The following is a 72089-nucleotide window of genomic DNA, read 5'->3' as shown; positions in this document are numbered from 1 at the left end:
CTATCGGCGAACGCGCAGCGGTGTATCGGCCGATTCCGATACACGTAAAAACCTCAAATATCGGCCCGATATATCGGCCGATCACTAGACTAGATTACTGTAATGCTTTATTAGCTGGTTGTCCTGCATCCTCAATAAACAAGCTACAGTTAGTACAAAATGCAGCTGCTAGAGTTCTTACTAGGTCAAGAAAATATGATCATATAACACCGATTTTATCATCTCTACACTGGTTACCTATTAAGTTCCGCATCAACTACAAAGTACTACTACTGACCTATAAAGCCCTAAATGGTTTAGCTCCTATGTACTTAACGGACCTTCTTTCGCCCTACAATCCACCGCGTTCCTTAAGATCACTAAATTCAAGGCTTCTGGTCATTCCTAGGATATCGAAGTCCACTAAAGGAGGGAGGGCGTTCTCGCATTTAGCTCCAAAACTCTGGAATGGCCTTCCCGATACGGTCCGAGGCTCTGACTCGCTGACACAGTTTAAAACTAGATTAAAGACGCTTCTCTTTAGTCAAGCATTCACATAATGCTTACCTTTTAGTCCTCTGTAGACATGTGCCGGTATTCGGTAATGCGATAAATCGCGGTAATGAATATGCACGATATTGTTACCGCGGGCTCTTCAAAATACCGTGGAAAATAATAGATTCGAACTTAGACTTTTAGAGCGCGCATTAGCTGCTTATTTTCCTTCAACCGCTCAAACACTGCGTGCTGCGCAGAACACGCGCGCACTCTGATGTAAACAATCCCCACATGTATAAGCACTGTGTGCTTGCGACAGTGCGCACTAGTCTAATGTAAACAATCCTCACATGATGAAGAAGCATGGCGGAACGCTCCCGACGATTTATCCCCGCAGGGCTGCCAACTCTCAGACATTCCGCTTGAGACTCAAGCTTGACTTTCAGACAGGACGCGGAATACGCGCGCGACGCGCAGGGATGTTTTGTTGCTGCGTCGACCTGCATCGACCACGCCGGTGTTAAAGTTCAAAATAGTTAAACTTTTTATTTGTAAAATAGCAAATCGCGTTGTATCTGAAGGGCAACGTTGAACCAGCGTCGCGCATTCCGCTTCCTGTCTGAAAGGCGCTTAACGCATTTGACACTTTTCACACGCTCTCCCACAGAGAAAAAAATCACAGAGCAAAGAGGACACTGACACCGACAGACTAGATAGAGCAGGTTACTTTTGATATGAAAGTTGTTATATTGATAAATTGAAGTTGATAAATCAGCTCTTAGGTTCTGACCACAGATCGTTGCTCCTCAGTTCAAGTAAACCGATCATCATGTTACTTTCGTTTTTATTTAAAGATACAGTATAACTTACCGAAAGGTATATTTACTTGTACATAATAACGATCAATCAGTGTTTTCAAACACGGAGAGAGGTTAGTAACACTGCAGGAGAACAGTTGTGTCAAAACGTTACATTTACCTCAGGAAAGCCATTTAATGACCAGCACATTAGAAAATAGCAAGGAGTAATTTGCTAAATATTATATTTAATTTCTCTCTGTATGTTTACAGCATTATGTGAGGTTTTTTTTTCTTGAGAAACATTAACAGACTGAGGCCTGCCTAATATTTATCCAAATGAGTCAATATTGAATTAAAACTGAAATCAAATCCAAGAATTTAATTGAATAATACAAATAGTAACCTACGTAACATGTTGTCACTAAACTTTAAACAATTTGGTTTAGTTTACCATATGTTTTGAAAATCACAATTACACATTGATACAAGTTGAGGTTTTTTTTAGAGACCCACAATGCATCTGTTTTTCTTGAAATATAATTTCATTAAAATATCGTGATAATACCGTATACCGCAATAAAAGCTCAATCAATTAACCGCAGCATGAAAATTTGATACCGGCACATGCCTAGTCCTCTGTTATGCCATACGGAACCGTTTGCCACTGAAACTGCTTAACGCACCAGTGGGGCTCGACAGCCTTTTAGACAAACTGGGTTGGGTTGCGGAGAGTTCAGGTTACGGAGAGTTTGTGAGTTATAACGGAAATCATTATGAACATCAGCTATGCTAATTATTTCCCATCTGCCTTTCTGCTGTTATCTCGGGACGCTTGTCCCGAGAAAAATGGCGTTCGTCAGGTCCAGTTTTGTGTCCAGCCTCTCACGGGGATTTCGGATGCCCCAACGCCTGTGATGAGACGACTCAACGCCTGTGAAGAGACGACTCAACGCCTGCGATATGTTATGGCGCCGTTTGATTCATAAACAATATTTATATTTAATATTTATATTTAAACAATAAGAATGTAAGCCAGAGGAGAACTGGCCCCCGACTGAGCCTGGGTTCTCCCAAGGTTTTTTCTCCATCCAATCTGATGGAGTTTGGTTCCTTGCCACTGTCGCCTTGCTTTTGGCTTGCTTTGAGCTTGCTCAGTTGGGGTTATTTAGTGTTTAGCAATGTTGTTGATCTGTGTTGTACTACTTTCATGTTATCACTGTGAAGCTGCTTTGATACAATCGGTATTGTGAAAAGCGCTATATAAATAAATGTGACTTGACTTGACTTCCTCCCTCTCTCTCTGCTGACTTGCCATCATCATGCACTAATATTGATGAGCTTGTCTCTAGTTTTAACCTGTCCTGTACCGATACATTGGATCAGATAGGCCCTGTAATATTAAAACGAGTAAAGTCAAACACTTTAAGACCTTGGGTGGATACTTCCATGCAAGTTTTCCGTCAAGCCTGTAGACAGGCTGAACGGAAATGGAAAAAAGATAAGCTTCAGGTCTCTTATGACATATTTCTGCAACATCTGAAAGTTAAAAAGGCAAAAGCTAATTATTTCAGTGGACTTATTAACTCACAGGCTAATAGACCCAAAGTTCTTTTCAAAGCTATCGATACATTTTTAAACCCGGCTAATACAGTAGATACATCCTTAACTTGTGATGAGTTTTATGATTACTTAATCAAAAAAATTGATCTTATCAGATCTGGCATCACAACCCAGGGTTGCATCTCAGTTACATCTTACAGTCCTAGTATAGAGAAAAAGCGTAGAATCATGGTGTAACCACTAGATGGCATGTACAGCTCTCTATGGAGAGGCATGTTAATTCCCCAGATGTTTATGAACACATTTTTGTTGTTGTTGTTGGTGGATTTGCATATATAGTTGAAACAATCTCAAAAACTATTTCTTATAAAAAAAATGACAAAAAACAAATATTCACAATTTTTTATTTTTTTATTTTTTTTTTTACAATTTCCCATTCATTTCCTATGGGGTCATTTTTGACCAAAGACCACAAGTGTGACTATTTTTTTAAGACCACTTAGCATGCTCAGGTCATGACCTCAATTTTTTTGTGTTCACATACATAATGCCATAAAAGTCACCAAGTTTTGTAACATCGCGATGAAGCTGTGATTTTTAAAAATTCAAAACATACTTTTTGTAATCAAAATGTATTGGTGTGTATGTGTATAAAAGTGTGTGTGTGAGTGAGTAAGTAAATAAAAGTTTATTGGCGTTTAATTGTGTGTTAAATCACAAACATCACGAAACACGAAACCTTGAAACAAAAAAGTAACCCTTTATAAAGATTTCGTATCAAACAATCAAGTAAAAAGTCCTCCAGAGATTCATATTTAACGTTAAAGTTATATGAGGAAGTCACGAACACTCACCTTGATCAAACTAGTTTTACAAGATACAGGATCTCAAATCCTCCAGCTTTCACATTATAAAACTACACGGAAGTTCCATCTTAAACGTTGATAAACAAGTTGATGCTCTGTTTGTTTTCCGTGTCGTATTCCTTTTTTTCCTGCTTAAAATGGCGGATCAGGTGTTACAGGCGCGGCTTGCGCGTGCACGCAGACAGTTTTACCTGGATTTCCTGCCAGATGTTAGACAGCGACAGAATACATTTAGTTAATCATGTAATATTAAGGGCATAGGGCTGGGCGATATATCGCACGATATTGTTATGCGCATCTAATCAGTAAAAGCCGGTTCCTTGATTAGCAGTAAATCACCTTCACATGCTTTCAAATGGACGATATGAGTGTTAAAGTTAATGAGATAATTAAGTGATTAATTTAGTGATGATTGAGCATTATTGAAGACACCTGATGATCACAAGCAGAATCGCTGGGACAAAATCACAAATTGTTAGTCACCGTTATGGAGATCAGTGTCTGCTTTAGTTGGGCTCTTGACACTTATACTTTCACTTTAAATTTTGTGTCTTTGCTTTATTATTGATTAATAGCAGTCAAATAAGACATCTTTGATCTTATAGTGTTGGTTATGTTTTGACATAATCATGCTGTGATCTGTAAAATGAAACTTTTCAGATGGTTTGGCTTAACTTGTTAGCAAGATTTTAGTGATTGTACTGCATATCTGTACTTTTCTTTAAACATAAATTAATTAATAAACATTATTCTGATCCAATCACTTTCATGCTTATTTAGAAACACAGAGATGAATAATCAGCCTGTCTATCTCAACTGTGGTGGCGAAATTAATCATTGTTGCCACCAATCACAACTCATTAATGGCTCCCATCATGCATTGCGGTTTGAATAAATTATGATCTGAATTGTCGATGTAATTAACTTTTCCTACTTGAATATTCTACTCGTCACCGTTGTAGAGAAGCATTGACTGAATCTTGAGGTCTGTGTGTGCCTAAAGGAAAGGTTTTTTTCTTTTAAGCAACTTTTGAGAAAACTGTCTATTATAGCCTATTTAACATTCTGGACATTTATTCAGAATCTAAGTCATACACTAAGCATCAGAATAAATTATGTTATAAATATACTTTATTATACATTATATATATATATATATATATATATAATTATATAATTTCAAATGATAAATGTCATTATATGACCAAAATCATTTTATTATTGTTTATTTTTGTTCATCTGATAGATATAACTCAGATGCAACAGCAAATTAAAATATAAAGTTAATTATATAAGGGTGAAGAGCCCAACTAAAGCAAACACTCATCTCCATAACGGTGGCTTAAAATTTTAGATTTTTTCCTTGTGATTCTGCTTTAGGTGTCTTCAATAATGCTCAATCATCACTCATTTAATCACTTAATTATCTCATTAACTTTAACACTCTTGAGTGTGGACTCATATACACTCCCAGGTGTGTTAGTTTAACACGGGAGGTTTTGTCCTGACGAAGAGCCGTAGTTCACTGACCAGCTGAGCCATATCGCATTAAATATCGATATCGATATGTCCTCGATATTAACGCGATTTGGCTCAGCTTGTCAGTGATCTACGGCTCTTTGTAGTGAATGCCACTCCATCTGAAAGCAGGTGAAGGTGATTTACTGCTAATCAAGGAACCGGCTTTACTGATTAGATGCGCATAACAATATCGTGCGATATATCGCCCAGCCCTATAAGGGCATAACATCCCACCCAGCAAAAACTCGTTGAAAAGACGTTGAAAAGACGACATTGCTAGACGTCTAAACTACGTTAAAATTTGGTTGAAAAGTGAAAGGTGAAAAGCCGTCTTTTTCAGGTCGTTGAAAAGACGTCTTTTTCGGGTCGTTGAAAAGACGTCTTTTTCTGGTAGTTGTAGTCTATAAAAGGACGTCCCATTCACGTTTAAATTAGGTTGTAAAGTGAAAGTTGAAAAGACGTCTTTTTTTAGGCATAATTTTCATGGATTCATGATTATATTTAATATTCCTAATTACTGTCAAAATAAGACAATTCACAAAAGTTTATCAAAACATTTATTGACACATAAAATACATCTTTCAAGTAAAAACTTCCCTGATCACACATCAAGCCCACATTTGATCAAATATAGCCTAAACACTGCAATATTGTGAAATATTACCACAATAAAAATAACTTCTCTATAAATTTATAAATAAATATACATATAAATATATAATAAAGTGTCATTTATTCCTGTGATGGCCAAGCTGAATTTTCAGCATCATTACTTCAGTCTTCAGTGCCACAAGATCATTCAGAAATCATTCTAATATGGTGATTTGATTCTCAAGAAACATTTATGATTATTATCAGTAGTACTGCTTCATGTTTTTTTTTGGAAAATGATTCAGCTTTCAGTATTCTTTGAAAATAACTTTCAAAAGAGCAGCATTTATTTGAAACAATTTTTCAAAAACAATTTAAAAGACTTTAACTGTGACTTGATCAAATGAATCCATCTTTTCTGTATAAACATCATTTTATCATTTATTGATAAACATCAAAACAATAAATCTTTAAAACATTGAAAATGTTTATAAAACAGACTAATTATAACCACATTAGAAAACATTAAAGGTATAGTTTACACAAAAATGTAATTGTCATTAATTACTTACTCTCATGTCGCTCCAAACCCATAAGACTTTTGAATATATTTTTAACAGATGCCTTGTGTGTGCAAAAAACAAAACAAAATTATGTATCGCCGATACAGGTTGCACCATGAGATGACTGACTCTCATGCCAACACAACACTGATGAATCGTGGTGCTCTGTGAACACGTGTTCAGCATTCACATCGCTTCATAATGTTGAGGTTAAACCATTGGAGAGAAAGTTATCATGAGCATTGTAATGTTTGAAACGGATGTCATAACAAATGTCAGTAGAACGGGATGATTTTAAAACAAGTGGTTCATTAATTAATCCGTACGATTTTAATAGAGTGTTTTCACTACACGTCATCAATCCGGAAGTCGGTCATTTTGGAGGCACTGAACGTAAACAATGCCACTGAACTGAACAGACTTGCATATTTGGCTGATTATTGCTGCTGAAAAATGGTCGTGTTTTGGTCTGTACTAATAGGTCACACCGGGAAAAAAAACATTTCAAGTTCTATAGACTGCCTAAAGTTAAAGAGAAGAGTGCAAAAAATGGATGAAAGAAAGTGTTTGTGATGAAGGTGTTTGTAGTTGAGAGGCAAAGCATCAGCCACATGTGTAAATGAAGCGTTGACTATGGCTAAAATGTTAAAGTAAAGTAGTTAACTATGGCTACATTCACACGGTCAGTCCAAATCTGATGTATCTTTGTATCCGATTGGGATCTGATCTAAAATGATGTCTACACTATGTATCGCAACTGTTCAGATCCGAGTCGTGTGTTCATGCAGCTCTTTGGAAATATGGCAATGACATTGCGTTGATGGAGGGGTTTGCATTTGCAATAGAGATGTTGTCTTATTTAAATTTTACAACATGGAAATGTGTAGCCGCCGTGCTGGACTGGTGTTTTGAGCTGCAGAACTAGAGGAGGCTGGTGTGCACAGCTTTTTTCCGTGCTCGTATCTGTGCCGGTTTCAAATATAAAGCGCTTGTCCGGCACTTTGCAACAACACAGCCTTGTTTCGGCAGCGACTTTTAGCATGTTCCCTATTACAATGTCTGACTTTAAAATTTGCGTGGCGTGAGAAAGTCACATACCACGCGAAATCTGATCAGAGCGTTCGGACTGAAGCAGATTTCCAGATATGTGATTTAATAGGATTGTGGACATATGGATGTAGCTTGAAACGGATTTCATGTGCTTTTTTTGGACTGACAATCTGAACGTAGCCTATGTGGGATAAGAAATAGAAGGATGAATAGCAGTAAGGGCTAGAGAAACTAGCTCGTTCAGATCTTTACCAGATATTAACTTTAGTTCGTCAAAAATCCACGCTCTTTCCTGCTTACTAAGTCTAGCCTATATGATTTTGCAGCTTCCATGTGTTTTTTTCGTAGTTAAGACATCATAAATTAGTGTAACAATGTGTTCAGTAGTACATAAACAGTGCAATCAATGCTGTTGTTTACATCCGAGTATCTCGAATATAGCCGCGCATCCGGGTAACTGGCCAAATCGTGACGTGGGTGCAAACCCTCTATTGATTATTTTTATAATGTCTTACGTTTCTGAAGCTTGAAAGTGGTAGTTGCATAAACTGTGAAATTGAGGGACAGAAACCTCTCAGATTTCATTAAAAATATCTTTCAAAGATGAACGAAAGTCTTACAGGTTTGCAACGACATGAAGGTGAGTGACGAACATTTTTGGTTAAATTCTACACATTAAATCAGTTCCCTCAGAGGCACCAACAGATATCTTCCTGATCTCCGATCTTCTGGTTCTTCTGCTCCTTCCACCATCCCAACCCCGGATTATTAAGCCACGACTTAAGTTTTTACTTGAAATGCTTTAGCCTGGTGAGAAAGAAAACAATAACCAAAATGTACATTTAAAAAAACAAAAAAAACAATGGCTGTCCGAAACGTAAAGTATACACTTGAGTTTTTCCTATACATATACGTGCAAGATTTCAGTCACAGATAAATTGTAAATGTTTGCTTGATCAGACATTACATGTTTATGCTGAAATATAATATTGGTTTTTGTTTTAAAATCATCTAGTTCTAGTAATCAGGGTAGTTCACTTTGAAATTAATTTTTGGTATGTTTTAGCCTACCTCAAGTGCATCCAAGATGTAGGTGTCTTTGTTTCCGCAGTAGTTTCAATTTTTATATTTTTAGGTCATTTTTAGTTGCAGGTCTATGGTCACCACCTAATAGAGCATGCACAGAGAAGTCCAAATTAAACATGATTTAATGACTCGTATATGTACACATTGATGGCCTAAGACACGAAACGAGCAGATTGTGAGAAAACGAACAGTATTTATATCATTTTTACCTCTTGTAACCACAGCCACGTCCAAGTGATGTGAAGGCGCAGGCTCTTCGGTCTGCGCAAGCGCCGGAAAGCGCCGAAAGTGATCTCTAATTGTTTACACAGAGATTTCGGAAGTGTTACCTTTCACTGTGAAGATCTATTTAGATATAGAGGAAATCGCAATGGAAGACGATTTCGATATATCAACAGACAACGTTGAATAAGTACCATTTCAATTAGCCGTCTTACCTACAATCTCTGTTCTGTGTAAACAATGAGTGACGTACACGTGCGAGAGAGATCACTTCCGGCACTTTCCCGACACTTTCGCAGACCGAAGAGCCCACGCCCTCAGATCACTTGGACGTGGCTGTGGTTACAGATAAAAACGATATAAATACTGTTCATTTTCTCACACAAACCGCTCGTTTCGTGTCTTTAAGCCATCAATGTGTACTTAATTTACGAGTCATTAAATCATGTTTAATTTGGACTTCTCTGTGCATGCTCTTTGAGGTGGTGACCAGAGACCTGCATTATATGCCTGACCGACAAGAACGGTTTGACCTAAAAAAATCGAAATTGAAAATACTGTGGAAACAAAGACACCTAGGCTACATCTTGGATGCCCTCGAGATAAGCTAAAACATACCAAAAATGTATTTAAAAAATGAACAATCCCTTTAACCACTGACTACTGAGCTAGGGACCTGAGTGATAAGCACCCAGAGTTTAACACCTTGATTAGCTTGTTCAGGTGTGCTGGACTAGGTTAGAGGAAAACTTTGTTCTGAACATGACACATCAGAGATGCAGGATGACTGCTAGATTGATGACTTACAACAGTGGCATCCAGACCAGACCAGGGCCAGTGTTCTGCAGAGTTTCTGGTGATGTTTAGTCAGCTGCTCAGGTCTGATTAATTGGGGTTGGAGCTAACAATACTGAAAAGAGAAAGAAGACAACTGATATTATTAAGTTACATTATAAATAATTGGGGTTGGAGCTAACAATACTGAAAAGAGAAAGACACCAATATTATTACGTTATAAATGATTTGTTCTGTGTGTTCATTACCTGTACAAAGAATACGTCATCAATAAACTGTATTAATAACACTGTTTTGACGATTAGCCAGCTTAATTCCATTCATCCATTGACCAATTGCCAACAAAACCTTTACAAAACTATCAAAATAAATATCTAATCTACACATACAGTAAGATACGATTAAAAGCCCAAACTTACTGCTCAAGTCTAACGTTATAGTTAACCTAACTTACCTATAGTTAGCCTAACAGTTGAGATGCTAACGGACTTTTTCTAAGACACTAACCAAGCAAATATTCAACGGAAGTGAGTCTTTTACATAAAAGAAATTGTCGGAAACATTTTTATGTACTATTTGTGTAATTTTAGGGACTAAACTTACCTGAAAGTAGTGAAAACAACAGCGAGAGATGGAGCTGTGCTGATCGTTGTCAGTTGAGCTACCGCCCGGTTTCCATGGTAACGTTGTCTGCTCCAGTTCAAATGCGGCTCGAATGTTCAGCGCGTGCGCCCATTGATTAAAACACGCAGAGTTACGCAGCATTGAGATGGAGTGAATTATTTGACAATCAGCTGAAACTTGATGCATTATTAAGTGGATAGTAGGCCTGTGGCCATCGTCAAACTATAAAACAATGTTTTAAGTCATGTAGGCTAATAGTCTAATAATATAATATAGCTTTAAAAAATGGTAAACGTGCTGTAGATTGTTTTTTTTTTTTTTTTTTTGCAAAAACATTGATTAAAACCTACACAAGGCATGCACATATTTCCTCATATAGCCTACACAGATTACAGATGAAACATGAGGAACAATTATAAACTATTCTATGTATTTTTTAAATACATTCAAGTCCGCAGGCCAAGCGTTCTGGTTTGGAGGAAAATGCTTAATGTGTAGGCTAATTAAACGCGTTGCATTCATATTCTGGGCTCATCTGATTTTTTGTACACAGCCTTTATTATGATTTTAGGCCTATCATAACGATTAATAAATGCACGCACAATTATCCGTGAACTTGATAAATGTTGCAGATATGTTTTACTATGCACAAAAAATACCTTTCAACTTACCACAACTCAGCATGTCTCAAAGACATGAGACATATCTATAGAGAGCTGGAAATATCTTTAAACAAAACAATTCAAAACGAAAAGAAATAGGTACTCTCTGATTATGTAATCATTTTGTGCATTTCTCTCTCAAGGCGCGTCGCTGCGGAGATGGAGATCTTCAACTTCATCTTTTGCAGCGGACACAGAAAACAGTTTATTAATAAAAATAAAATGCAATAAAAATCAATGCACGCGTGTCACCGGATTTACAAATGCACATCTTGCTTGTTGCACGCACACATATTATGTCGAAATAACAAGATATTGTGTGGAAATTACATTATTATTAATAGGCTACATAAGAATATTTGATTGAATGTTGAATGTTGTGCTTATTTTAATTTAAATTAAAACCTGAATTGTGATAATTACAATAATTGAATATGATATATTGAGTGGCTAAGTTTTGCTCATTTATTAAAAGTAGCCTTTTTATATAATTGTGAAGCTCCCCTGTCAATGATAGCACCCCTTCAGCACCTGTTAAAAATGATCTGGCGCTGCCCTCAGACGGACCAAACAAAGGAGGCGACATTTTTCAAAGTCTTTTGGGCTAAATTTGGACCAAACCAAACGGACCAAATAGAGACCAGTTTTCAACGTCTATTTTCGGGCTAAATTTTGACCAAATCAGACGGACCAAACAAAGACCAATTTTCAACGTCTATGTTTGGGCTAAATTTGGACCAAATCGGACGGACCAAACAAAGCCCAATTTTCAACGTCTATTTTTGGGCTAAATGAAGGCTATGACGGGCCGACTTGATTTAGCCCAAAAAACAACGTCTTAATGACGTCTGGTGCTGGGTGGGATATCGCCGGCGTTGAGTCGTCTCTTCACAGGCGTTGGTCTTCTCATCACAGGCGTTGGGGCATCTGAAGTCTCTGTGAGAGGCTGGATACAAACTGGAGCTGACGAACCCCTATTTTCTCGGGACAAGCGTCCCGAGATAACAGCAGAAAGGCAGATGGGAAATAATTAGCATAGCTGCTGTTCATAATATTAATGCATTTGATCTGATTCAGCAGTAGTATAAAAGGTGAGCAATATGTGAATGAATGGTTAAAGAGATGCGTAACTTTATGGAAATGTTTCTCCCGTTCTGGCTCGTTCTCAGCATCCCTCAAGGAGCTCTGAGGAGCCGACGATGGAAGGAGACACTGTCCTGGGATGCCCGGGTAGAGTGCGTGGCGCCCTCTTCAAAATCCTGCTGTGGTAAACCAAAAAAACAAAAAACAAAAAAAAAAACAACAGGTTATTTTACGAATGTATAGTGAGCTTACAATAAGTACTTTACTCTACTTACAATACAGTCTGTCTGGGTTGTCAGTTCACAATGAGGCTCCATTTAAATTTGTCACACATGGTCTGTGAGAGGCAAGCAGACGTCCGGCAAAATCACAGTCTGAAAAAATAGAGTCAGAGATCCAACCACTCCAGCTCCAGGACGTAGATCAAACTCAATTATTTCATTGGTCACACTGAGGCTCCTTTTACATGAAACTACAATGTTTAGACGCTATTGAGGCTCCTTTTACATGAACATCAAGTCCATACGCAAGCTCCCAATTTTGAATTCATTCGTGAGCTCACAGTTGACAAATAAAACATTGATAGTTCATACACAGTTCCCAGTGTCATAAAATGTGACACAAATGGTCTGTGAGAGTCCAGCAAAATCTAGTCCTTAAAACAGGAATCAAAAGTCCAGCCACTCCAGCCTGATGAAGGCCTACTCAACCATCCAGCCAGTCCAGGTGTAGGCCCTCTCCACGGAAGGACTTCCTTTTGACCCCGTAGTCGAACCGTAGTTCAACGCCCACACTGATGTCCTTCAGCCTCGTCATGCTGTGCCTGCACCATCGCCCTCCCTTGAGCAGCTGGGATGACCTTGCCGTGGTAGTCGCAGACAATGTCGTTCTTTGAAAAAGTCTGAGTTTTTTTATTTTTTTATTTTTTTATTTATTTATGCAGGGACCATGCACAATTTTTAACATAAAATTGCCATTTCATGTATTGTACCGGATTTAGCCAGAGGCTATTTTTCATCCGTAGTCCCCCAGACAAGACAAAGTTAACAAAACAATTACACAAACAATACCAATGTTCACATACAATAGATGCACACATACTGTCAAGACCATAGAACAACATAAATAAATTAATCAATCAGTCAGTCAACCACTCAATTACAACTACAACAATCTCAATGGTTACATAATTGATTCAATTTTAAAAGATTTTAGCTTCAGTTTAAAAAGATCATGCACTTTACACCCTTTTATGTCCTCTGGTAGGGCATTCCACTGATTAGTGGCTCTCACTGTGAAAGATGATAGTCCAAAAGCAGAACGACGAAAGGGAACCAGACAATTACTCATGAGTGATAGTCTGGTAGATCTCACAGAGGTTTCACTATGAAGATTTATAAAATCACGTAATACAGAAGGAGCCAAACCATTTAAGATTTTATGAACCATACACAAATTTGAATAAAGTCTAAAATTGTCAAAGGTTAAAAAATTATGTTTCTCTATAATTCTACAAAAATGAAAATGGTTAGGTTTTTTATCTAAGATTTTTAATGTTTGCTTATATAGAGATTTTAAGGGTTTAATAGCAGTTTCTCCCGCTTGACCCCAACATGTCAAGCAATAAGACATGTGAGAAAAGATTGTAGCATGCATAAAGGTCGTAGCTACCTCAAAAGAAAGACACTGTCTTATTTGCCTAAAGTTTGCCATATTATATTTAATATTCCTCACCATTTTCTTTACCTGTTTTTTAAAACTAAGATTTGAGTCCAATATTATACCAAGATAACTTAGCTCATTTACTATTTCTAACTTTTCACCATTTATAGTAATATTAAGATCAGGAGATTTAACATTTGTTTTAGAGAAAAAAATTCCTTTTGTTTTACTGATGTTTAGGCTAAGACATGACTGTTCCAGCCACTGTGTGATCTTTTCAGTAGCAGCTTTTAACTTCTCAGCCGCCAAGTCTGCGGTCTTTGCATGTGTAAAAATAACAGTATCATCAGCATACATTTGTACTTGTATCCCTTCACACTGTTGGGGAAGATCATTAATATACAAACTAAATAGTAAGGGCCCTAGTACAGATCCTTATGGTACGCCCGTTGTATACTGCAGATCACAGGACTTGACCCCTTTAATTCTAACACATTGTTCTCTGTTTAGTAAGTATGAGGATACCCATGTCAAAGCTTCAGGTGAAAATTGAAAAGAAGACAACTTAGAAAGAAGAACTGTATGATTAACAGTATCAAAGGCCTTACGTAGATCTAAAAAAATAGCCCCAACACATCCTCCTTTGTCAACTTTACATTTTACTTGCTCTATTAAATGTAAAGTAGCTGATTCGGTAGAATAATTTGCTCTGAAACCAAACTGCGTACAATGTAGACCAAACTCACTGGTGTTAAGAAAGGATGTCAGCTGTTCAAAAACAATCCTCTCAGCAACCTTAGAGAGGACTGGTAGTATGCTTATGGGTCTATAGTTACTAACTTTATAATGGTCTCCAGATTTAAAAATAGGAGTGACAATAGCTTTTTTCCATGCAACAGGAAAAACACTACCTTCAAATGACAAATTAATTAGATGAGTAATGACCGGGATTAAGCTACCTTTGTGAGTTTTAACAAACATAGTATCCATATAATGAGCATCTTTACATTGTGAATTTTTCAATGAGCATATGACTTTATTAACTTGCATTTCATTTGTCTTGACTATATGGAAACTTTTACTTAAATCCTCATTTGGACTAATATTTATTTCCCTTTTTGGAAATGTATCCCCTAATTCAATAAAAAGTCAATAAAAAAATAAAAAAATAAAAATAGTAGCAATGGCACAATCATCTTCAACTAACTTTCCCTCAATTTTAAGTTTAACATCTCCTCCAAAATTTGGTTCCTTTCGTAAAAGAGTATTTATGTTTTTCCAAATTAGCTTATTATTTCCTTTAGCCTCATTCATTAAATGAAGACAATAGTTGGCTTTGGCTACTCTCAGCTCTCGCATTACTTTGTTTCGCAAACCCTTGTAACAAAGCCTATCTATGTCTCTTCCTGTCTTAATAGCTTTCTTTAATGCTGAGTCCCTACTCTTCATCAGCTTCCATAAGTTTAAATTGAACCATGGTAAAACATTCTTATGTTTGATTTTTTTCTGGACATCAACAGAAAATTTCTCTCTCACAGAATTAATTTTATTATAAAATGTGTTACAGCCATAATCTATATCTTTGGAGGATAAGATATCATTCCACTCTAGCTCTGCTATTTCTTCATCAAATGCTACTAATTTTCCTTTAGGTATAGAATGAAAAGCAGTAGGAGTTACCGTATAATTTTTAAATCTGTTTTTCGTTAATTTCCGTGCAACTAAGGTTAGTGTCACGGGTGTGGGTGCAGGCAGAAGAACAGGCTGAGTCCAAGAAGCTCCAATATACAGATTTACTATTAATTAAATTCAAATACAGGCAGGAAGACAGGGTAACACCACGTAACATTAAACATTGACCGACAAGGACAGAATGAAACAGAGGGAACTAAATACAGGCAGGAATCAGACATAATGAGGTGAAGACAGGTGAAACAGATGAACAGGACGCTGAACGGGAGGCTGATGAGGGAGTGAGTTCAGGTGTGCAGACGAGAGGATCATGGGAAGTGTAGTGCTGGAGACGCAGACAGGATGGTGCAGACGAAGGACTAAACTGGGGGCTGAGCGGGGCGTGGCCAGGGCGGAGCAGACTGAGGGCGTGGCCAGGGCGGAGCAGGCTGAGGGCGTGGCCAGGGCGGAGCAGGCTGAAGGCGTGGCCAGGGCGGAGCAGGCTGAGGGCGTCCCCAGGGCAAAGCAGGCTGAGGGCAAGACCAGGGCGGAGCAGGCTGAGGGCGAGATCAGGGCGGAGCAGGCTGAGGGCGAGACCAGGGCGGAGCAGATGGAGGGAGGACCCCTGGTGGAGCCGATGGAACTGGGGCTGACGACACCAGCGGGCCGACTGACAGGGGCGGAGCAGATGGGAGAGGAGACCAGGGTGAAGCTGAGTGACAGACGACATTGGGAGCTGAGGAGGAACCGAGGGACCATGGTGACACCGTAGGCTCTGGTGACAGAAGTGACGACAGGGGCACAGAGGGACACGGTGAGGTCAGAGGGAGTGAGGGCTGACGGGTGACTGGAGGGAGTGAGGAGTCCGACAGAATCGGGGGGGTGACATGACGGGGCGGAGCCAGAGGAAGGAAGTCCATAGGTGACGGGAGGATGACGAGGGAGCGCAGGGAATCCGGAGGGTCGAAGGAACCTGGCCGAGGTGGTGAACTGAGGGGCCATGGAGGAGCTGAGGGAGGTAAGAGCCACGGGGGAGCCAATGGGACCGGGGGCCGAGGAAGTGTCCATGTGGAGGAGGTGGGAGGCGAAAACCTGGGATCCCATGACCAGGCTGGGTCAGGGGAGCTGGTAGACGGAAGGGCTGACGGCTGCGTGACGGGAGGAGGTGGGAGAGGGAGGCTGGGTGGGATCCTGGTCTCGGGCTCTGGCTGGACGGTCTCGGGCTCTGGCTGGACGGTCTCAGGCTGGACGGTCTCGGGCTCTGGCTGGACGGTCTCGGGCGCTGGCTGGACGGTCTCGGGCTCTGGCTGGACGGTCTCGGGCTCTGGCTGGACGGTCTCTGGCGCAGGCTGGACGGTCTCTGGCGCAGGCTGGACGGTCTCTGGCGTTGGAGTGGGGCTGGTGCCGTCGTCCACGGTGAAAGAAGATCCACATGACACCAGCACCCACTCCACATAGGCCGCGAAGTTCCCTCGAGGCCCATCTCCGGAAGAACACACAGAGGCTTGTGTCATCAAAATGAACATGAGGCACCAAGTCCAAATACCTCTGTGTGTGGGCCTCGAGGGATTGATCCTCCTGCTCCAGGAGGAGTAGTTGTACGGCTGCAAATTCCATTTTTTTTTTGGGTCGGTCAATCTGTCACGGGTGTGGGTGCAGGCAGAAGAACAGGCTGAGTCCAAGAAGCTCCAATATACAGATTTACAATTAATTAAATTCAAATACAGGCAGGAAGACAGGGTAACACCAAGTAACATTCAACATTGACCGACAAGGACAGAATGAAACAGAGGGAACTAAATACAGGCAGGAATCAGACATAATGAGGTGAAGACAGGTGAAACAGATGAACAGGACGCTGAACGGGAGGCTGATGAGGGAGTGAGTTCAGGTGTGCAGACGAGAGGATCATGGGAAGTGTAGTGCTGGAGACGCAGACAGGATGGTGCAGACGAAGGACTGTGACAGTTAGATTGTGATCAGATAGCCCAGTGATCAGATTATAACTCTTGATTATCCTTTCAGGCTTATTTGCAAATATTAAATCTAACTGTGTCTTTGAAGATTTCGCAATTCTAGTTTGCCCTTTAATTAACTGGTATAGATTAAATTTGTCTGCAACAATTTTAAGTTTTTTCCTCTTTAATTTATCTTCCCAATTCAAATTAAAATCACCCATAAGAATTATTTCTTTGTTAGGATTACATTCTTTTAAAATTCCTGTGAGTTGATCATAGAATGTATTATTAGCAGAAGGGGGCCTATATACACATAAAACAATAAATGACATTTGAGGAGATAAAATCATTTTCAACCCCACAAGTTCTAAATCATTAGCAGAATTAAACATGAGACGTTCACACTTAATGCCATCTTTAACATAAATTAACACTCCTCCTCCCCTTCCAGAAGATCTATCCCGTCTAAAACACTGAAATCCAGGCATAATAAATACACTAGAAGATGATGAATGCTGCAACCACGTTTCAGAGATACATAGGAAGTCCAAATTTGAATTAGATAATAGATGAGACAACTGTTCACTCTTTGCAACAACGCTTCTTATATTCAAATGACCGCCAAACAGTCCTCTCGGTTTCACTTTCGGATCCCATAGGACCTTCGCATGATTTGCAGTCTGAAATATCCTACATAATGTATGCCACGACTTCTAAAATAATGAGAACACATTAAATTTTTTAATTAATGAACAAACATTATGTCACAGGTCGGGATGGCCCCCCCTGTTGCAGACCACCCCTATGAGCGTACCACCTCGAGGAGTTACCCAGAAACACCACGACCACAAACAAGGTATCAAATGTAAAAGGATTTTATTGAATTAAAATTTCGTAAACTAAAACTGGATGTTTCTTCTTCTTGGCTGCTAGGGGTAAGTATAGAGCAGATGCTGTTCTGATTTAGGACAGGGAAGTCAAACAGCAATGCATAAACATTTCACAAGTCGTCTTCAAGTCAATCGTATGTACGTACTCACAGCAGGTGGATGACTTCAGCATGAGAGACTCGGTGGGCAGATTCAGGCTTTCAATATGAGAGACTCAATGGACAGGTACTGGTGCTTATCAGTGATGCGCGGGTTGATCCGAAATGACCGGGTGCCTGTGGTCACCCACGGTTACCCGCAGTTACGGGTCATCTAAAAATGTTTTTAATGATATTCGGGTCGCGGTCGGTCGGGTCGTTTGAAAAAAGATGCCAATTAAACATTTGTATTAATATAGTACTAGACACAATTTTTGATGAAATATACAGCCCTACACATTATTGGCTTAATAACTGGCACGAAGATTACACACAAGCTCAGTCTAAACAGTTCCCGGATCTATACTGGTGATTCGAGAACTGTTGTCCCTGTGCGTTTGGTAGTACGCAGTATCTATGCGCAGTATCAGCCGCTCGTGCTCATAACTTCTCTCAACAGGGGCACCAACATGTCTCGGTTCAGTGAACTGTTGGAGTTACTGGAGTAAAATATAATTCAGGATATTGATTTATTACGATTCGGAGGGACTATCAGGCATGTCTAAAAGTGAGTAACTTTAGTAACTTCTGGATCAGCACTGACGCAAGACGCGAACTGTTTCGAACGATTCAGTTCGATTTAGTGTACTGGTTCAACCGGTTCACTAAAAAGAACCGGTTCAAAAGAACGATTCGTTCACGAACCGGCCATGTCTACGATGATCACTACAGTCTGCAGAGAGATGGAGGCGGCAAGAGAAAAGGTGAAGACTGGGGAGTGGAAGCTCCGCAAATACACAAATAGAAAGAGTAAAAGTGTGGGAGACATTTGCTGAAATAATGAAAGATGATGACCTAAGTGCTGGCTTTGCCTTTGTTATGTGTAGGCGTACGTCTTCTTGCGATGCCGTGTTGTTACACGTCTATGGCCCAATAATGCTCCGATGAGCATTTACTACTTTTAAAAAATGCGGTCAGGAAGCAGGTCGGGTACAATATTTTTTTTACTTTTTTTTGCGGTCCGAGTTGCGGGCGGGTAGTTGAAAACATCGGTCGGTTGCGAATTGTTTATACATTGACCCGCGCATCACTGGTACCCATCCCTATTCACCTGTGTCTCATCATCCTGTTAGTCTGTCTATATATACAATGTTCATTCATTCACTCACCGCAAAGTCTTGTTTAAGTGTTACACTGCATTTCTGAGCATTCTTATGGTTTTCTTGTCTCTTGGTTTTGGAAATCTTGCCCTGTTCCCTGGATTACTCTCTTGCCTCTGGTCCCTGCCTGTTTGTTTCTTTGTTTTTCTGTTTTGGACTGCCTGTCTGTGTATGACCCTTGCCTGTAAACTGGATTACACCTCTGGATTGCCCTCAAATAAAGCTGCATTTGGATCTCAACTCTTCTCAGAGCAGTTTGTAACAAGACCGCAGTATCGATGGCACTTAAGGAAGACCGCAGTATCGATAAGCCCGCAGGTGTTAGACACTGTCTTGCAAATTCTGTGAGGATTAGGAGGGGTGTTTTAAACAGTCTTCATACAACATGTGTTTTTCTGATGGTTGTTTGTAATTGTGTAAGAGTAGGGAGAAAATAAAAACCTTTATTAAACATTTCTGAAACGCATGTTCATGTTTTGTAAATGATTAGTTAATCATTAACTAAACAATTGTAAATGACTTATAACTGAATCTATAAAACATACACAAAATGTTAGTATATCACTTGCTGATCATTTATGAAATGCATAATCATGTTTCATAAAAAAATGTAATCATTAACTAAACAATTGTAAATTACTTATAACTGAATTTACAAAACATACATGAAATGTTAGTATATCACTTGCTGATCATTTATGAATGTTTTGTAAACGCTTAGTTCATCATTAACTAACACTTATAAATGACTTACAACTGAACGTTATTATAAACCGCAGCTCTCTCATTGACCTATTCAGTCATTCTCTTAGTTGAGCATTTATAAATAGCACCTGGAACAATCAGAAGACGTTTCCTCATTCAACTTTCTTAGGTTGAAATCTTTCTTAGGTTGAAATCTTTCTTAGGTTGAAATCTTTCTTAGGTTGAAATGGCTGAAGAGTACAATCCTCACTCGCATACGAGCCCCAAACCCGGGTCTGGCTCCAGGGTGGGGCCCCGACTGCACCATACCGGCCAACATTACGTTCCTTTATTTATTTCTCATTTAATGTTAGATAATGTAGTCTTCCTCTTCAATTATCTCCTCTGTAATTCTGGTTATTGGATCAGAGGTTACACTTCGCACGCACCACACGCGATTGATCCAATCATCACTAAACTACACCAGATAAGGATCAAAGAGAGACATTATTACTGGTTATTAGATCAGAAAGGTCTTATGATCACTGAACAGTTTCAGATCGGAAAATCCAATCATCATTTCATAATAACCAGAAATGCCAATTCATGAAAGAACATTGATTTGATCCTATTCAAGCAACAGGCTTTCTCTGCGCTGGTGACAAACTGAAGTCTCTGCTTTTAACATTTAATGTATATTGGCATATATGACAAACAATATGGATCAAATGTTAAAAGAAAAGCAGAGAAACGTACTTACATTACTTACATATATATGTAATGTAAGTTAGTTTCTCTGTATGTAATGATAGTAGTGTGTATATATGAATAAATAATGTAGTTAGCAAGTATTTAATCATATTCATGAGAGGAGCATGCTGAGCACTTTTGATTGGTCGGCTCCTCAACCGTTTCCCAGAGCCGTAGAGATAACACAACCGAGGCTGCAGTTTCAGGACTCAGCATAGTCTCGATGGGACTGACAGGAAGAACGAAAGACTCAGACCTGGCCGATCCCGAACTCGAGAGATGAACTAATCATTTTGTATGGTGCCCCAATTGCCAACGTTGGCAAGACTGAACGTGCTATCTGTGTAATTGAGTTCAGACTTTCTCTCAAAATCGTTCAATATGCATCAGTAAGTCAAGCCAGTGCATAAAATATCAATTTCGCATCGTTTCTTTTAATAGGATAAAAAAAACAACTTTAATTTATGAATAAATTAGGCTATATACAGAAAGCGATCAAACAATCTTTCCACACAGCGCGAGTTTATCTGGACACTTGCCAAACTCGTTATGAATTCAATGACGCACGTTACACTGCACAACGAGCTCTTACTGTATTTACATGATCGTGTCTGCATTGGTGAAAGCAGAGAGAAACTGCGTTACAATCATGATACATAATATAAAATATAAAACATAAATATAAACAATTATAATTATACATTGACCCGCGCATCACTGGTGCTTATTTAGGACAGGGAAGTCAAACAGCAGTGCATAAACATTTCACAAGTCATCTTCAAGTCAATAGTATGTATACTCACAGCAGGTGGCTGACTTCAGCATGAAAGACTCGGTGGGCAGATTCAGGCTTTCAATATGAGAGACTCAATGGACAGGCGCTGGTTCTTATTTAGGACCGGGAAGTCAAACAGCAGTGCATAAACATCTCACGACTCCTCTTCACACTGGATAGACCGGAGGCACAATCCTGCACAGTGCATACTCAGCACACAGTAAGGGGTTAATTCTGGAATAGGACGGCTGGGGGCACGAACAGACACAACAATCCTCACCCCAGTGCAAACATCAATCACTTCAAATAATCATATGTGATCACTCCACACTAGTCACGTCACACTAGGCACTGCAACTCACACCACTCGCAGTGAATAAGATCTCCACTCGTGATCCCGGCCAGCTCCCTCCTCTCGTGCCGATGGAACAGCGTGTCCACACTGTATGGAGAGTATACTACGCACACACCACTGCCATAAAAAGGTTACCACAATATCAAACAGAAGACCTCAATAGGCAACCTCAGAATGCACAAAGATCCAGGGCAAATTCACTGGTCGTTTATATACGGTGTGAGACCGGAGTCAGATAATGAGGATCTCCAATGGCACTTTACTGTTACTGCTGTCTCTCCTTCTCCATCCGGGTTGAACTGCTGTTTTCAGGCTCCTTCCCTGCCGTGGATTCCTCTGTCCCCTGCCGCTTGCCCTCTTCACTCGAACATCTGCTTTTATGATCCCCCTCGTGAACGCGATGATTCAATCTCCGCCCATCTCACAGCTGCCGCTCGTTTCTCCTTTGCGGAATCCAGCCGAACTGTTTTTCATGGGGCAACCGACGGGGTGTTACATTAAATTAGCTCCCCATGGAAACAACATCGCGTTCATGGTTCCGCCCAATTGTCACCTGGTGACAATTACATGTAGACAAACAGTTCAGAATGTAAATGTAGTTCTTGCTGCAGTTATTGGCTGCTAAATTGTACATTTTACATTATTGTTTTTTTCTGCCCTTACAAGACAAATGAAAGGTTTTCTTACCAAAACCACGCTCGTCACCAAAGTCTTTTATGGCCATGCCCGACCAGTTCTGCTCAGACACACAGCGAAGGATGAACTTGTCATCTTCAACTGCTGCCTTCGAAGGTGGTGTCCACAGCCGTTCGATGTCCTCCGGCTTGGGACAGTTGACCTTCCACCCATCCTGTGTAATAAGCTGTGCCACCTTTGCGGCTGAAGGCTTGCGGACTGTGAAATGTGCTGAAAGACAGAATGAAATAACGTTACTCATGTGAGTCACTGTAAATGAATGACCTGGTTTTTGTGTTGAGTTAATGAGTGTCAATGCTCTATTGATGGATTCAGAGACTCACACAGCAGATATCGCTCTCTCTGGGCATACTGGGTAATCCGCCGCTTATCGTAAAAAACGCGGTCATCTGGAAAGCCTGATTCGACGCGCTGCTTCTTGGATGGCGGCTGACCCTCCGGCGAAACAGGAAATCTCTCCACGAACTCAGCGAAGCTCTTCCCAGATGGTCCAGCTGCACAGCTTGTGGCCGAGGAAGTCTCGTCTGCAGAAGTGCTGTATGAGAGAGGAATACACGGTTTATAATATACCAAAAAATTATGAATGACAACTTGCTATTTTTGTTGTGCTAATTGTTTGTGATGAGTAATGGATGAAGAGATGTATACCTGACTAATGATTCCAGCAGCAGAGCTGCGTCGACGACATCCTGCGGCCATACCGCACCAGCACTGATGGCCAGGTAATGGTGGAGCGCCTCCTGTTGCTGCGCCGGGAGCTTTTCTGCAGCCTCCTCAACAGCCCTCCGCACACACTGGGCAGAGAAAGGAGCCAGCTTGTACCTGCAGAAACAAAAAGGAAATATTAATTGTTATGTGACTGTGATGAGGCAAGATTCAAAGAAGTGTATCCGTTCACACACACACACACACACATGGACCCGTGTAAGGCACTTACAATTTATGGAGCCGATTCATGTCCCGAGAGACACATTGAACCTCCACGCCGGATGACGAAACAAAGAAACTATTGCAGAGTTTCAACAGTTTGTACAGTAAAACTTACAGCTTCCTCCTCTTGGGTCAGAGCGATCTGCATACTCGAGGTTTTCTCCCTCTGTACGCCGATCACAAATCTGTCACCCAGCTTGGTCTTGTTCACCCACTCGGCATCCTGGAAAATATTGAAAAGGGGTTATTTACAAATGCACAAGTGTGCCAATATTAAAGCACATACAGAGTGTGTACAGAGTGAACTTACCATCAAGGCTTCCACAGCTCTGGGACGCTGCAAGTGGACAAACACCAAGAGCGCCTCGCAGTAATAGGCGCTCTGATGGACAGGTAATGGTGGAGCGCCTCCTGTTGCTGCGCCGGGAGCTTTTCTGCAGCCTCCTCAACAGCCCTCCACACACACTGAGCAGAGAAAGGAGCCAGCTTGTACCTGCAGAAACAAAAAGGGAATATTAATTGTTATGTGACTGTGATGAGGCAAGATACAAAGAAGTGTATCCGTTCACACACACACACATTTGAGGAACACACACGTTTGAGGAAGATCAGATGAAGGAGCAGAAGCATCATCTTCATCACAGTCAGACTCGCGGGGCTGGTTCGTGATAAAAAAACCACGCTGAAGAAACTCCTTGACCATGATGACCCGAGAGCGGTGATCAGGCAGGAGCGCACAGATCTGGTTGTAGTCCCAGGTCCTGTTCATCCGAACCCACTCTCTCCCCGAAGCCTTGGCTTTCTGAACCTCGGCCGCTCTCTCTCCGGGCGTGCGTTTCTTCATGCAGACTCTGGCCAGGTGAACAGCAAGGTTTTCCTGGGGTTTGTGGCACTGCAAGCAGTGGTCAACGGTACGATCAGCGGACCTTAAAAACAAAATTACATGATATAGAATCAATTATTTAAACTATGATGTGAAAGAATGAGACATAAGTAAAAAAAAAGAAATAAAATACTCTTAAATATGCAGCAAAACAGGGCATTGTCCTATTACCATTGAAATGGAGCTCAACAGAAAATACACAAAAACACAAACATTGCCTCTTCTCAGCTTGTCCTTCCATTTCAGCAAAATCCGATTCAGATTGTCTCAGCAGATCAGCAGAGTAGATAGAATCTCTGCGCAGACCTGATAATGGGCCATCATGAGATAGCTGAGCCATCAGTGAGCCATCAATGAGCCATCAGTTTTACTGCCTGAGCTTGTGAAATGAAACTGATTAGTTCTAATGGTTTTTAAATGGGCCATCATATTTACTGCCAGGGATACTTAAGTGTTTGTTGGCTTAAGAGATGGAATTAATTTAAGTCCTGAGGGAAATAATCTTTTCCCCTCTCTGACCAGCAATAAGCAGAAACAAATTCGTACAGCCATTTTTAGTGCAGTCACTGTAAAGCTCAGAGGCCTAATTCGAGGCCTGTTTGACCCCTGCTCTCTCGGGCCGGGAACAACATGAAACAGCCTGATATTATTATTTAATATAAAACTAATCTAGGGGTATGTGTGCTTTCATACCCCAACACTTATTTGGCTTTACCATGTTCATGAATGAGAGGTCGTCAGGTTAGCTGACCTCTTTGCCGTGGTGAAAATCTGGGAGCACTTTACCAGTTTTCAACTTGGATTATTTTATTAAAATGAACGCATCTCAGTCATTGTTTATGCTACAGACAAGTTTTGCACATCTATTGAAAGCTTGAGACCTGCACTTTAATGTGTTTGCATTGAATCTCTGTATCTTGTTCAGGGAGTTGATAATACAGACTAAAGTTGCGGCTGTCACCGCTGAACTCACCCCAGGCCTTTGTCGTTACTGTTTTGTGCTAAAACGTCTTTATTTAACTCAAATCTCAAGCTTTCTTTCTGCTTTTAGCATCAAATTAATCAGTGAGTTCGGAAAGATTAAGAGTTGAGAAAGATTATTTCCCTCAGGACTTAAATTAATTCCATCTCTTAAGCCAACAAACACTTAAGTATCCCTGGCAGTAAATATGATTGCCCATTTAAAAACCATCAGAACTAACCAGTTTCATTTCACAAGCTCAGGCAGTAAAACTGATGGCTCATTGATGGCTCACTGATGGCTCAGCTATCTCATGATGGCCCATTATCAGGTCTGCGCAGAGGCAGACACCCATTGTATAATACTGCGATCTGATTGGCTGGTTTGAGACACTCAGGAGGTTTATCTGGGAAGCATTCTGCTAGAGAAATCACTTTTCTTCAAATGATTCTACTGTGCTGATCTGCTGAGGACATCTGGATTCTGCTGAGGACATCTGGATTCTATCTACACTGCTGATCTGCTGAGACAATCTGAATCGGATTTTGCTGAAATGGAAGGACAAGCTGAGAAGAGGTAATGTTTGTGTTTTTGTGTATTTTCTGTTGAGCTCCATTTCAATGGTAATAGGACAATGCCCTGTTCTGCTGCATACTTAAGAGTTTAAGGTTTAAGTTTTTATCTCTTTTTTAAGTTTTGCTGGTCAAGGGTCACATTAGGCCTCTGTTTTAAGAATTCACTGTCTTCATTCATTTGATTTGTAAGTTTTGGTGTGTCTGCTTTGTCTCACAGACAGAAATCCGACCGTCGCATCATTCACTGCTTGCTGTGTGGGAAACCACAGGAGATGCTGTCGACGCATCTGAGCAGAGTGTGTATGAAAAAGAACACACCCGAAGAACGGATGGAGGAAACAAATAGGGCAAAGGAGTCTGCCAAGGCGTGGACACGGCAAGCCAGGAACTGGGACTACAAGGAGATGGTGAAACGTTACCCCCACAGACCATCCAGACTGGCTCTTCTTGAAGAGCTTCGCCAAAGAGACTTTTTTTGTGGCTAATGCTCCTGAACAGGCAGACTTGGACTCAGAACAGGCGTCCACCAGCACGGCGGGTGAACCTTCTGGAGCAGCCGGTGGCCACTCTGAAGCAGCCGGTGGCAGCTCTGAAGCAGCCGTTGTCAGCTCCCTGACACGGTATGTAATTATCTGTAATATAATTATGTTATAAATCTGTTATAATTATAATGTCTCTCAACGCTCATCCATCAGTTTGTTAGTGTGTAACCTCCAGACCTTTTCAATATTGCAGCTCCTCTTCTGGCGACGAGGGCACCCAGGCAGTGAAGAGAAGGCGGGTGAAAGAAGAGGTTGGCAGCCCAGCCCCGGACTTTAATGGTTTCCTGCAGGCCTTCCCTGTGGGAATCACTGGCAAACCACCCAACAAGACCCAGAGAGAAAAAGCTGGGTTCCCCGCCGACAGAGTCTTTTATGACAAGTGGAGGGCTCTGCAGTACAGCCTTCGGGAGCAACATCTTTTGTGTAAGTGTATATACTTCCTTATGATCCAATGATTAGATTTGCTCCAACAGAAACATTTTGAACTAGTGTGTGAACCTGAATTTTAATTCAAATGTGCTCTCTTTGACAGCAAAATTCTCAAGACGTACCCCAACTGCAGCGATGGTGGCCAAAGTCATAGATGCAGAGGGCTGGACGGCCAATCATCCTCGTCCAGAGGACATCATGGCGAAGTGGAGGCCGCTCAGCAGAGCACAGGCGGAGAGTGACCCGGGCATCATCAAGGGGGTGACCAGGCAGAAATGGTCGGGTCTGGTTGTGAAGGACTTTGGGGAGCAGAAAGGTATGTACAACTGTCTTATGAGCACAGTAAAATCCATAAATAAAATGAATATAATAACATCATGAACAGCACATTAATGACTCCCTCTTTTTGACCACAGGCGTTGTTGCAACCAAGGCCTTCGGGAAGGGCTCCATCCTGTGTGATTTCCACGGAAAGGTGATCACAGGTGCTGAGGGCAGGGAGATGGCAGAGACGCAGGACCAGCTGGGAAACCTGTTTTTCTTCAAACATGGCCCTGACGAAATCTGCATCGATGCGGAGACTTTCCCCTGTGAGTGCCACCCGTCTCTGGAAACCATCGGGAGATGGATTACACATTCAAAGAAGAAGTGCAACGTGCAGCCATGCCACTGCATAGTGAAGCTTCAGGGGGGAGACAGGCATGTCCTGCTCTTTCAGGCCATCACGGACATTAAGAAAGATGATAAGATCTGCTTCGACCACGGCATCAAGAAGAGGACTTTTCGTGGGGAGATAGAGGAGCTGGAGTGGCTGAACATTTGATTCTTTACAATTTGTGTCACATTTTATGACACAAGACTATGAACTATCAATGTTTTGTTTTTCAACTGTGAGCTCGCGAATGAACTATAGATGTTTGGACAAAATTGGGAGCTTGCGTATGGACTTAATGTTCATGTAAAAGGAGCCTCAATAGCGTCTAAACATTGTAGTTTCATGTAAAAGGAGCCTCAGTAGCGTCTAAACGTTGTAGTTTCATGTAAAAGGAGCCTCAGTGTGACCAATGAAATAATTGAGTTTGATCTACATCCTGGAGCTGGAGTGGTTGGATCTCTGACAACCCGGACAGACTCTATTTTTTCAGACTGTGATTTTGCCGGACGTCTGCTTGCCTCTCACAGACCATGTGTGACAAATTTAAATGGAGCCTCATTGTGAACTGACAACCCAGACAGACTGTATTGTAAGTAGAGTAAAGTACTTATTGTAAGTGTATTGTAAATACTTTGAACAGTATTGTACATGAATTTATGCTCACTGTACATTAGTAAAATAACCTCTCTGTTTTTGGTTTACCACAGCAGGATTTTGAAGAGGGCACCACGCACTCTACCCGGGCATCCCAGGACAGTGTCTCCTTCCATCGTCGGCTCCTCAGAGCTCCTTGAGGGATGCTGAGAACGAGCCAGAACGGGAGAAACATTTCCATAAAGTTACGCATCTCTTTAACCATTCATTCACATACTGCTCACCTTTTATACTACTGCTGAATCAGATCAAATGCATTAATATTATGAACATCAGCTATGCTAATTATTTCCCCTCTGCCTTTCTGCTTGTCCCGAGAAAATAGGGGTTCGTCAGGTCCAGTTTGTATCCAGCGTGTCACGGAGACTTCAGATGCCCCAACGCCTGTGATTTGATGACCAAATCATTATTTTAACATTTTTAAAATAGGACTAAAATAACTTTAACTTGTCATTTGATTTTGATTTTTCTACAGTATTTTACAGACAGCTGTCAAACTCTGTTGCAATTGTGTAAACTTTTCGTTTGATTTTTATTTCTCTACAGTATTGTGCCAACAATGAAGAGATGGAGGACTTATAATTTATTTTAAATAAATATCATTATGGTCTACTCTTCTCATTTTTTGAAATATATTTCCAAATCTGTCGAGGTTTTGCAGAGATATCTGTGTGTTATTTGTGTGTCTTGTAACATTGAGGGTGCAGCCATGTTTGTTTAGATGCAAAGCCCTCTGGGATATGACGTCTTAGCTTGTATTGTGATCAAATCAAACAATTTTTCAAAGCAAATTGTATTTTATTAAAATTACAATAAAGCAAAGTAAAAACTATATACACAATTAATACAGAAACAACAAAGAAATCTATAGATGAACTCAATTAAAGCTTTAACAAGTTAAGAACTATACACACACACACACACAATAAAAAGCAGAAAGACACTTTAAACATTAAACAGTGCATCTGTTACAGACAGACATCCCTCCAGTTGTCTGGCACAGGATCCTCCGAACGCAAGCGCCTGTTGAAACATACAGAATGATAATGAAAAGTATGGTTAAATAACATTTTGGAACAAAACAAAATAGAAATGGGTATCCAAATGTACTTTAAGCCTAAATGTTTGCCTAAAAATCTATATATTAACAGGTATATATAAAAACAGGTGATGCAAACTTACTCGTTGTGCTGTGCTCGAAGGCCACCCTGGCCTCGCCATCTTCGAGGACACAGGATGGCCTGGTGTATTCCCTGTATTGGGATCCCTGTATACAGGGTTATTGCGTGAAGCAAGGGATGCGATCGCCGAATTACCCAGGTCACATGGGGTAACCGCATCTCATGTCATCTCAAACCTTTTTCTGAGTTGATCTTGATCTGGTCAGACAGTTCTTTCTCCAGCTTTTCCTTTACATCCGTCCAATGTGCAAATTCTTTCCGGAATCTCTTAAAGAATTGTGGCGTTTTCCCTTTATCTAGTACCAGAGAGCTGGAGATCAAGCTGGAGAGCTGGAGAGAATGCGAGTTAAGTCCCTTTGAGAAGGAGCATGACGTGATATAAAGCTAAACAAATCGCCAAACATGATGCAATGAAGCAGGAAAGACACCTCCTGTACCTGTCCGAGCCGCCGGACTCACTGGGCATCTCTAAAAACTGAACTCTGGGTTTGCGGAACAGAGACTCGTCATCGGTGGAGGTGGAGAAGTTCATGGCCGCTACAGAGACAGAGAGAAGGTTAACACTCCTGTAAGGATACCACAATCATTAACGCATGGAATCGTTAATGAATCAGATAGTCGTTATAAAACGAATTGATTCCTTTGTGAGCATTTCAATGACTTTAAAGAGCCCCAATCATGGATTTTTGAAAATGACTGTTCATATGGTGTGGAATATAGCTCTAAGGGAATGAAAATCTGAAAGTGCACCGTATATAAAGTTATGGTCTTTTAAAAGTGAGTCTATTAAATGAATTGTTTTTGAAACGAGTCATTAGCTGTTACATCGTGACGTAGATACATACTGGCCACGCCCAGTTACTGCGCGCGCAGACGGAAGTGTAAACTCGAAGTCTACACACTCAAACACTTCATCATAGTATCATGTCGAGAAGACGCTGTGTTCTACTATGCAGAGATAGTTCAGCCACTTTGTTTTCATTTACCAGGGACGAGCATGTGAAGAATCGGTGGTTAGAGTCAGTTCATATCAACACTATAGCCCGATTGTGTTCTCATCATTTTATTGACAAATAACGTTAGTTCAAAAACATAAATGAATTCAAATGTGCATTCACAAGCGGTTGTTCCTGAAGGAGGGCTCAGTAACTTACTTACCCAGTGTATATGGATCAGCTTCCTCCTCCGAATCACAACCTGTAAGTATTATTAATAATTTTTGCTTTTATGGGTTTTGAACGGTTTTGTTGCGTTAGAGCGCGAGGCAGTATGTGTGTGTGTGTGCGGGCGCGTGTGTAAGTTACGCTCAGCGCAGCTTCTAGGTCTCCAATGTCAATTTTTTTTAAATATGTGAAATGTTTGTCGCAGTTATTGGAGTTGTCAAAGAATAGAGCGTCTTGTAGTACTGCAGTGCTTTATCAATATGTTTATGGGTCTGTCATCTGACCAATCACCGCCGATTAGAGTCACGCTAGAGTGGTTTGGAAAAACGAGTCGTTGTACGAATCATTTGGGAGTCTGTGAGCAAATCAGTTAAAAATAAATGCATATTATACGACAAATAAAGTGTTTATCCTACGGATAAACAAACTCCTCCTAGGGATTTAGTCGGATCGACTTCACATTTCTGCTGTGCCTTCTAAAGGCATTGCCGATGTAAAGTTGTGCTATCTGCACGTTTTCGTCGATGGGCGTGTCCGTGGCGTCGATGATTCGCCATGAAACAGGAAGTTGTAGTAACTTGGATATAAATGCCCAGATCTGCACGAAATTTTACACATTTGACAAGAGTCCCGCCCTGAACAAATCTACATGCTGACATTCACCCACATTCATAGCGCCACCTTCTGGCAACAGGAAGTTACCTTTAATGAAGCAGCCCCTGCCGCACATTTGACCTACATGTGCGGAATATGCTACGTGGCTGCCTCACACCCTGACGTGCTACAGGTGCGAGGGCCCGCCCATCGCTGCTTGCAGCTTTAATTAGGGCCCGAGCACTAACAGTGCGAGGACCCTATTGAAACTGTTAGGGTTTTTAGGGCCCAAGCCCTGAAAGGGCGAAGGCCCTATTGTTTTCCTTAGGATTATTTATTTTTAGGGCCCAAGCCCTGAAAGGGCGAAGGCCCTATTGTTTTCCTTAGGATTATTCTTTTCTATTATTATTATATTTATTATTATTATTTTTCTTACGACTAATCGGGCACTTTTGGGGCCCTAAACATGCTCGAAAACTCTTGAAACTTTGCACAAAGGTCAGAACCCGCGGCCAGGCTGAAGATGGTACCCGGGCGTGGCAGGGGGGCTCGACAGCGCCCCCTGGAACGGGGTCAGAACACTCGGTCCATAACTCAAACACGCTTGCATGTAATAATATGAAACTCGGTACACATATGGATCTCATCGTTTCATATATACTTCGCACTTTTACTTTTTACCCCAGCCCAACAGGAAATCGCTGGCGCTATGACTGTGGGTGAATGTCGCCATGTAGATTTGTTCAGGGCGGGACTCTTGTCAAATGTGTAAAATTTGGTGCAGATCTGGGCATTTACAGCCAAGTTACTACAACTTTCTGTTTCATGGCGAATCATCAACGCCACGGACACGCCCATCAACGAAAATGCGCAAATAGCACAACTTTACATCGTCAATACCTTTAGAAAGCACAGCAGAAATGTGAAGTCGGTCCGACTAAATCCCTAGGAGGAGTTCGTTAAAGTACGTAATGAGTACATCATCCAAAAATGGCGGCAAAAATAGAAATGGCCCACTTCCTGTTGAGTTTAGGGCATCGCTCCAAGAGACTTTTCTGTGCGTCTGGACATGGTAGATGTACCACAGAACATGCCGGTCAAACATGCGGCGGGGGCTGCTTCCTTAAAGGTCACTTCCTGTTGCCAGCAGGTGGCGCTATGACTGTGGGTGAATGTCGGCATGTAGATTTGTTAAGGGCGGGGCTCTTGTCAAATGTGTAAAATTTGGTGCAGATCTGGGCATTTACAGCCAAGTTACTACAACTTCCTGTTTCATTGCGAATCATCGACGCCACGGACATGCCCATCGATGAAAACGCTCAGATAGCACAACTTTACATCGTCAGTGGCTTTAGAAGGCACAGCAGAAATATGAAGTCGATCCGACTAAATCCCTAGGAGGAGTTCGTTAAAGTACGTAATGAGTAAATCATCCAAAAATGGCGGTAAAATTCGAAAAGGCCTACTTCCTGTTGAGTTTAGGGCATTGCTCCAAGAGACATTTTTGTGCGTTTGGATATGGTAGATGTACCACAGAAATTTCGTACATGTCGCTCAAACATGCGACGGGGGCTGCTTCGTTAAAGGACACTTCCTGTTGCCACTAGGTGGCGCTATGACTGTGGGTGAATGTCAGCATGTAGATTTGTTCAGGGCGGGACTTTTGTCAAATGTCTAAAATTTCGTGTAGATCTGGGCATTTACAGCCAAGTTACTACAACTTCCTGTTTCATGGCGAATCTTCGACGCCACGGACACGCCCATCGACGAAAACGCGCAGATAGCACAACTTTACATCGTCAGTGCCTTTAGAAGGCACAGCAGAAATTTGAAGTCGATCCGACTAAATCCCTAGGAGGAGTTCGTTTAAGTACGGAGTGTGTAAATCGTCCAAAAATGGCCGCCAAATTCAAAATGGCGGACTTCCTGTCGAGTTTAGGGTATGGGTTCTTGAGGCTTTTTTGTGCATCTTGATATGATACACATTCCCACCAAATTTCGTGCATGTAGGTTGAACATGGACGAGGGGCTAATTTTTTCCAATTTTCTAGGTGGCGCTAGCGTACCATTTTGCCACGCCCATCCGTGAAACCCACAAAATACGAAATTTTTCACCAGTCCTGACATGCGTACCAAATTTGGTGAGTTTTTGAGCATGTTGCGGCCCCGAAAATGGCGCTTACTTTGCAGAAAAAAGAAAAAAGAAAAAAAAAATTAAAGCTGCAAGCAGCGATGGGCGGGCCCTCGCACCTGTAGCACGTCGGAGTCTGAGGCGTCCGCGTTGCACATTCTGGAGCTCAGCTGTGTACATGCGGCCGGGCTGCTTTTTTAAAGGTCACTTCCTGTTGCCAGCAGGTGGCGCTATGACTGTGGACTAATATCGGCATGTACATGCGTTCAGGGAGGGACTGTTGTATAACGTATAAAATTTCACGCAGGTCTGAGGATGTACACTGAAGTTACAACAACTTCCTGTTTCATGGACGAATCATCAACGCCACAGACATGCCCATCGACGAAATCGCGCAGATAGCACAACTTTACATCATCAATGCCTTTAGAAGGCACAGCAGAAATCTGAAATTGATCCGACTAAATCCCTAGGAGGATTTAGTTAAAGTACGTAATGAGTAAATCATCCAAAAATGGCGGTACAATTAGAAATGGCTGACTTCCTGTTGCGTTTAGGGCATCGCTCCAAGAGACTTTTCTGTGCGTCTGGATATGTTAGTTGTACCACAAAAATTTCGTACATGTCGGTCAAACATGCGGCGGGGGCTGCTTCGTTAAAGGTCACTTCCTGTTGCCACTAGGTGGCGCTATGACTGTGGGTGAATGTCGGCATGTAGATTTGTTCAGGACGGGACTCTTGTCAAATGTGTAAAATTTCGTGCAGATCTGGGCATTTACAGCCAAGTTACTACAACTTCCTGTTTCATGGCGAATCATCGACGCCACGGACACGCCCATCGACGAAAACGCGCAGATAGCACAACTTTATATTGTCAATGCCTTTCGAAGGTACAGCAGAAATTTGAAGTTGATCCGACTAAATCCCTAGGAGGAGTTCGTTAAAGTACGGAGTGTGTAAATCGTCCCAAATCGGTCGTCAAATTCAAAATGGCGGACTTCCTGTCGAGTTTAGGGTATGGGTTCTTGAGGCTTTTTTGTGCGTCTGGTCATGGTAGATGTACCACAGAAATTTCGTACATGTCGGTCAAACAAGCGGCGGGGGCTGCTTCGTTAAAGGTCACTTCCTGTTGCCAGCAGGTGGCGCTATGACTGTGGGTGAATGTCGGCATGTAGATTTGTTCAGGGCGGGACTCTTGTCAAATGTGTAAAATTTCGTGCAGATCTGGGCATTTACAGCCAAGTTACTACAACTTCCTGTTTCATGGCGAATCTTCGACGCCACGGACACGCCCATCGACGAAAACGCGCAGATAGCACAACTTTACATCATCAATGCCTTTAGAAGGCACAGCAGAAATTTTAAGTCGATCCAACTAAATCCCTAGGAGGAGTTCGTTAAAGTACGGAGTCTGTAAATCGTCCAAAAATGGCCGCCAAATTCAAAATGGCGGACCTCCTGTCGAGTTTAGGGTATGAGTTCTTGAGGCTTTTTTGTGCGTCTTGATATGATACACATCCCCACCAAATTTCGTGCATGTAGGTTGAACGTGGACGAGGGGCTAATTTTTTCCAATTTTCTAGGTGGCGCTAGCGTGCCATTTTGCCCCGCCCATCCGCGAAACCCACAAAATACGAAATTTTTCACCAGTCCTGACATGCGTGCCAAATTTGCTGAGTTTTTGAGCATGTTGCGGCCCCGAAAATGGCACTTACTTTGCAGAAAAAAGAAAAAAGAAAAAAAAAATTAAAGCTGCAAGCAGCGATGGGCGGGCCCTCGCACCTGTAGCACGTCGGGGTCTGAGGCGGCCGCGTTTCATTTTCTGCAGCTCAGCCAGTGCGGCTGTGCATTTGCCACACTGCTTCGTTAAAGGCCACTTCCTGTTGCCAGCAGGTGGCGCTATGACTGTGGGTGAATGACGGCATGTAGATTTGTTCAGGGCGTGACTCTTGTCAAATGTATTAAATTTCGTGCAGATCTGGGCATTTACAGCCAAGTTACTACAACTTCCCTGTTTCATGGCGAATCATCGAGGCCACGGACACGCCCATCGACGAAAACGCGCAGGTAGCACAACTTTTCATCGTCAATGCCTTTAGAAGGCACAGCAGAAATTTGAAGTCGATCTGACTAAATCCCTAGGTGGAGTTCGTTAAAGTACGTAATGAGTAAATCATCCAAAAATGGCGGTAAAATTAGAAATGGCTGACTTCCTGTTGAGTTTAGGGCATCGCTCCAAGAGACTTTTCTGTGCGTCTGGACATGGTAGATGTACCACAGAAATTTCGTACATGTCGGTCAAACATGCGACGGGGGCTGCTTCGTTAAAAGTCACTTCCTCTTGCCACTAGGTGGCGCTATGAATGTGGGTGAATGTCGGCATGTAGATTTGTTCAGGGCGGGACTCTTGTCAAATGTGTAAAATTTTGTGTAGATCTGGGCATTTACAGCCAAGTTACTACAACTTCCTGTTTCATGGCGAATCATCGACGCCACGGACACGCCCATCGACGAAAATGCGCAGATAGCACAACTTTACATCGTCAATGCCTTTAGAAGGCACAGCAGAAATTTGAAGTCGATCTGACTAAATCCCTAGGAGGAGTTCGTTAAAGTACAGAGTGTGTAAATCATCCAAAAACGGCGGTAAAATTAGAAATGGCCGACTTCCTGTTGAGTTTAGGGCATTGCTCCAAGAGGCTTTTCTGTGCGTCTGGACATGGTAGATGTACCACATAAATTTTGTGCATGTCGGTCAAACATGCGGCAGGGGCTGCTTCATTAAAGGTCACTTCCTGTTGCCAGCAGGTGGCGCTATGACTGTGGGTGAATGTCGGCATGTAGATTTGTTCAGGACGGGACTCTTGTCAAATGTGTAAAATTGCGTGTAGATCAGGGCATTTACAGCCAAGTTACTACAACTTCCTGTTTCATGGCGAATCATCGACGCCACGGACACGCCCATCGACGAAAACGCGCAGATAGCACAACTTTACATCGTCAATGCCTTTAGAAGGTACAGCAGAAATTTGAAGTTGATCCGACTAATTCCCTAGGAGGAGTTCGTTAAAGTACGGAGTGTGTAAATCGTCCCAAATCGGTCGCCGAATTCAAAATGGCGGACTTCCTGTCGAGTTTAGGGTATGGGTTCTTGAGGCTTTTTTGTGCGTCTGGTCATGGTAGATGTACCACAGAAATTTCGTACATGTCGGTCAAACAAGCGGCGGGGGCTGCTTCGTTAAAGGTCACTTCCTGTTGCCAGCAGGTGGCGCTATGACTGTGGGTGAATGTCGGCATGTAGATTTGTTCAGGGCGTGACTCTTGTCAAATGTGTAAAATTTCGTGCAGATCTGGGCATTTACAGCCAAGTTAGTACAACTTCCTGTTTCATGGCGAATCTTCGACGCCACGGACACGCCCATCGACGAAAACGCGCAGATAGCACAACTTTACATCGTCAATGCCTTTAGAAGGCACAGCAGAAATTTTAAGTCGATCCGACTAAATCCCTAGGAGGAGTTCGTTAAAGTACGGAGTCTGTAAATCGTCCAAAAATGGCCACCAAATTCAAAATGGCGGACCTCCTGTCGAGTTTAGGGTATGGGTTCTTGAGGCTTTTTTGTGCGTCTTGATATGATACACGTCCCCACCAAATTTCGTGCATGTAGGTTGAACGTGGACGAGGGGCTAATTTTTTCCAATTTTCTAGGTGGCGCTAGCGTGCCATTTTGCCCCGCCCATCTGCAAAACCCACAAAATACGACATTTTTCACCAGTCCTGACATGCGTGCCAAATTTGGTGAGTTTTTGAGCATGTTGAGGCCCTGAAAATGGTGCTTACTTTGCAGAAAAAATAAAAAAAAATAAAAATTAAAGCTGCAAGCAGCGATGGGCGGGCCCTCGCACCTGTAGCGCGTTGGGGTGTGAGGCGGCCGCGTTGCATATTCTGCGGCTCAGCCGTTGCGGCTGTAAATTTGGTTCGCTGCTTCATTAAAGGTCACTTCCTGTTGCCAGCAGGTGGCGCTATGACTTAGGGTGAATATCGGCATGTAGATTTGTTCAGGGCGGGACTCTTGTCAAATGTGTAAAATTTGGTGCAGATCTGGGCATTTACAGCCAAATTACTACAACTTCCTCTTTCATGGCGAATCATCGACGCCACAGACACGCCCATCAACGAAAACACGCAGACAGCACAACTTTTTATCATCAATGCCTTTGGAAGCCACAGCAGAAATTTGAAGTCGATCCGACTAAGTCCGTAGGAGGAGTTAGTTAAAGTACGTAATGAGTAAATCATCCAAAAATGGCGGTAAAATTAGAAATGGCCGACTTCCTGTTGACTTTAGGGCATCGCTCCAAGATACTTTTTTGTGCGTCTGGACATGGTAGATGTACCACAGAAATTTCGTACATGTCGGTCAAACGTGCGGTGGGGGCTGCTACGTTAAAAGTCACTTCCTGTTGCCAGCAGGTGGCACTATGACTGTGGGTGAATGTCGTCATGTAGATTTGTTCAGGGCGGGACTCTTGTCAAATGTGTAAAATTTTGTGCAGATCTGGGCATTTACAGCCAAGTTACTACAACTTCCTGTTTCATGGCGAATCATCAATGCCACGGACACGCCCATCGACGAAAACGCACAGATAGCACAACTTTACATCGTCAATGCCTTTAAAAGGTACAGCAGAAATTTGAAATCGATCTGACTAAATCCCTAGGAGGAGTTAGTTAAAGTACGTAATGAGTAAATCATCGAAAAATGGCGGTAAAATTCGAAATGGCCGACTTCCTGTTGAGTTTAGGGCATTGCTCCAAGAGACTTTTTTGTGTGTCTCGACATGTTAGATGTACCACAGAAATTTCGTACATGTCGCTCAAACATGCGGCGGGGGCTGCTTCGTTAAAGGACACTTCCTGTTGCCACTAGGTGGCGCTATGACTGTGGGTGAATGTCGGCATGTAGATTTGTTCGGGGCGGGACTCTTGTCAAATGTGTAAAATTTTGTGCAGATCTGGGCATTTACAGCCAAGTTACTACAACTTCCTGTTTCATGGCGAATCATCGACGCCACGGACACGCCCATTGACGAAAACGCGCAGATAGCACAACTTTACATCGTCAATGCCTTTTGAAGGCACAGCAGAAATGTGAAGTCGATCGGACTAAAGCCCTAGGAGGAGTTAGTTAAAGTACGTAATGAGTAAATCATCGAAAAATGGCGGTAAAATTCGAAATGGCCGACTTCCTGTTGAGTTTAGGGCATCGCTCCAAGAGACTTTTCAGTGCGTCTGGACATGGTAGATGTGCCACAGAAATTTCGTACATGTCGGTCAAACATGCGACGGGGGCTGCTTCGTTAAAGGACACTTCCTGTTGCCACTAGGTGGCGCTTTGACTGTGGGTGAATGTCGGCATGTAGATTTTTTCAGGGCGGGACTCTTGTCAAATGTGTAAAATTTTGTGCAGATCTGGGCATTTACAGCCAAGTTACTACAACTTCCTGTTTCATGGCGAATCATCGACGCCACGGACACGCCCATTGACGAAAACGCGCAGATAGCACAACTTTACATCGTCAATGCCTTTAGAAGGCACAGCAGAAATGTGAAGTCGATCGGACTAAAGCCCTAGGAGGAGTTAGTTAAAGTACGTAATGAGTAAATCATCCAAAAATGGCGGTAAAATTCGAAATGGCCGACTTCCTGTTGACTTTAGGGCATCGCTCCAAGAGACTTTTCAGTGCGTCTGGACATGGTAGATGTGCCACAGAAATTTCGTACATGTCGGTCAAACATGCGACGGGGGCTGCTTCGTTAAAGGTCACTTTCTGTTGCCAGCAGGTGGCGCTATTACTGTGGGTGAATGCCAGCATGTAGATTTGTTCAGGGCGGGTCTCTTGTCAAAAGTGTAAAATGTCGTGCAGATCTGGGCATTTACAGCCAAGTTACTACAACTTCCTGTTTCATGGCGAATCATCGACGCCACGGACACGCCCATCGACGAAAATGCGCAGATAGCACAACTTTACATCGTCAATGCCTTCAGAAGGCACAGCAGAAATTTGAAGTCGATACGACTAAATCCCTAGGAGGAGTTCGTTAAAGTACTGAGTGTGTAAATCGTCCCAAAATGGGCGCCAAATTCAAAATGGCCGACTTCCTGTTGAGCTTAGGGTATGGGTTCTTGAGGCTTTTTTGTGCGTCTTGATATGATACACGTCCCCACCAAATTTCGTGTTTGTAGGTTAAACGTGGACGAGGGGCTAATTTTTTCCAATTTTGTAGGTGGCGCTAGGGAGCCATTTTGCCACGCCCATCCTCGAAACCCACAAAATACGAAATTTTTCACCAGTCCTGACATGCGTGCCAAATTTGGTGAGTTTTTGAGCATGTTGAGGCCCCGAAAATGGCGCATACTTTGCAGAAAAAAAGAAAAAAGAAAAAAAAATTAAAGCTGCAAGCAGCGATGGGCGGGCCCTCGCACCTGTAGCACGTCGGGGTCTGAGACGGCCGCGTTTCATTTTCTGCAGCTCAGCCAGTGCGGCTGTGCATTTGCCACACTGCTTCGTTAAGGCCACTTCCTGTTGCCAGCAGGTGGCGCTATGACTGGGAGAATGTCGGCATGTAGATTTGATCAGGGCGGGCCTCTTGTCAAATGTGTTAAATTTCGTGCAGATCTGGGCATTTACAGCCAAGTTACTACAACTTCCTGTTTCATGCCGAATCATCGACGCCACGGACACGCCCATCGACGAAAACGCGCAGATAGCACAACTTTTCATCGTCAATGCCTTTAGAAGGCACAGCAGAAATTTGAAGGCGATCCGACTAAAGCCCTAGGAGGAGTTCGTTAAAGTACGGAGTGTGTAAATCGTCCAAAAATGGCCTCCAAATTCAAAATGGTGGACTTCCTGTCAAGTTTAGGGCATCGCTCCAAGAGGCTGTTTTGTGCGTCTGGTCATAGTAGATGTACCACAGAAGTTTCGTACATGTCGGTCAAACAAGCGGCGGGGGCTGCTTCGTTTAAGGTCACTTCCTGTTGCCACTAGGTGGTGCTATGACTGTGGGTGAATGTCGGCATGTAGATTTGTTCAGGGTGGGACTCTTGTCAAATATGTAAAATTTCGTGCAGATCTGGGCATTTACAGCCAAGTTACTACAACTTCCTGTTTCATGGCGAATCATCAACGCTTCGGACACGCCCAGCGACGAAAATGCGCAGATAGCACAACTTTACATCGTCAATGCCTTTAGAAGGCACAGCAGAAATGTGAAGTCGGTCCGACTAAATCCCTAGGAGGAGTTCGTTAAAGTACGGAGTGTGTAAATCGTCCAAAAATGGCCTCCAAATTCAAAATGGTGGACTTCCTGTCAAGTTTAGGGCATCGCTCCAAGAGGCTGTTTTGTGCGTCTGGTCATAGTAGATGTACCACAGAAGTTTCGTACATGTCGGTCAAACAAGCGGCGGGGGCTGCTTCGTTTAAGGTCACTTCCTGTTGCCACTAGGTGGCGCTATGACTGTGGGTGAATGTCGGCATGTAGATTTGTTCAGGGTGGGACTCTTGTCAAATGTGTAAAATTTCGTGCAGATCTGGGCATTTACAGCCAAGTTACAACAACTTCCTGTTTCATGGCGAATCATTGACGCCACGGACACGCCCATCGACGAAAACACGCAGATAGCACAACTTTACATCGTCAATGCCTTTAGAAGGCACAGCAGAAATTTGAAGTTGATCCGACTAATTCCCTAGGAGGAGTTCGTTAAAGTACGGAGTGTGTAAATCGTCCCAAATCGGTCGCCAAATTCAAAATGGCGGACTTCCTGTCGAGTTTAGGGTATGGGTTCTTGAGGCTTTTTTGTACGTCTGGTCATGGTTGATGTACCACAGAAATTTCGTACATGTCGGTCAAACATATGGCGGGGGCTGCTACGTTAAAGGTCACTTCCTGTTGCCAGCAGGTGGCGCTATGACTGTGGGTGAATGTCGGCATGTAGATTTGTTCAGGGCGGGACTCTAGTCAAATGTGTAAAATTTCGTGCAGGTCTGGGCATTTACAGCCAAGTTATTACAACTTCCTGTTTCATGGCGAATCTTCGACGCCACGGACACGCCCATCGACGAAAACGCGCAGATAGCACAACTTTACATCGTCAATGCCTTTAGAAGGCACAGCAGAAATTTTAAGTCCATCCGACTAAATCCCTAGGAGGAGTTCGTTAAAGTACGGAGTCTGTAAATCGTCCAAAAATGGCCGCCAAATTCAAAATGACGGACATCCTGTCGAGTTTAGGGTATGGGTTCTTGAGGCTTTTTTGTGCGTCTTGATATGATACACATCCCCACCAAATTTCGTGCATGTAGGTTGAACGTGGACGAGGGGCTAATTTTTTCCAATTTTCTAGGTGGCGCTATCATGCCATTTTGCCCCGCCCATCCGCGAAACCCACAAAATACGAAATTTTTCACCAGTCCTGACATGCGTGCCAAATTTGGTGAGTTTTTGAGCATGTTGCGGCCCCGAAAATGGCACTTACTTTGCAGAAAAAAGAAAAAAAAAAATAATCCTAACAGTTTCAATAGGGTCCTCGCACTGTTAGTGCTCGGGCCCTAATTAAAGCTGCAAGCAGCGATGGGCGGGCCCTCGCACCTGTAGCACGTCGGGGTCTGAGGCGGCCGCGTTTCATTTTCTGCAGCTCAGCCAGTGCGGCTGTGCATTTGCCACGCTGCTTCGTTAAAGGCCACTTCCTGTTGCCAGCAGGTGGCGCTATGACTGTGGGTGAATGTCGGCATGTAGATTTGATCAGGGCGGGACTCTTGTCAAATGTGTTAAATTTCGTGCAGATCTGGGCATTTACAGCCAAGTTACTACAACTTCCTGTTTCATGGCGAATCATCGACGCCACGGACACGCCCATCGACAAAAACGCGCAGATAGCACAACTTTTCATCGTCAATGCCTTTAGAAGGTACAGCAGAAATTTGAAGTTGATCCGACTAAAGCCCTAGGACGAGTTAGTTAAAGTACGTAATGAGTAAATCATCCAAAAATGGCGGTAAAATTAGAAATGGCTGACTTCCTGTTGAGTTTAGGGCATCGCTCCAAGAGACTTTTCTGTGCGTCTGGACAGGGTAGATGTACCACAGAAATTTCGTACATGTCGGTCAAACATGCGGCGGGGGCTGCTTCGTTAAATGTCACTTCCTCTTGCCACTAGGTGGCGCTATGAATGTGGGTGAATGTCGGCATGTAGATTTGTTCAGGGCGGGACTCTTGTCAAATGTGTAAAATTTCGTGTAGATCTGGGCATTTACAGCCAAGTTACTACAACTTCCTGTTTCATGGCGAATCATCGACGCCACGGACACGCCCATCGACAAAAACGCGCAGATAGCACAACTTTTCATCGTCAATGCCTTTAGAAGGTACAGCAGAAATTTGAAGTTGATCCGACTAAAGCCCTAGGACGAGTTAGTTAAAGTACGTAATGAGTAAATCATCCAAAAATGGCGGTAAAATTAGAAATGGCTGACTTCCTGTTGAGTTTAGGGCATCGCTCCAAGAGACTTTTCTGTGCGTCTGGACAGGGTAGATGTACCACAGAAATTTCGTACATGTCGGTCAAACATGCGGCGGGGGCTGCTTCGTTAAATGTCACTTCCTCTTGCCACTAGGTGGCGCTATGAATGTGGGTGAATGTCGGCATGTAGATTTGTTCAGGGCGGGACTCTTGTCAAATGTGTAAAATTTCGTGTAGATCTGGGCATTTACAGCCAAGTTACTACAACTTCCTGTTTCATGGCGAATCATCGACGCCACGGACACGCCCATCGACGAAAACGCGCAGATAGCACAACTTTACATCGTCAATGCCTTTAGAAGGTACAGCAGAAATTTGAAGTTGATCCGACTAAATCCCTAGGAGGAGTTCGTTAAAGTACGGAGTGTGTAAATCGTCCCAAATCGGTCGCCGAATTCAAAATGGCGGACTTCCTGTCGAGTTTAGGGTATGGGTTCTTGAGGCTTTTTTGTGCGTCTGGTCATGGTAGATGTACCACAGAAATTTCGTACATGTCGGTCAAACAAGCGGCGGGGGCTGCTTCGTTAAAGGTCACTTCCTGTTGCCAGCAGGTGGCGCTATGACTGTGGGTGAATGTCGGCATGTAGATTTGTTCAGGGCGTGACTCTTGTCAAATGTGTAAAATTTCGTGCAGATCTGGGCATTTACAGCCAAGTTAGTACAACTTCCTGTTTCATGGCGAATCTTCGACGCCACGGACACGCCCATCGACGAAAACGCGCAGATAGCACAACTTTACATCGTCAATGCCTTTAGAAGGCACAGCAGAAATTTTAAGTCGATCCGACTAAATCCCTAGGAGGAGTTCGTTAAAGTACGGAGTCTGTAAATCGTCCAAAAATGGCCGCCAAATTCAAAATGGCGGACCTCCTGTCGAGTTTAGGGTATGGGTTCTTGAGGCTTTTTTGTGCGTCTGGTCATGGTAGATGTACCACAGAAATTTCGTACATGTCGGTCAAACAAGCGGCGGGGGCTGCTTCGTTAAAGGTCACTTCCTGTTGCCAGCAGGTGGCGCTATGACTGTGGGTGAATGTCGGCATGTAGATTTGTTCAGGGCGTGACTCTTGTCAAATGTGTAAAATTTCGTGCAGATCTGGGCATTTACAGCCAAGTTAGTACAACTTCCTGTTTCATGGCGAATCTTCGACGCCACGGACACGCCCATCGACGAAAACGCGCAGATAGCACAACTTTACATCGTCAATGCCTTTAGAAGGCACAGCAGAAATTTTAAGTCGATCCGACTAAATCCCTAGGAGGAGTTCGTTAAAGTACGGAGTCTGTAAATCGTCCAAAAATGGCCGCCAAATTCAAAATGGCGGACCTCCTGTCGAGTTTAGGGTATGGGTTCTTGAGGCTTTTTTGTGCGTCTTGATATGATACACGTTCCCACCAAATTTCGTGCATGTAGGTTGAACGTCGACGAGGGGCTAATTTTTTCCAATTTTCTAGGTGGCGCTAGCGTGCCATTTTGCCCCGCCCATCTGCGAAACCTACAAAATACGAAATTTTTCACCAGTCCTGACATGCGTGCCAAATTTGGTGAGTTTTTGAGCATGTTGCGGCCCCGAAAATGGCACTTACTTTGCAGAAAAAAGAAAAAAAAAAAAATTAAAGCTGCAAGCAGCGATGGGCGGGCCCTCGCACCTGTAGCACGTCGGGGTCTGAGGCGGCCGCGTTGCATTTTCTGCAGCTCAGCCAGTGCGGCTGTGTATTTACTACGCTGCTTCGTTAAAGGTCACTTCCTGTTGCCAGCAGGTGGCACTATGACTGTGGGTGAATGTCGGAATGTAGATTTGTTCAGGGTGGGACTCTTGTCAAAGGTGTAAAATTTCATGCATATCTGGGCTTTTACAGCCAAGTTACTACAACTTCCTGTTTCAAGGCGAATCATCGACGCCACGGACACGCCCATCGACGAAAACGCGCAGATAGCACAACTTTACATCGTCAATGCCTTTAGAAGGCACAGCAGAAATGTGAAGTCGATCCGACTAAAGCCCTAGGAGGAGTTAGTTAAAGTACGTAATGAGTAAATCATCAAAAAATGGCGGTAAAATTAGAAATGGCCGACTTCCTGTTGAGTTTAAGGCATCGCTCCAGGAGACTTTTCTGTGCGTCTATCCATGGTAGATGTACCACAGAAATTGCTTACATGTCGGTCAAACATGCGGCGGGGGCTGCTTTGTTAAAGGCCACTTCCTGTTGCCAGCAGGTGGCGCTATGACTGTGGGTGAATGTCGGCATGTAGATTTGTTCAGGGCGGGACTCTTGTCAAATATGTAAAATTTCGTGCAGATCTGGGCATTTACAGCCAAGTTACTACAACTTCCTGTTTCATGGCGAATCATCAACGCTTCGGACACGCCCATCGACGAAAATGCGCAGATAGCACAACTTTACATCGTCAATGCCTTTAGAAGGCACAGCAGAAATGTGAAGTCGGTCCGACTAAATCCCTAGGAGGAGTTCGTTAAAGTACGGATTGTGTAAATCGTCCAAAAATGGCCTCCAAATTCAAAATGGTGGACTTCCTGTCAAGTTTAGGGCATCGCTCCAAGAGGCTGTTTTGTGCGTCTGGTCATAGTAGATGTACCACAGAAGTTTCGTACATGTCGGTCAAACAAGCGGCGGGGGCTTCTTCGTTTAAGGTCACTTCCTGTTGCCACTAGGTGGCGCTATGACTGTGGGTGAATGTCGGCATGTAGATTTGTTCAGGGTGGGACTCTTGTCAAATGTGTAAAATTTCGTGCAGATCTGGGCATTTACAGCCAAGTTACAACAACTTCCTGTTTCATGGCGAATCATTGACGCCACGGACACGCCCATCGACGAAAACACGCAGATAGCACAACTTTACATCGTCAATGCCTTTAGAAGGTACAGCAGAAATTTGAAGTTGATCCGACTAATTCCCTAGGAGGAGTTCGTTAAAGTACGGAGTGTGTAAATCGTCCCAAATCGGTCGCCAAATTCAAAATGGCGGACTTCCTGTCGAGTTTAGGGTATGGGCTCTTGAGGCTTTTTTGTACGTCTGGTCATGGTAGATGTACCACAGAAATTTCGTACATGTCGGTCAAACATATGGCGGGGGCTGCTACGTTAAAGGTCACTTCCTGTTGCCAGCAGGTGGCGCTATGACTTAGGGTGAATGTCGGCATGTAGATTTTTTCAGGGCAGGACTCTAGTCAAATGTGTAAAATTTCGTGCAGGTCTGGGCATTTACAGCCAAGTTATTACAACTTCCTGTTTCATGGCGAATCTTCGACGCCACGGACACGCCCATCGACGAAAACGCGCAGATAGCACAACTTTACATCGTCAATGCCTTTAGAAGGCACAGCAGAAATTTTAAGTCCATCCGACTAAATCCCTAGGAGGAGTTCGTTAAAGTACGGAGTCTGTAAATCGTCCAAAAATGGCCGCCAAATTCAAAATGGCGGACATCCTGTCGAGTTTAGGGTATGGGTTCTTGAGGCTTTTTTGTGCGTCTTGATATGATACACGTCCCCACCAAATTTCGTGCATGTAGGTTGAACGTGGACGAGGGGCTAATTTTTTCCAATTTTCTAGGTGGCGCTATCGTGCCATTTTGCCCCGCCCATCCGCGAAACCCACAAAATATGAAATTTTTCACCAGTCCTGACATGCGTGCCAAATTTGGTGAGTTTTTGAGCATGTTGCGGCCCCGAAAATGGCACTTACTTTGCAGAAAAAAGAAAAAAAAAAAAATTAAAGCTGCAAGCAGCGATGGGCGGGCCCTCGCACCTGTAGCACGTCGGGGTGTGAGGCAGCCGCATTGCATATTCTGCAGCTCAGCCAGTGCCGCTGTGCATTTGCTCTGCTTCGTTAAAGGTCACTTCCTGTTGCCAGCAGGTGGCGCTATGACTGTGGGTGAATGTCTGCATGTAGATTTGTTCAGGGCAGGACTCTTGTCAAATGTGTAAAATTTCATGCAGATCTGGGCATTTACAGCCAAGTTACTACAACTTCCTGTTTAATGGCGAATCATTGACGCCACGGACACACCCGTCGACGAAAACGCGCAGATAGCACAACTTTACATCGTCAATGCCTTTAGAAGGCACAGCAGAAATGTGAAGTCGATCCGACTAAGTCCCTAGGAGGGGTTAGTTAAAGTACGTAATGAGTAAATCATCCAAAAATGTCGGTAAAATTAGAAATGGCCGATTTCCTGTTGAGTTTAGGGCATCGCTCCAAGAGACTTTTCTGTGCGTCTGGATATGTTAGTTGTACCACAAAAAGTTCGTACATGTCGGTCAAACATGCGGCGGGGGCTGCTTCGTTAAAGGTCACTTCCTGTTGCCACTAGGTGGCGCTATGACTGTGGGTGAATGTCGGCATGTAGATTTGTTCAGGACGGGACTCTTGTCAAATATGTAAAATTTTGTGCAGATCTGGGCATTTACAGCCAAGTTACAACAACTTCCTGTTTCATGGCGAATCATCGACGCCACGGACACGCCCATGGACGAAAACGCACAGATAGCACAACTTTACATCGTCAATGCCTTTAGAAGGCACAGCAGAAATGTGATGTCGATCCGACTAAAGCCCTAGGAGGAGTTAGTTAAAGTACGTAATGAGTAAATCATCCAAAAATGGCGGTAAAATTAGAAATGGCTGACTTCCTGTTGAGTTTAGGGCATCGCTCCAAGAGACTTTTCTGTGCGTCTGGATATGTTAGTTGTACCACAAAAATTTCGTACATGTCGGTCAAACATGCGACGGGGGCTGCTTCGTTAAAAGTCACTTCCTCTTGCCACTAGGTGGCGCTATGAATGTGGGTGAATGTCGGCATGTAGATTTGTTCAGGGCGCGACTCTTGTCAAATGTGTAAAATTTAGTGAAGATCTGGGCATTTACAGCCAAGTTACTACAACTTCCTGTTTCATTGCGAATCATCGACGCCACGGACACGCCCATCGACGAAAACGCGCAGATAGCACAACTTTACATCGTCAATGCCTTTAGAAGGTACAGCAGAAATTTTAAGTTGATCCGACTAAATCCCTAGGAGGAGTTCGTTAAAGTACAGAGTGTGTAAATCGTCCCAAATCGGTCGCCAAATTCAAAATGGCGGACTTCCTGTCGAGTTTAGGGTATGGGTTCTTGAGGCTTTTTTGTGCGTCTGGTCATGGTAGATGTTCCACAGAAATTTCGTACATGTCGGTCAAACAAGCGGCGGGGGCTGCTTCGTTAAAGGTCACTTCCTGTTGCCAGCAGGTGGCGCTATGACTGTGGGTGAATGTCGGCATGTAGATTTGTTCAGGGCGTGACTCTTGTCAAATGTGTAACATTTCGTGCAGATCTGGGCATTTACAGCCAAGTTACTACAACTTCCTGTTTCATGGCGAATCTTCGACGCCACGGACACGCCCATCGACGAAAACGCGCAGATAGCACAACTTTACATCGTCAATGCCTTTAGAAGGCACAGCAGAAATTTTAAGTCGATCCGACTAAATCCCTAGGAGGAGTTCGTTAAAGTACGGAGTCTGTAAATCGTCCAAAAATGGCCGCCAAATTCAAAATGGCGGACCTCCTGTCGAGTTTAGGGTATGGGTTCTTGAGGCTTTTTTGTGCGTCTTGATATGATACACGTCCCCACCAAATTTCATGCACGTAGGTTGAACGTGGACGAGGGGCTAATTTTTTCCAATTTTCTAGGTGGCGCTAGCGTGCCATTTTGCCCCGCCCATCTGTGAAACCCACAAAATACGAAATTTTTCACCAGTCCTGACATGCGTGCCAAATTTGGTGAGTTTTTGAGCATGTTGCGGCCCCGAAAATGGCACTTACTTTGCAGAAAAAAGAAAAAAAAAAAAAAAAAAAAAAAATAATCCTAACAGTTTCAATAGGGACCTCGCACTGTTAGTGCTCGGGCCCTAATAATCCTAACAGTTTCAATAGGGTCCTCGCACTGTTAGTGCTCGGGCCCTAATTAAAGCTGCAAGCAGCGATGGGCGGGCCCTCGCACCTGTAGCGCGTCGGGGTGTGAGGTGGCCGCATTACATATTTTGCAGTTCAGCTGTTGTGGCTGTGAATTTGCCACACTGCTTCGTTAAAGGCCACTTCCTGTTGCCAGCAGGTGGCGCTATGACTGTGGGTGAATGTCAGCATGTAGATTTGTTCAGGGCGGGACTCTTGTCAAATGTGTTAAATTTCGTGCAGATCTGGGCATTTACAGCCAAGTTACTACAACTTCCTGTTTCATGGCGAATCATCGAGGCCACGGACACGCCCATCGACGAAAACGCGCAGGTAGCACAACTTTTCATCGTCAATGCCTTTAGAAGGCACAGCAGAAATTTGAAGGCGATCCGACTAAAGCCCTAGGAGGAGTTAGTTAAAGTACGTAATGAGTAAATCATCCAAAAATGGCGGTAAAATTAGAAATGGCTGACTTCCTGTTGAGTTTAGGGCATCGCTCCAAGAGACTTTTCTGTGCGTCTGGACATGGTAGATGTACCACAGAAATTTCGTACATGTCGGTCAAACATGCGACGGGGGATGCTTCGTTAAATGTCACTTCCTCTTGCCACTAGGTGGCGCTATGAATGTGGGTGAATGTCGGCATGTAGATTTGTTTAGGGCGGGACTCTTGTCAAATGTGTAAAATTTCGTGTAGATCTGGGCATTTACAGCCAAGTTACTACAACTTCCTGTTTCATGGCGAATCATCGACGCCACGGACACGCCCATCGACGAAAACCCGCAGATAGCACAACTTTACATCGTCAATGCCTTTAGAAGGTACAGCAGAAATTTGAAGTTGATCCGACTAAATCCCTAGGAGGAGTTCGTTAAAGTACGGAGTGTGTAAATCATCCCAAATCGGTCGCCGAATTCAAAATGGCGGACTTCCTGTCGAGTTTAGGGTATGGGTTCTTGAGGCTTTTTTGTGCGTCTGGTCATGATAGATGTACCACAGAAATTTCGTACATGTCGGTCAAACAAGCGGCGGGGGCTGCTTCGTTAAAGGTCACTTCCTGTTGCCAGCAGGTGGCGCTATGACTGTGGGTGAATGTCGGCATGTAGATTTGTTCAGGGCGTGACTCTTGTCAAATGTGTAAAATTTCGTGCAGATCTGGGCATTTACAGCCAAGTTACTACAACTTCCTGTTTCATGGCGAATCTTCAACGCCACGGACACGCCCATCGACGAAAACGCGCAGATAGCACAACTTTACATCGTCAATGCCTTTAGAAGGCACAGCAGAAATTTTAAGTCGATCCGACTAAATCCCTAGGAGGAGTTCGTTAAAGTACGGAGTCTGTAAATCGTCCAAAAATGGCCGCCAAATTCAAAATGGCGGACCTCCTGTCGAGTTTAGGGTATGGGTTCTTGAGGCTTTTTTGTGCGTCTTGATATGATACACGTCCCCACCAAATTTCGTGCATGTAGGTTGAACGTGGACGAGGGGCTAATTTTTTCCAATTTTCTAGGTGGCGCTAGCGTGCCATTTTGCCCCGCCCATCTGCGAAACCCACAAAATACGAAATTTTTCACCAGTCCTGACATGCGTGCCAAATTTGGTGAGTTTTTGAGCATGTTGCGGCCCCGAAAATGGCACTTACTTTGCAGAAAAAAGAAAAAAAAAAAAAAAAAAAAAATAATAATCCTAACAGTTTCAATAGGGTCCTCGCACTGTTAGTGCTCGGGGCCTAATTAAAGCTGCAAGCAGCGATGGGCGGGCCCTCGCACCTGTAGCGCGTCCGTGTGTGAGGCGGCCACTTTGCATATTCTGTAGCTCAGCCGGTGCGGCTGTGAATTTGCTACGCACTTCATTTACCAGAACTTCATTGCCAGCAGGTGGCGCTATTACTGTGGGGTAATTTCGGCATGTCGGTGTGTTGAGGGCGGGACTGTTGTATAACATATAAAATTTCGCGCAGGTCTGAGGATGTACATTGAAGTTACAACAACTTCCTGTTTGACGGCGAATCATCGACGCCTCGGACACGCCCATGGACGAAAACACGCACATAGCTTTTTTGTGCGTCTGGTCATGGTAGATGTACCACAGAAATTTCGTACATGTCGGTCAAACAAGCGGCGGGGGCTGCTTCGTTAAAGGTCACTTCCTGTTGCCAGCAGGTGGCGCTATGACTGTGGGTGAATGTCAGCATGTAGATTTGTTCAGGACGGGACTCTTGTCAAATGTGTTAAATTTCGTGCAGATCTGGGCATTTACAGCCAAGTTACTACAACTTCCTGTTTCATGGCGAATCATCGACGCCACGGACACACCCATGGACGAAAACGCGCAGATAGCACAACTTTACATCGTCAATGGCTTTAGAAGGTACAGCAGAAATTTGAAGTTGATCCGACTAAATCCCTAGGAGGAGTTCGTTAAAGTACGGAGTGTGTAAATCGTCCCAATTTGGTCGCCGAATTCAAAATGGCAGACTTGCTGTCGAGTTTAGGGTATGGGTTCTTGAGGCTTTTTTGTACGTCTGGTCATGGTAGATGTACCACAGAAATTTCGTACATGTTGGTCAAACAAGCGGCGGAGGCTGCTTCGTTAAAGGTCACTTCCTGTTGCCAGCAAGTGGCGCTATGACTGTGGGTGAATGTCGGCATGTAGATTTGTTCAGGGCGGGACTCTTGTCAAATGTGTAAAATTTCGTGCAGATCTGGGCATTTACAGCCAAGTTACTACAACTTCCTGTTTCATGGCGAATCTTCGACGCCACGGACACGCCCATCGACGAAAACGCGCAGATAGCACAACTTTACATCGTCAATGCCTTTAGAAGGCACAGCAGACATTTGAATTGGATCCGACTAAATCCCTAGGAGGAGTTAGTTAAAGCACGTAATGAGTAAAGCATCCAAAAATGGCGGTAAAATTAGAAATGGCCGACATCCTGTTGAGTTTAAGGCATCGCTCCAAGAGACTTTTCTGTGCGCCTGGACATGGTAGATGTACTACAGATATTTCGTACATGTCGGTCAATGGTGCGGCGGGGGCTGCTTCCTTAAAGGTCACTTCCTGTTGCCACTAGGTGGCACTATGACTGAGGGTGAATGTCGGCATATAGATTTGTTCAGGGCGGGACTCTTGTCAAATGTCTAAAATTTCGTGCAGATCTGGGCATTTACAGTCAAGTTACTACAACTTCCTGTTCCATGGCGAATCATCGACGCCACGAACACGCCCATCGACGAAAACGCGCAGATAGCACAACTTTACATCGTCAGTGCCTTTAGAAGGCACAGCAGAAATTTGAAGTTGATCCCACTAAATCCCTAGGAGGAGTTCGTTAAAGTACGGAGTGTGTAAATCGTCCCAAATCGGTCGGCAAATTCAAATGGCGGACCTCCTGTCGAGTTTAGGGTATGGGTTCTTGAGGCTTTTTTGTGCGTCTGGTCATGGTAGATGTACCACAGAAATTTCGTACATGTCGGTCAAACAAGCGGCGGGGGCTGCTTCGTTAAATGTCACTTCCTGTTGCCAGCAGGTGGCGCTATGACTGTGGGTGAATGTCGGCATGTAGATTTGTTCAGGGCGAGACTCTTGTCAAATGTGTAAAATTTCTTGCAGATCTGGGCATTTTCAAACAAGTTACTACAACTTCCTGTTCCATGGCGAATCATCGACGCCACGGACATGCCCATCGACGAAAACGCGCAGATAGCACAACTTTATATTGTCAATGCCTTTAGAAGGCACAGCAGAAATTTGAAGTCGATCCGACTAAATCCCTAGGAGGAGTTCGTTAAAGTACGGAGTGTGTAAATCGTCCCAAAATGGGCGCCAATTTCAAAATGGCGGACTTCCTGTCGAGTTTAGGGTATGGGTTCTTGAGGCTTTTTTGTACGTCTGGTCATGGTAGATGTACCACAGAAATTTCGTACATCTCGGTCAAACAAGCAGCGGGGGCTGCTTCGTTAAAGGTCAAACGGTTAAAGGTTAAAAAAGGTAAAAAAGGTTAAAGGTTAAAGACTTCAAATTTCTGCTGTGCCTTCTAAAGGCATTGATGATGTAAAGTTGTGCTATCTGCGCGTTTTCGTCGATGGGCATGTCCGTGGTGTCGATGATTCGCCAGTGGCAGTGGCAAGGAACGTTAATGTGGAGCTAAAAGCGGCAGCGGCGTCCGCTGTCGTGCTCTAACAAACACACACACACACAGCGCGAGAAGGCCCTGCACGATTGGAGAGACTGTGCTGGCTCAGAACCTCTGAAGGTGAAGTGAGTTTCCCTAGGTGTTGTTTAAACACGCGTTTAACTTAGTTACGTTTGTAAAGAATGCATTGTATGCTAAAGACGATTCACCATCAGCAAAAACAGCGAGTCTATTACGTTCGGTCAAATCGCTCCAGCTCGTGAGTTTTAAGAGCACTCTTCCCTTTGATTATCTAATTTAGATTTTAGTAAAGACATGAACAGCTTAATAAAAAATATAAAATATTGTTTGTATCCATAACGTTTACTGATGGTCGCCGTGACGCCGCCAACAAACAGTGCAAGTTAGGAGATCGATCATTTGATTAGCTTTTTGGTTGCGCACCTAAATGGCCAAATGAATACACAACTATCAAAATGCCAAGTCGGTACGTGTACGTTTTGATAGTTTGTTTTTTCGTTTGAAACAAAAGAGACAAAATAACGAGAAACCACCCTTTTTCGTTTGTCGTTTCAAACCAAAAACAAAGAAACCGTAAAAAAAAGAGCCGTTTTCCAGTTTTTGGTTCTGAATCCAAAAACGAAAACGGTCCGATTTTGTTTTTTTTTTCAATTCCTTTACCATTTTTCCGTTTGAAGATCTACAGGTTGGCCACGTGACCCGGAAGTAATAGTAAATATGGCCTATCAAAATAAAAGCCAAGCTTTTAGAACGGTCATAATACGCTAACGTTATACCAGAGTCACGTTAGAAGAAGAAAAATCAATGAATAAATAGAAACCTGGGCCGGAATAAATATGTTAGCAACAGTAGTTTATTACAACTATTTAATATCATGCCTATCCAGACCAAGCGGCAACCTCCCCGTCTCTCTCTTGAAGCCAACACGGAAGTGAATTAAACTGCAATTTATCGAGTGGCCGCTCAAATCTGAATCTCCCCCATGTTAAAATGCCCAACTTTACAGCAGAAAAAAACATGTTTACAGCCTGGAGCAAAAAGTGGCTTTGGTCTATAGAGCTCATTTTTCCCTTCATGACAACTGTGAGGGGGGTAAATTTTTTACAACTCATCTGTTTAAATTATATTTAAGCCTTAAAGTTCTGCATAATTAAGGGCGTGGCCACTTGAGTGACAGGTGGATTCTTGCCGCCGCTTTCACTGCTAGTCGTTTGTCTGCTGTCTGTTAACGTCACCCTCAGCTGTGTTTGTGCTTTTCCGGGATTATTTCATACAATTTAATACATGTATTGTACCTTCGCCCGTGCACGCCGTTGGATTCCGTCGTGTCGAGTATGGAGAGAACAACCAGCGCCGTGTTTCCAGCTGTTTCCCTCGCATGCACTAATGGATGTCTGATGATTTCAGCGCTTTGAATGAGCGCGGATTTCTAGTTCATGTTCTTGAAGTTCTGAGGTAATATCTTTGGTTTGACCATCTGAGAAACTGAGAGGCGGCCTTGAATCACTGTCACATGCACAAGCTTAGAGCAATATTGTAAGTAATTAATACATTTTTAACTAGCAGAATAATAATGCATCACGATGCACATAGTTGACTGCTTGTATGTTGTGAGAAATGTGTGTGATCTGTGTTAATGTATTTGTATACATGCTCTCAACTAATTGCCCCTTGTGTGAGATTAATAAAGTTGATAAAAAAGTAAAGTAAATAGTCTCACTTTTAGTTACGTCTTAACTATTATAATATTTCGAAGGGCAAAACATGAACTTTAACCATTGGCTTTACTTTTTCAATCAGCTGTCAATTCAGCGGCAGTAGCATAGCATTAGCACCTCAGCTCCACCCGCGTCACGCCTCTTTGCCCATTTTAATTTATCCGGTAGTGACGAGAGGTGACGCACTGTAGAAACAATGACAGATATCACAATAGATGATGGAAAAGTGAACTGTGCATGATGCATCACTACGCTGAACTTTATCTGAAAAAACTAGGCTATTTTAAAGTAGAATTCCATAAATTATATTCAATAAATATAAAACTTTAGGTGTTCTCAAGTGGTCTTGAATCAAATAATGATGGCAGTTGTTAAGTATAGGTTATTCTGCTCATTACCAGCCTAGTAATTGCTGACAACATCTGGCCTTTATAATCAATCTGGAATGTAAACAAAACATTTCAGGGTAGTCCTACACATTTCAAAGAAGACTATTATACAATGAATATGAGGTGCTAGAAAAACAAAATTCATCAGGTGGTATCCAATGATAGTCCCTCCATGGGCCCAAACTTTTCTGTAGATTTTTCCATAGACAGCTTTTCAAAGCTGCCTTACCGCTTTCACGCAATCTGTTCTTCGGAGAAGCGCGTTCGCGCCCATGGTCACACCATTTACGCTTAAACATATTGTGCGTCTATGTCAGCTTAAACGCGAATGCATGTTTAAAATACATGTAAAGCTTTGATATATTAAAGAATCCTCTGTGCAAATTAACAACACTATTTAATTATTATTTACTGCATAGCTACCGCATCTAACATTAGCTGATACGGTCAGGAATTTACGTCAATTTTAAAATATATTTTTTTTAATGTTATTATTGCTTAAACCATCCTTGATTTAACCTAAGCCGAGTCATTTCCAGAAGTGGTCTAGATCATACAGCCGGAGCCGGTTTTTATGGTGAACATGAATCGGCCCAGTGTTTTACAGCCGTAACAAAAATGCATGTTCCAGAGCGAGCTGCGGGCCACAATCGGCCCGGTTAACACGTAGCCGCAGACGCCACGGGGCAGCCGAGCTCAGGCTGATTGTTCATGCTAGCTGGGACACAAAGTTGCGTAGGCTCAAGGTGTAGCTATGTGCTTGGTGTCGGCAGACTAAAATCTTTTTTTTTTTTTTTTTTAGAAAAATCCAGCAGATTCTTGTTCTAAATATCACAGACTGCTGGTGATTTTCATGTTGATCTACTGTTTTATTATTTAATAATTGCCAAATCATGACCATACTGTATAGACTACATGATCAAATATGCCTAATGAGGAGAAAGAGCTCATTTTGGTGAGTAGGCTAATTTGTGAAAGCACAGTTGTAATGGAAAGTTTTTATTACAGAACATAAGTTAATCTCCATGACAGTAGCTTGCACACAGCAGCAAACACAGTGCGACACCTACTGGTATGTTTTTGTAACCGTTTTGAACTGCCCTAGGTTTTAAACTTCGTTGGAGTGGACTGAGAACCTTCACATATGTCGTTTTTGATTGTATTATTAACAAACTACTATCACTATTAGTCTATTACCTAGCCTGTTCAATACATTTCTATTGACACTGTATAGCGCTAGCGACGCTGTCCATTTAATGTGGAAACCACATTAAATATAAATTTAATTATATGTAGTAGCGCTAACAGCAACAAATCTGCACCACCCTTTTTTCGTTTGTCGTTTCAAACCAAAAACAAAAACCTTAAAAAAAGAGCCGTTTTCCAGTTTTTGAACTTTAACCCCGGCGTGGTCGATGCAGGTCGGCGCAGCAACAAAACCCTGCGCGTATTCCGCGTCCTGTCTGAAAGTCTCAAGCTGAATGTGTGAGTTGGCAGCCCTGCGGGGATGCATCGTCGGGAGCGTTCTGCCGCATGCACACAGTGCTTATACATGTGGGGATTGTTTACATCAGAGTAGGGATGGCTCGATACCACAATTTTGGCTTCGATACGATACCAGAACCTAATACCTCGGTATCGATACTAAATCGATACCACAGTCGGAAAAAAAAGTCTAAATTTAAGTGAATTGAAACAATTTTATTAAACACTGCTTGAAACTCTCAACTACCATATGTGCAAAAAAAAGTATCCAAAAAAAACAAACATCAAAATTAAAAAAAATAAACAAATTATGCGTAGGTAAAATTTTGATTAGGGGGAAAAAAACACTGATATTATACAATTAAAATAGGTTAATATCTATAATAATAGATTAACATAATAGAATAATAAAATGACGTAAACCATTAGCTGTCATGCATCAACAGAGAATTATCAACATTTATTGCATTTATTCATCTTGGTTTGGTTACTGTTTTTGTTTGGGTTCATATTATGCATATAATGCATTGCAAAAAGTAATGTTATGATGCTAAACATTTATTAGGATATTACATTTTTAGGTCATTTTATTACTGATTGATCTAGATTAATCAATGCTATATTGTTAGGCCAGGTTCCTTAATGAATGTTGACAAATGTAGCTTAATTGTAGGCTAATATTATTAATATTTATATTACTACCATCTCTCTCTCTCTCTATGGGTCGCCACAGCGGCAGTAATGCCATTCATTTTACTATCACTTTTATGCTTTATTAATTCAAATTAAATGAATATATTTGTTTGAAACTGCAAAAATGATGAGCTCATGAGACGGTAACTGAATTGGTTCTAGCGTGTCATGCAAGAAGATTTGAGCTTTCGTGTTTACCGTATCATATTTAATTGATAAGCTCTTATTTATGTGCGCTGTTCAGTGTTCAATAAAAGTCTAAATTAAATCAGTTGAATGATGAACTCACCAGTTGATCTCTTGAACAAGTCCGGATGAGCAACTGACGAGCGCTTTGGCAGATTTGATGTGTTGCATTCCATGGCAACACATTATTGAAAGCAAAGTTTGCAGAGTGGTGCATTGAGGTCTGTTTCTACACTATTCTCATTAATTTAGTAGGCAAAGTAATGCCTTATTTCACTCATACTGCTCTCTCTATTTGTTAATTTCGGGCGTGTAAAAATCCGAATGAGCTTCATTTCCACCGTGTTCCTTCGTTTGCCGGTTTTGCGTGACTCGCGTCAGTTTCGGTAGCGCACTGCCGCCTAGTGGATAACTTCGGAACAGCAGCTCATCAAATACCGAATTTAACAAAATGATGATATTGTACCGTTTGAAATTTATTATATACCAGTATTTTTGCAATACCGGTATACCGCGCATCCCTACATCAGAGTGCGCGCGTGTTTTGCGCAGCACGCAGTGTTTGAGCGTTTGAAGGAAAATAAGCAGCTAATGCGCGCTCTAAAAGTCTAAATTTGAATTTATTATTTTTCACGGTATTTTGAAGAGCCCGCGATAACAATATCGTGCATATTCATTACCGCGATTTATCGCATTACCGAATACCGGCACATGTCGTGTGTGTGTGTGTGTGTGTATGTGTGTACTGTCACTTTAAGAGCTGCATGGATCCAATAGGTGGTTTGCAGTCACGTGATTGTGTTGACGCGCGGAATGCAGATGGAGGGCAAGGAGTGAAGAGCGCAATGGACGCTATTACAAGAGAAATATATCAACAGAAAATTGAGACATATGTTGGACGTGATCCTTACGTTATAAAGAGGACCGATTTTCAACTGAATTGAGAGATTTGCCTGCCATCGAGGCTGTAGATATCAGCAACTAATGGCGCTTTTCCACTGCATAGTACGGTTCGGTACGGCTCACTTGTGGTGCTTTTCCACTGCATGGTACAGTACAGTACGGTTCGCTTCAGGTCGCTTTAAATGGTACCTGGTCTGTTGAGGTTCCAAGCGTACCGTACCGGTACTAAAATGTGACGTGAAACACTGCAGATCACTGATTGGTCAGACAGAATCGTCACTACCAGCGTCACTACTAGCGTCATTGGATTTGCGACACGAGACACTTTTTTAGCAGTATTTTTGTTTTGCTGCCATCAGCCTCATTTTAAACACATTTTTCCGTCTAGCAGTTAAAAAAAACCACATACCGAGAATCAGGAACACCATCCCCTCGATAGTCTCCATTGTTCCTGTGTTGTGGGTTTGAAAATGTGGCGCTTTTAAGATGATGTCATGGCAGTAGAGGCGCGCGCAAATAACGATCAGTCCCACACACTTTGAAGGGGTACTACTGCAGTGGAAACGCAAAGCGATCCGAACTGTTCCGCGCCGAGTCGAAGCGTACTGAGCCGAACCGTACCGTACTATGCAGTGGAAAAGCGCCATAACTCGTCTTACAGACATACTTTGACTTTACGAAGTTCGGAAACTAGTCTGGTACGTTTCACAAACAGCCACTTAAGTGTATTTAAATACCTGAATAATGTAATTATAAGCCACATAAATAATGTATTATCTCACATTTGATGAAGTGATCACTGCGCACACACACACACACACACACACACACACACTGGCATTTTCCCATTTGGCTTTTCCCGACCGCAGACGAGGGTTTGCAAAGCATTTTTCCCGGTGTTTTTCTGTCAATTTCTTGTATTTTCCCCCCTTATGAACAACAACTTTGGCCACACGATAAAAACTCCTTGTGGTTTGATCGATCTGAGCAACCGTAAACGACGCCAAACATAGGCATTTTGAGTGTGTTATAGTGCTTCCTAAATATAGAAAATCACTTCCTGCACTCCATCTGCGTTTCGCGCCATGGCAACACAGTGGCGTGACGTCACGTGAAAACAAGCTATATACTGTTACACATGTGTGCAGCACACAAAACAGTGTGCAAGTCATCTCGTGCTTGAAGGGTTTAAAGAGCCCCTATCACAGCATTTGAAATGTTCCTATTTTTGTTTTAAGAGTTCCCAAAAACAGTTTAACATGCATGCAAGGATAAACACTTTATTTGTCGTATAATATGCATTTATTTTTAACTGATTTGCTCACAGACTCCCAAATGATTCGTACAACGACTTTTTTCCAAACCACTCTAGCGTGACACTAATCGGCGGTGATTGGTCAGATGACAGACCCATAAACATATTGATAAAGCACTACAGTACTACAAGACGCTCTATTCTTTGACAACTCCAATAACAGCGACAAACATTTCACATATTTAAAAAAAATTGACATTGGAGACCTAGAAGCTGCGCTGAGCATAACTTACACACACACGCGCGCGCACACACACACACACACACATACTGCCTCGCGCCCTGAAGCAACAAAACCGTTCAAAACCCATAAAAGCAAAAATTATTAATAATACTTACAGGTTGTGATTCGGAGGAGGAAGCTGATCCATATACACTGGGCAAGTAAGTTACTGAGCCCTCCTTCAGGAACAACCGCTTGTGAATGCACATTTGAATTCATTTATGTTTTTGAACTTACATTATTTGTCAATAAAATGATGAGAACACAATCGGGCTATAGTGTTGATATGAACTCTAACCACCGATTCTTCACATGCTCGTCCCTGGTAAATGAAAACAAAGTGGCTGAACTATCTCTGCATAGTAGAACACAGCGTCTTCTCGACATGATGCTATGATGAAGTGTTTGAGTGTGTAGACTTCGAGTTTACACTTCCGTCTGCGCGCGCAGTAACTGGGCGTGGCCAGTATGTATCTACGTCACGATGTAACAGCTAATGACTCGTTTCAAAAACAATTCATTTAATAGACTCACTTTTAAAAGACCATAACTTTATATACGGTGCACTTTCAGATTTTCATTCCCTTAGAGCTATATTCCACACCATATGAACAGTCATTTTCAAAAATCAGTGATAGGGGCTCTTTAAAGTCATTGAAATGCTCACAAAGGAATCAATTCGTTTTATAACGACTATCTGATTCCTGACCTCAAGATTTTCGATTCCCAACCCTACAGTTGAGTGAGGCATGCGTTAATGATTGTGGTATCCTTACAGGAGTGTTAACCTTCTCTCTGTCTCTGTAGCGGCCATGAACTTCTCCACCTCCAGCAGTGAGAGCAGCTGCGGTACACCAATGACGTACACCAATGACAAGCCTCCGTTCACCAGCCACTTCCGCAAACCCAGAGTTCAGTTTTTAGAGCTGGACAGTGAGTCCAGCGGCTCGGACAGGTACAGGAGGTGTCCTTCCTGCTTCATTGCATCATGTTTGGTGATTTGTTTAGCTTTATATCACGTCATGCTCCTTCTCAAAGGGACTTAACTGGCATTCTTGATCTCCAGCTCTCTGGTACTAGATAAAGGGAAAACGCCACAATTCTTTAAGAGATTCTGCTATCGATACATGTCCCCTTTTAAACCAACGCGAGAACGCGCTGTTATCTCAGATAACTCAATCCAGCGATACTAATCATAAACAACAGGTGTGTTCAAAGAACCCAATGGGCTTTATCAGTGATGTAGTGGTGCCTGGAGAAGTGGGTATACTCTTAATTTATGCCCCCAATATTTTTTTAAGCGACCCAGCAAAGGATGAACGCCCTGTATTATAAACATGTAAGACTACTAGTCTTGCATTAGTATTCAATATGCAAGACTATAGAATAGAGTATTATGAATACAATAGAACACATATAATCAGAAGTATTCTTGCATATCAGGGCCGCACATATAGTTTTCTAAATACCCAGGTGCCAGGTCCCATAAATTGTATTGTTAGGGGGGTTCGGGGACATGCCCCCCCGAGAAAATTTTGATTTTCCTGATCTCGAAATGAGCATTTTAAGGTGTTTTGATGGCCAAAAAAATTGACAACAATAGCTTTAAAAGCATGAAGTAGCCTATTTGATCAGATTCTTAAACATGAGAATCAGTTCCAGTTTCAGCGACTTTTCTTTCCTAAATTAATCAATGTTTTTTGGACTAATCTGGTAATTTAATTAATGGTTCAATTGCTCACTCAAAAAGACAGTCACTTGTCGCCACCCTCTGGCTAAATGATGCAATTGGCGCAAACGCAGACAAGTCAAACACATTCGAAAAAATGTTATACAAATATATTTATACAATAATAATGGCAATATATTTAATAGGGTGCTTGTGTTGTTAAATTGAGCTTGTAATTTCCACTGCCTTTAATCAAACAGATTATTTCTGTCGGTCATTTAAAACGTCTATTGAAAAACAGACGAAAATTTGAGCTACTTGCATCTTATCTCGCACTGTCGTTCCTTCTATGAACAAAAATCCTGCATTCTTTGATTGGTATCACGAACATTTTGACATTGACGAGCAGGTGAGTGCTGAAGCAGATCAGATGAGAAGGTCAGTTATACACGGGTACAACTCTAACGGGGTGTTTTTTTTATTCACGAGTATAGCAACTAAATGATGCGCATCAGAGGGGCTTTAGAAGTGGGTATACGCAATGCCGACTGAAAAGGAAGTGGGTATACGCCGTATACCTGCGTATACCCTGCACTACACCACTGGGCTTTATGCACAGCTGCACTACTTCCTGAACTTCAGCCATCTCCTTGTTTCCTGTCTGCCATTATTGGACACATTGATTAATCCAGGTGTGCCTGACCTCAGTAGTCACGGCAACAATAATCAGACACACCTGAATTAATCAATGTGTCCAATAATGGCAGACAGGAAACAAGGAGATGGCTGAAGTTCAGGAAGTAGTGCAGCTGGGCATAAAGCCCATTAGACGGATCATGATTAGTACGATGATATTATCTTGGATGTCTCATTTGATCTCGGATGTTTTAAGCAAGGTACGAAGAACAAAAAAAAAAAAAAGAGGGGGACGGGTGTCGACTTTCTTTTAGAATACATGCAGGATTTTATGTTCATTTGATCCGAAACACATGACAGGTTGATTATTAAAGGTGAAAAATGATTAGGCACACACACACACACACACACACATTTGCACTCCCAAACGTTCAATTTTACAGAAAACAGCTAATAAAAACCAAAATAAACAGCTCCCCACAGAAGCTGATTATTTGGATCTATGTTTATCCCACATCATAAACCCATATTGATAGGAAACTTGTGCAAAAATTCACACTCCCAAAGCAGAGAATCACTGTAACTGTACCCTTTTTTTCCTTTCCATGCCAAGCAAAAAATGCAGCATTTTAAATATTTTCATTTTGAATAAATGCAGGATTGTTTTATTTGAGTTCATTTGGTCAAAAACACATGACGGGTAACATTACACACTGATCAAGTAAATACAGGCGTATCGATTATAAGAGTCTTCTTAAAAAAAAATAGTATATGCAGCATTTGTGTTTAATGATAGAAATAATAGACTGTATATATGTTTCAGCTTAAAAATGAGTGACAGCGGCTGGACGTCCGATTATGGTTATACATCAGTAAGTATCTGTTATGGACAGAGATTATTGTGTGATGTGCATTTGGACAGATGTTTTATTGTTTTATTTTGCAGGACAGTGAGCATATACCTCTTCGGCAGAGGAGAACAGAGGAGCAGGCAATATTCGTCGTCCTCTTCCTCCTACTCCTCCACCTCCACCCGACAGCCCAAATATGCCCCGCCATCTGCCACGCCGTCCACCCCCGACCCCTCCACAACCACAACAGGAGGATGGAGACGCCCCACTCCCTCCACAACAGGAGGATGGAGACGAGGTAATGGACATGCAGGTATTCAATGTGTCAAACTCCGTTGCAATTGTGTGAACTTCTCATTTGATTTTTATTTCTCTACAGTATTTAGCCGACAATGAAGAAGAGGAGGACTTATAATTTATTTTAAATAAATATTTGTAAATAGCATTATGGTCTACTCTTCTCATTTTTTGAAATATACTGTATTTCCAAATCTGTCGAGGTTTTTCAGAGATAAAAAAAATTTGATATGTATTCAAAACAACAGAATAAGCTCTAATCCCTAACTGTAAAACTGTGTGACGTGTTTTTGAGCATGTGATGAGCAGTGTTGCCAGATCTCACGAGACAAATAAGCAACCAGGCCGGTGAAAACAAGCCCAAAACAAGCGACTTTTTCTCATAGACCGTAAAAGAGCTATTTTAGAGCTTTTATAAAGAAAAGAGCACCTCTAGGTTTCGGGAAGAGAAAAATAAACTGTGTGCATGGTTTTACAATCCGTGGGGATGGATGGTTTTAAATAGGGCTGAACGATTAATTGCATTTGCGATAAAATCGCGATATGATGAAACGCGATTTCGTAATCGCAAGAGCTGCGATTACACTGGTCACGTGACATGCGAGAGAAAAGCAGTCTGCGAGATAAAGCATCAACTTGCCACGCTACACGGTCAGGCGTTCAGAAAAGAACAGTTTATTTTTAATGTATGTGATATTGTGTTATTTATTCTCTCCTCAACAATCCTGGATTGATTCAGAGAATTTCAGAATCGAGTATGAGCTTATAGTTTTTAAACACAGATGCGTGATGATGCTGCGCGTGCTTTAGAAACGAACCGGGTTCTGAATCTGCTTGCTTCTATTTTCTCGCTCTCTCTCTTCCTCACTCACACACACGACACCGCTCGAACCTTACAAAACATAGTAGCTAACGTTATTTCATAAAGTTCGGGACTGAACCGAATTACAAGGACATTCGCGGGCTTCATTGAACAGGTTATGCCGCTTTTCTTGATGTTATCCACAAGTTTCCTACACCCCATGAGGCCTTGCGTCAAAAGTTGATGCATGTTGGTGTTCACAGACACTTGACACACAAAGATTAAAAAGGTTAAAACAAAGATTAATGATTCTATCAGGTAATCAGTGTCAGATCATATCAGATTCAGTCAGAATGACCGTATGAATGAGGGCAGCATTTTTGCACTCTGTACAGTCTAGCCTACACCAAAGAACCAACATCAACTGTGTGTGTGTGTGTGTGTGTGTGTGTGTGTGTGTGTGTGTGTGTGTGTGTGTGTGTGTGTGTGTGTGTGTGTGTGTGTGTGTGTGTGTGTGTGTGTGTGTGTTTTGTTTCATCAAAGGAAATTCAACAGGTGCCAATCTACCAGCATTAGGCTACCATTATAGGATGTTATAAAATATACTGTGCCGGAATAGACTTTAGCCTATAGAAAAACCAGTAACACTTTACAATATGGGTGCACTAATATGCATTAATTCGTGCTTAACTAATACACAGATAATCATGAGTTAATGTATACCTAAAGAACTAAACCATTAATTAACGATTACTGCATCAGCAACTAATAAAGAGTCTATATGATTATTAAGTAATACATGAATTGCTATTAATTCAATGTGTAATTGTGTATTAATTCCTTAACATATTTTATTAACTATTAGTGTAAATTAATGTGTTAATTACCACAATTAGTCAAAGTTATGCACTTCAACTTCCAGTTGTCTGCTTTAATTAATCATTAGCTAATGATTCGCAAAGGTATCATTATGCTATGACTTTACTTGTTGAGGCACATCATTATTAACTAGTCATTTAGTAATTGTAGTAATTTTCACATGAATTTGCACTAACAATGAAGTAAGTAATCATGTATTAATGCATATTAATGTACCTGTCATATTATCTGGAAGTTGAAATACAAGGCTTTGGCTCATTCTGGTAATTAACATATTAATTAACACTATTAGTTAAACAAATTAATTATTATGGAATTAATCCACAATTAAATATTTAATTAAAAACAATTTATGTATGTACTAATACATTAACCTTACAGACTCTTAATTAGTTCCTAATGTGGTAATCATTAATTAATAGCTTAGATAATCATTACTTACACATTAATTCAGTATTATCTGTGCATTAGTTAAGCATGAATTAATGCTTATTAGTGCACCCTTATTGTAAAGTGTTACCGAAAAACCAACACGGAAAACACTTTCACATCAGACTGGATGGAGAAATCCAGCTTTATGAATGAATGAATGAATGAATGAATGAATTAATTAATTAATTAATTAATACTAGGCCTACACTCAAAGTGCTTTACAATCATATCAGAGAATCTCTCCTCAACCATTAGTGGTTATTAAATCTTAGTAAATCACAGGATCCGGCCAAATGATTGGATACAGAATGATGCACTTAAAATGTATCCAGAACGTATTTACGGTGAAGAGTTACGGTTACTGTTGTGTTCTCCACCCAGATAGTGTTGACTAGACGAGCACGAAAACACCTCAGAAACACTTGCATGTGTGTAAAATTTAGTTGAAAGCCCAGATAAAAGTAAAAAGTTATATTTTGTGTTAATCCATGGCAGTTCGACTTGACAAGTGCATTTACTTACACAAACAGAAGCGCACTGTTATGAATGCACACACTTCTATGGAAGACTGTATTATCGTAATGTTTTGACTTTATTCTTGAAACGTTTCCATTAATCTGAAAATGCTAGATTTTTTTATTTTATATTGCGGTTCAGGGCTTCTGTAAAATTGTGAAAACTTTATTAATTTTAAAAATAACAGTTTAATTTCTAAAGTTTTGCATGGACTGACTCCACCTGCACTTTCTACACAGATTAAACAAAGGTCTGACAAAGGTTGTTGTACCAGAGCTTCATTCAGAGCTGAAAAACTACCTTTGGACAAACTGTTCTGTCCGTCAGAGGAGGTCATTTTTGGAAAAGCATCCCAACAAACATTAGGGAATGTCCCACTTACTGCACATTTTTAAAACACCTTAAACAGCTTCTAGAAAGTTGCCAGTTATGTCCTCATTTTGAATAATTTTAGTGATACAATGTATCCTGACTGAATATGTTTCTTGCTTGATATTGTATATTGTCATATTCAACTGTTGCATTATTTTATTTGTCGTTGTCTTCCTTCCTCATGTGGGGACGTGGGTGATGTTCGCTCTAAGCTGCGCCCGTGCAAAATATAATAAAATGCCACACAGAGGACCGACACGAAACGTGTGGAAATGCATTTGATTGTAGTTTAACCCTCAGGTGCTCTTCGTTTCGGAGTCACACTTGTTATCTTCCCGGTCAAAAGTGTCTGAACACCTAAAAATGAAACTTTTTCCATCCCAGTAAAACCAATGCAATTTATTTTGGTTCTATAATATTTATTTTTTTTAATTTAGTATTTTGAGACAATTTAATTGAATTTATTAATATTTATGCAATATTTATGGTTTATTTTTGCCATGAAAATATATATATATTTTTCTATATATATATATTTTTTTTTTTCAAAAAAATATTAACGCAGTATTTAGTTTAATATAGAGTCTAGGCCTTCAGAAAAAAAAAAAATTTGAAGAAAATTAGCACCATCTGGTTCCAGTATAGAGAAAAAGCGTAGAATCATGGTGTAACCACTAGATGGCATGTACAGCTCTCTATGGAGAGGCATGTGAATTCCCCAGATGTTTATGAACACATTTTTTTGTTGTTGTTGGTGGATTTGTATATATAGTTGAAACAATCTCAAAAACTATTTCTTATTAAAAAATTTGACAAAAAAAAATTCACTATTTATTTTTTTCATTTTTTACAATTTCTTATGGGGGTCATTTTTGACCAAAGACCACAAGTGTGACTATTTTTTACGACCACTTAGCCTGCTCAGATCATGACCTCAATTTTTTGTTGTGTGTTCACATACCCAATGCCATAAAAGAAGTGAGCATGTGTGATTGGCAGTGAGTCCTGTGTGCGGACAAAATAGCTCAATACGAGAGGCAACGAGAAAATCACATCGTAATGTTTTAAAGAAGAGTGGTTTGATTAAAGTGGTGGAAATAACTGTTGATGGGCATATTTTATTATATTATAACCCTAAATAAAGCATCTCACAAAGGTATTGTTTAGGTTACATTAGGCCTATATTTTATTATATTATAAGGCTAAATAAAGAATCTCACAAGGGTGTTGTTTAGGGCTCATTGCCATTAAAAGTTTAAAACCCCTTGCTAAAGAAACTATTAGAAATTCATAAGGAATAAACAATCTGTCACGTTTTGATTCGGTTTGGTTTTGATCTTCTTCTTCTTCTTCTGTTTTATGGCAGATCATATCTTTACGACATATACCGCCACCTACTGGACTTACTACACAGGAGTGTGTAACAAGGACGTTGGCAAATGATACATCAAATCATAAAATCAAAAAAAAAAAAAAGAAAAATCCTATATTCTTCTACTTAAACCAGTATCATTAAGATATGTAATTAAATATGTGCTTCTTTGTCCCTGTAGGTTTTGATCTTCTGTTTGCATTCTTAGTCACATGTCCTTGGTTTTCCCGCCACTTTTCTGTTACCTTCATTAGTTCATCTTCGTCACCTGTGTTTTGTTAATCACCTTCATCTGTATCACCTGGTTTGGTTAATTCATGTCTGTATTTAGTTCCTTCAGTTCAGTCACTCTTTGGGAGTAGTTTCTCTGCCTGTTTGTACCTGTCTGAAGTTTCATTTCCCCCAAACCATCTCAGTGTAACAGAGTACTTTTCTTTCTTACTATATTCTATTATTGGGAAGAATTGAACTGTCTTTCATTTTCTTTAATTTATTTATTTTTGAGCAGGGACAATGCAAAATATACATTAACCTTAAAAAGGAGAGATGCATTTTACCAGGTTGTAGCACTTGTGCTGATTTCCACCTGTAGTCTCTGGGCAGGCTGATGTCAACAGATATACATATTAATAATCCATTTATCCCAAAAACAATATATATGGCATTCATTTACAAATACACTCACACATACACATCAATTACAATACATTTTGGGAACATGTTTGTTTTAAAAGAAGCCATTTTTTGGCCCGATGTGGAAAAGTGTTGATTTACACATGTGGTCAGTTCTGTTGGCAACTTGTTCCACTGTTTGATGGCCACACATGAGAAAGCTAAGCTGCCGAAAACTGTTTTACACCGAGAAATCGTGCACTCGCCCCGAACAGTCGACCTAGTGGCTCGAGATGTCATTTCTGAGCTCAGTGACATCAACTTTTTTTAACAGAGGGGTTGCAGTACTATTTATGATCTTAAACAAGAGACAGATATTTGAATATATGATTGTTTTCAAACCTAATATCCTATGTTTTTATAAGAATATGACGATAATGAAATAACCGAGATTTCTTGTCATAAACGTTAGAGAAGTTTTCTACAAAGATTCCAGGGGCCTTAATGCTGTTTTACATGCTTGTGACCAACTCGTCATGCAGTATCGAAAGTGGAAATATCATCACATTTAGATGTAAATTAGATGCACCTATGGTCAAAGAGTTTCTAATATATCTAAAATGTGCTATATGAATTTAACGTGTTTGTAATCTTTTTAATATGTTTTTTTGAAATTTGGTTTTGGGTTTAGAATGACTCCTAAACATTTAATTTGGTCTACCTTTTTAATTTCCTGACCCTCAACTGATTTTGTTAAATGAATTTTTTTTTTTTTTTTTAGCCAAATAGAAATCTTTTCCATTTCCTCAGTTAACTTTTGAGCAACATCCTTAACAGTGTTACCATGAATATACACCATTTTGCCAGCTAGCTGTGAGTGGCCAGAGAATGTCTAATTGAAGAGAATTAGCGCTGGCTGGTTACTTCCGGGTTCTGGACTGGCTGCAGTAACGCGTCTCTGTCCATGCGGGGGCGCTCGCGGTCGAGTGATGAATGCATTCCAGAATGAACGGGAGTCAATGGGGTTTCACTAGCCTGGTAATACCAGACTCTGCTAGAAGTATGGCATCTTTGAAAAGTCCATTTTTAAAGGGTTCATCAAAAAAGGGTGTTTATCCAACCCAAATCCCCCAAACTGTTGCAATATGGCACAGGCAACAGCCCTCCAACTCACATCAGATGCACCATCAAAAAATCTCTGTAAAAACTGCAACCGAAACGCAGCCGTTCTGCTTTGTAAATTCATGAGTCCTTGTCCTCCTTCTTCCTTGGGCAGGAATAAAACACTCTGTTGTATCCAATGTCATTTGTCCCAGAAAAAGTCCACAAGAACAGCTTGAATTTTTGCTAAAAGTTGCTTTGGAGGATCCACACAAGCCAACCTGTGCCACAGGGAGGATGCTACAAGATTATTTACCACAAGAGTACGTCCTCTGTAAGACATATTCGGAATCAGCCATTTCCATTTTTCCAGACGCCCCTTAATCTTTTCACCCAACCCTTCCCAATTTTTCTGTTGGGTTACATCATCACCCAAAAAAACACCTAGATATTTTATTCCATTTCTACCCCAAATTAACCCATTAGGAAGGTTTGGTTTGCCATCAACCCACTGACCAACCAACAGTGTCTCACATTTTGTCCAGTTTACTTTGGCAGAGGATAACAACATAAAATCCTTAATTAAATTAAAGGCACACTATGCACTCTCTGGTTTTTTTGTAAAACAGTGACCTCTAGAGCCGCTGTGGTGTACTTGCACTGTCGTAAATAACCGTTATTCCCCTGTTACTGCATATCTACTGAACTACTGTCAAGTGCTAGACTGCTTTTTAATAATAAAGTTGCCTATCGCGTTTGCTGGCTTATAGCGTTTTTACATGATTTCTGCAAAATCAGAAGTAAATAGCCTATAGTGTATAGGCTACTGTATAATTTCATTCATGTTTTTTGATTGTAATGTTAAAATTACAAAATGTCAGATGACATCAATCAAGTTAAATGTACGTTGCATTATTTCATAACATTGGACGTTATGATTTAGACATGATTACAATTTATCATAATAGCAAATTGTGTTCAATTATTTACAACCTCTAGGCTTATATATGTCCTAATAATTATGTGAGATATTGACTATGTCCTCATGGTAATCGCAAGAATCAACATCAACAGCGTCAAGATTTGATTGATTCATAATCAACACAATTTGAAGTTACAGTCGGGAAGTGTACTGTTAGTCAGATAAACTTGATATAACAGTAACTTACACACGTCATAAGAAATCCGAACCAGACACAGGACTAAAGATACGTGATAAATACACATCACAACACCTGAGTTCAGCTGGCAAACTAGCTCTTGTGGCAAGCTCGGCAATAAAACATAACGGAAAAAACAACAAGACTAAGAGAAACGACTGTTTTTAGGAAGTCTGCTTAAAGCTCTGGTAATCGAAAGCTATAGACATGTGAGAATTATTGAACTGGTCTTATTATCAACAACGGATGAATGAACAGCACCGTAAAAAATGACATACTACAAGCCAGTGCAGCAACATACAATATAGAAACAAGTATACAAATACAAACAAGTTTATAAATAAGAGATTTACTTACAAGTCCATCAACAAGATCGCCAGGTCAGCATCGCAGTTACAATCCAGTGCAGCTTTTAAGCTCGCGCCAACGAGTGAAAGCCCGACCGAGTGGACTCTTGTCCGGTTTCTAGCACGGTCCGATTCTCTTTCCCTGTTTCGAAAGTAGCTTCATACAGTATGATGTTGTTGATGCGTGTGACGTCGTTGCCGTAAACCATTTCGTGATTCTCACGCGCTGTGTCAGGGGCGCCACTCTCAAACTTGCATGGCTGGTTTTTCCGGCGGCGTCCCCCCCAAGCTTTCCTACCAGGATGATTCGCCCTACTATGACTTTGTTAACCACCAAAACGACTTTGAAGCTGTTATATTAAGGTACAGATCTTGCATAGAGTGCCTTTAAGTAAAATATGTACACCATTTTGTCCATTAATTAAAACCATCACATCATCAGCATAAGCTGACAACACAATGTTATTCTTACAATTGGGCAAACATAAGCCACACACCTTTTTCCTAATTTGTTGTAACAATGGCTCAATGGCCAAAGAGTACAGCATCCCAGACAGGGAACACCCTTGTCTTATCCCTCTTTGAACCTGGAATGGAGCGCATAAACGCCATTTATCTTCAGTACACTCTCAACTTCACTATAGAGTACTTTGACCTTATCTATAAAATCTTGACTAAAACCAAAGGCCCTCAAAGTCCCCCACAAATAGGAATGTTCGACTCGGTCAAAGGCTTTCTCTTGTTCCAGAGAAATCAAGCCAACATCCAACTTTAACAATTTTGAAACTTCTAATACATCACGAATTAATGAAATGTTATCAAACATAGATCTACTGCGAACACAATAAGTCTGGTCTGGATGGATGACCTGGTCCAATACTCCAGCCAGTCTGTTAGCTAAAGCCTTGGAGAGCAGCTTGTAATCAGTACAAAGAAGTGAGACAGGGCACCAGCTCTTTATTTCAGTGAGATCTCCTTTTTTTGGTATGAGGCTGATTATCGCTCTGCGACAACTCAACGGCATCATACCTTCCGACAAGCTGTCATTCAATACCTGTAATATATCAACTCCCAGATCCGTCCAGAATG

At 41.8% G+C, this 72089-nt stretch overlaps 1 protein-coding gene, 2 long non-coding RNA genes and 1 pseudogene across 3 annotated transcripts; 1 reads left to right on the top strand and 3 right to left on the bottom strand.

Annotated features, from left to right (window-relative positions):
* Positions 1 to 7351: 7351 nt before the first annotated feature.
* LOC120493587 (uncharacterized) lies at positions 7352 to 10464 on the bottom strand. Its single transcript, XR_016147508.1, has 3 exons — positions 10135 to 10464; positions 9544 to 9646; positions 7352 to 8235 (listed from the first exon to the last, which is right to left on the bottom strand). It is a non-coding gene; the product is annotated as an uncharacterized LOC120493587 (long non-coding RNA).
* Positions 10465 to 21926: 11462 nt separating this feature from the next.
* On the bottom strand, positions 21927 to 24791 carry LOC120473860 (uncharacterized; annotated as a pseudogene).
* A 1174-nt stretch (positions 24792 to 25965) lies between these two features.
* Positions 25966 to 27339, top strand: LOC120479201 (uncharacterized). Its single transcript, XM_089120277.1, has 5 exons — positions 25966 to 25988; positions 26205 to 26287; positions 26415 to 26607; positions 26723 to 26952; positions 27062 to 27339. Exons 1-5 carry the CDS (start codon positions 25966 to 25968, stop codon positions 27337 to 27339), a joined length of 807 nt encoding a protein of 268 aa, XP_088976403.1.
* Positions 27340 to 29225: 1886 nt separating this feature from the next.
* On the bottom strand, positions 29226 to 29998 carry LOC120486865 (uncharacterized). The gene is made up of 3 exons (XR_005624300.2): positions 29886 to 29998; positions 29450 to 29778; positions 29226 to 29290 (listed from the first exon to the last, which is right to left on the bottom strand). It is a non-coding gene; the product is annotated as an uncharacterized LOC120486865 (long non-coding RNA).
* Between the last annotated feature and the right edge of the window lie 42091 nt (positions 29999 to 72089).

Source organism: Pimephales promelas, chromosome 2 (genome assembly GCF_988280905.1).
Source record: "Pimephales promelas chromosome 2, fPimPro1.hap1.1, whole genome shotgun sequence".
NCBI classification, from domain to species: Eukaryota; Metazoa; Chordata; class Actinopteri; order Cypriniformes; family Leuciscidae; genus Pimephales; species Pimephales promelas.
Note: the sequence above shows the minus strand (reverse complement) of the source record. Positions and strands in the feature narration are given on the sequence as shown.

What these genes read in the sequence shown, in the direction of transcription:
- LOC120479201 (XM_089120277.1), top strand. Translation starts at nt 25,966, where the DNA reads ATGGAAGGACAAGCTGAGAAGAG. An exon ending in GACGCATCTGAGCAGAGTGT is followed by an intron (nt 26,288 to 26,414) that starts GTATGAAAAAGA and finishes TTACCCCCACAG; the next exon opens with ACCATCCAGACTGGCTCTTC. An exon ending in GTTGTCAGCTCCCTGACACG is followed by an intron (nt 26,608 to 26,722) that starts GTATGTAATTAT and finishes TCAATATTGCAG; the next exon opens with CTCCTCTTCTGGCGACGAGG.